The sequence below is a fragment of the Cyprinus carpio genome, unplaced genomic scaffold, assembly GCF_018340385.1.
Source record: "Cyprinus carpio isolate SPL01 unplaced genomic scaffold, ASM1834038v1 S000006546, whole genome shotgun sequence".
Taxonomy (NCBI): domain Eukaryota; kingdom Metazoa; phylum Chordata; class Actinopteri; order Cypriniformes; family Cyprinidae; genus Cyprinus; species Cyprinus carpio.
This window is the reverse complement of record NW_024879209.1, coordinates 643-72,731: the sequence shown is the minus strand read 5'-3', so window position 1 is coordinate 72,731 and position 72,089 is coordinate 643. Positions and strand designations below refer to the sequence as shown.

General features: G+C 39.5%; 1 protein-coding gene across 1 annotated transcript; it reads right to left on the bottom strand.

Moving 5' to 3' along the window:
• Nucleotides 1-18,773: 18,773 nt before the first annotated feature.
• LOC109092058 (meprin A subunit beta-like) lies at nucleotides 18,774-51,954 on the bottom strand. The gene is made up of 15 exons (XM_042754566.1): nucleotides 51,857-51,954; nucleotides 51,686-51,753; nucleotides 50,182-50,212; nucleotides 50,012-50,043; nucleotides 49,851-49,923; nucleotides 49,627-49,744; nucleotides 27,552-27,730; nucleotides 27,185-27,403; nucleotides 22,942-23,097; nucleotides 22,567-22,791; nucleotides 22,032-22,475; nucleotides 21,732-21,899; nucleotides 20,814-20,922; nucleotides 20,486-20,518; nucleotides 18,774-19,178 (listed from the first exon to the last, which is right to left on the bottom strand). The coding sequence occupies exons 2-15, from the start codon at nucleotides 51,746-51,748 to the stop codon at nucleotides 19,109-19,111; spliced, it is 1,920 nt and encodes a 639-aa protein (XP_042610500.1). The 5' UTR covers nucleotides 51,749-51,753; nucleotides 51,857-51,954; the 3' UTR covers nucleotides 18,774-19,108.
• Nucleotides 51,955-72,089: the final 20,135 nt, after the last annotated feature.

Below are 72,089 nucleotides of genomic sequence, written 5' to 3'. Positions count from 1 at the left end.
GGCAATTGGTCTATAACTATTAGCTTTTGTTGCATCTTTGCCTGGTTTCACTATTGGTATCACTATTGCACTTTTCCAATCTTTGGGTAATATGCCTTCACACCATATATGGTTATGAAGATCCAATATTGCTTTAAAGGCCACCTCTGGTAAATTTTTTAACATACTATAACTGATCATTTCTCTCCCTGGTGTTGTATTCTTTGAATTATTAATGGCTATTTTTAACTCAAAAGAATTAAAAACTTCATCCATAATGTTATCAACTCATTGTTTTTTGTATGAACATTCTTATATACTTTACTTATTTCTTGTCTTCTTTTTAAAAACTTCTCATCCAAATTTTCAATACTGTGAATTTTAGCAAATTTAAGCAATTTTAGCAAAGTCTTTTCCTTATTTGTAACATTCATTTCCCCTTCTTCTTCAATTACTGGGATCTCCTTATAACTATTAATACCATTCACTTTCCTAATCATTCTCCACACCACATGCATACCAGTCTCTCTCCCAATTGTATTGTAAAACTCCTGCCAGGCCTTTCTTTTTGCATTTTTAATTACCCTTCTTGCAACTGCCCTTTTCTTCTGATAATCTACAATTGTATCTTGAGTTATTAACCTTTTTAAACATCGAAATGCCTTATTCCTCTCTCTTATTGCCACTGTGCACTCTTCAGTCCACCACGGTACATTTTTCTTTTTCTTTCCATTGCTTCTTATTAAAGGTATATATTGTTTTGCTGCATAAATAATTTCTCCTACTATCTTACTATATTCCTCCTCAACAGTTCCTTCTAATTTTATATTTTTGAAGTTTTCTTCACACACATGGAATTCTTTCCATCTTGCCTGTTTAAATCCCCATACACATTGACTAATATTTTGCTTTTGTACTGATTTTTGAATTTCACATACTACTGGCCTATGATCACTACCCATAATATCTTTACATACTGTCCAAGTGCACTTTCCAGCTAAAGCTGCTGACACTATAGTTAGATCTAAACAAGATGTGCCACCTGTCATTATATCCACCCTTGTTGGTTTACCATCATTCAAACACACCAGTGAATGTTCTTCTATAAAACTGTCTACTATTTCCCCATTATTATCTGTCTTTTTGCTTCCCCATAATCCATTGTGAGCATTAAAATCCCCACATATAATAATCTTACCCTGTGTATCATCCATTACGTCTTTTAATATATTATTACTTAATTCTTTACATGGATTATAAAAAATTGTAATTCTGATTACCTCTTGTATTCCCATTATTGTTATATTTACATACTCTGCATTACTATTTCCATATATTTTTTTTTATATGCTATTCCTTCTTTAATAAATGTTGCACACCCTCCACCTCTTCCATTCCTCTATCCTTCCTCTCTACTACATATCCATTGATCTTAAAATCCAAGGAGCTATTTAACCATGTCTCTTGAATACACATGATGTCCGGTGTTTTTCCCATCTCTGTTATATATTTTTTAAATTCTTGCCCATTTGCTATTAAGCTCCTAGCATTCCAATGTAGTAGTAGGAAGGACATTATACAACTAAGTTTCATTACTCTGAGTCATATCCAAAGCAGCATTTCCTTCTTTTGTTTTTAAAATCCCATGGACTTCCTCCCTGGAGTAAGTCAATTATTGTGTGTATTATATGGGGTTATTTCATAGATCCAAGATGGCGGCGCGTCCACACGCAGCGGCTTCTCTCTGTCCCGACAGAACGGTGTTTTCGTGTTTTTTGTCTTGTGAGTCGCAGTGTTTTTGTACGTCGTCATCGCGTCTATCTGTCTTTAAGTGCGCATACAGTCGTGAGTTTCCTGCTGGATGTCGGCAGAGCCGCATTTTTTAGAGTTAAACTCCGCGCACGCGGACAACAGCTGCGGACCCTCGGACTACTCCGGAGGCCTACATCATCACCGACCCCCCCACTACTGCATCTCGCCCACAGCGGAGGCACCACAAGTGGTGTGAGAGGATGCAGAAGAGGGGTAAGCGCGGAGGTATCCGGGCTAGGCTAACGGCTAACCCACACAAGCCATCTATCCCCACCATCGTACTGGCTAACGTACGCTCTTTGGACAATAAACTGGACTACATCCGATTACTACGTTCAACTCAGAGGACTGTAAGAGACTGTTGTGTGTGTTTGTATTCATGGAAACATGGCTCAGCGACAGCCTTCCGGACTGCGCCATTCAGCTCGACCAGCTGACGTGCTATCGAGCGGACAGAGCTCGCGTCGCGGGAGGAAAAAACCCCGCGCGGCGGGCTTTGTGTTTACATCAATGACGCGTGGTGCCGCGATGCTGTTGTGATCTGCAAACACTGCTCACCCCTGGTGGAGTTTATGATTATTAAGTGCCGGCCGTTCTATCTGCCGAGGGAATATACTGCCATACTGCTCGTTTCGGTTTACATTCCTCCCCCGAACAACAACAACAGCAACAGGAACGATGCACTAAATGAACTGTTCCAGCAAGTCAGTGAGCATCAGACAGCACCACACCCCCGATGCTTTTCTCATCATAGCTGGGGATTTCAACCATGCTGACTTAAAGAGTGTGTTTCCAAAAAATACACCAACACATTAACTTTCCAACACGAGGGTAATAACATTTTAGACTTTGTTTACACCACACAGAGAGGAGATTACAAAGCCCTCCCCCTCCCCCAACCTCGGTGCCCTCAGACCACATCACTGTCATGCTAATGCCTGCATACAGACCGCTCGTTAAAGTCGCTAAACCAGTTCAGAAACAGATTCAAGTGTGGCCAGAAGGGTCGTTTGAGGCTCTTCAGGACTGCTTTGATACAACTGACTGGGATATGTTTAAGCAGGCTGCCACTTACAATAACTCCACTGACCTCCAGCTGTACTCGGAGACTGTCACTGCCTACATCAACCAAGTGTATTGAGGATGTAACAGTCACAAAAACCATTACTGTCCGGGCCAACCAAAAGCCGTGGATGACAGGGGAAGTCTACAGACTCCTGGAGACGGCAGAACGCTGCCTTCAGAGCTGGAGACGAGGGGGGCCTGAGAACAGCCAGGGCCAACCTATCCCGCGGCATCAGAGAGGCTAAGAGACAGTACTCCAGGAGGATAGCCCATCGTTTCAGCGACAGCAGAGACACTCGGAGCCTGTGGCAGGGGATACAGACCATTACGGACTACAAGCCCCCACAGCGGACCTGTGACAGCAACATCTCTCTGCTGAATGAGCTGAACACCTTCTTCGCTCGCTTTGAGGCACAAAAACAGCTCCACTGCACAGAAGACTCCACCTCCTCCCAGTGACCAGGTGATGATGCTGACCCCGGACAGCATGAGGAGATCCTTCAGCAGGATCAATGCACGCAAAGCTCCGGGTCCTGACAACATTCCTGGGCGTGTACTGAGAGACTGTGCAGCAGAACTCACTGATGTCTTCACAGACATTTTCATCTCACTTAGTCAGGCTGTTGTTCCCACATGCTTCAAAGCTACCACCATCATTCCAGTCCCGAAGAAGCCATCTCCATCCTGCTTCAATGACTACCGTCCTGTTGCACTTACTCCCATCCTCATGAAGTGCTTCGAACGGCTAGTCATGCACCACATCAAGTCTGCCCTCCCCCCCTCCCTGGACCCATTCCAGTTTGCATATCGGTCCAACCGGTCGACCGATGATGCCATCTCAAACTACCCTCCACTCAGCACTCACACATCTAGAGAAAAAAGACTCATACGTCAGAATGCTGTTCATAGACTTCAGTTCAGCATTCAACACAATCATCCCTCAACAGCTAATTCACAATACTGGTCGAGCTGGGGCTCAACACTTCGCTGTGCAACTGGCTGTTGGACTTTCTGACTGGAAGACCTCAGGCAGTACGTGTCGGCAGCAACACATCCAGCACCATCACACTGAACACTGGGGCCCCCCAAGGATGTGTACTGAGCCCCCTCCTCTTCACTCTGCTGACCCACGACTGCACACCGTCACACAACTCCAACCTCTTCATTAAGTTTGCGGATGACACGACTGTGGTGGGTCTCATTAGCAACAGAGATGAGACAAACTACAGGAGCGAGGTGAGCCGCCTGGCCGGGTGGTGCAGTGACAACAATCTCTCTCTGAACGTGGAGAAGACGAAGGAGATTGTTGTTGACTTCAGGAGAGCGCACACTCAGCATGTTCCTCTGACCATCAACGGTGCGACTGTGGAGAGAGTGAGCAGCACCAAGTTCCTGGGTGTGCACATCACAGAGGACCTCTCCTGGACCGACAACACTGCAGCACTGGCCAAGAAATCACAGCAGCGTCTCTACTTCCTCCGCCAAACTGAGGAGAGCCAGAGCCCCACCCCCCATCATGTACACCTTCTACAGAGGCACCATCGAGAGCAATTCTGACCAGCTGCATCACTGTGTGGTATGGCGCCTGCAACGCGTCCTGCCGGAAGACTCTGCAACGCATAGTGAGAGCAGCTGAGAATATCATTGGTGTCTCTCTCCCCCCTCCCTCCAGGACATTTATGGAACCCGTCTCACTCGAAAAGCCCTCTGCATTGCAGGTGATCCCACTCACCCGTCACACAGCTTCTTCAGTCTGCTGCCATCAGGGAGGAGACTGCGGAGTCTCCAGGCCAGGACCAGCAGACTGAAGGACAGCTTCATCCATCAGGCTGTCAGGAAGCTGAACTCGCTCCCGAACTTGCCCCCCCGTCCCTCTTCTGCCTCAGGCACCACTGATCTATGAACCCCTCCCCCAACCTCCCCCCCCCCAGGTCCCACATCCCCAGGTCCTTCCACCCCCCCCCCTCCCTCTAACATACGATGTCATGCACCAGTCACTTTGTGCAGCAGTGGTCTGCTCACTACCTCATTCACTCATTCACCATGGAACTGACATCATTCCACCACCTCATCAGTCAGTTTAATAAAATAACTGCTCTTGAGCCCTTTGTCACTTTGTCACTTTTAATCAGACTGAATAAGCTATTTTTTTATGCACTAAAAATCTTTTTATCTGCACTGTTTGTTCACTGGTTTGCACTCTATCTGCCATGTGCCTTGCGCTGCTTTTATTTAACCTTATTCTTATTTTATTTTTTTCTATTATGTATTTTTTTACATTCCCTTATTGTATAGTTTTATCTTATATTTTATATTTGATCTAGATTTTTAGGCTCTACTGTTAGTGTTATCTGTATGCACCGGGGGTCTGAGAGTAACGCAATTTCGATTCTCTGTATGTATGTACTGTACATGTGGAAGAATTGACAATAAAGCAGACTTGACTTGACTTGACTTCATGGGTAAGCTGTATTTTGTCTTTCATGTTTTATGACCACTGTTTGGTTTGTGGCATGCTAATGCTAGTTTATATGTCTTGTTTATAGAAGGACTCTTTATATAACATCTTCAATTTCCTCTTCATTGTGGTTCCATGCTGCTGTTTTACCTGGAACCTAAGAGTTCTATACACTGAGGACAGTGGCATCAAGGCTTTGCTTCATCATTTTGCTGATTGAATTTTATTTTGGTTATCCGTTACACTGCATCATTTTATTCACTGGACATTTCTTCAACTAATCTTCATTGCGTCAAATGGTACAACTGACTTTAAGCTACAAATTGTTGGGATTACTCTACGGACAAAAGGACAGTGCTTGACAACATCCTTGCCAAACAGTGTCTGTACTGCACTGGGGTGACTCTTTGTGTTACTGTGATTTTCCATATTTGCTGGGATTTGTTTTTGTAAATATATTTTTGAAGATATTTCTACATTAACTAAGAAAAGAAAAGAAAGGAAAAAAATATATTTGTGTTTTGAGGTTCATGCTTAAATTGTTTATATGTTCATTACATTAAAGTGAAAGTTTGGCCGGTGGGTCCCTCCCTCTAATTTATCTTGTAGCTTGCCTTACTAGGTGGTTCTTAGTGGGACAGTTACAATATCTCTAAAAATGAAGATATCTTAAAATATCAAGAAATTATATAGTGCCATCTCAGGCTATTTATTTTCTTATTTAATGGTTAGTTATCTACCTCATGTTTTTATATTTTTGTCATCCTGGTTACAGACACAATCGTTACTATATACTATAGTTTTAATTCGAACTATGCAATAGTTTTCACATATATGAGCAGTATTTCAGTCCCTCTTTTCAATGGAATTAAAAAAAAAAAAAAGAAAAGAAATTCTGAATTTAAAACAATTTTTACAAGAAATATATTAAAAGAAGGGCTTCGTCCAAAATGCAATATGGTTAAAGTTACAATGGATAAACCTGGAAGGCCATATCAAATACCATTTTTACAATTTGTATAAAACTAATGACTGACCAGAGTAACAGTGATGACAGGACACACATGCGGCGCAACTATCAATAAAACTAATGACTGACCTTTTTTAATTGCATTATATATTGTTTTGCACATAATTGGCATAATTGTATTAGAAAATCACATTACATTTCTAAGAGATCAAATTTTTTATACACATTGTGCGGCAAATACTTGACAAAACGCAACGCATAATATGTAATTACATAATATATGTTAAGTATTTATATATATATATATATTTATATTTATATATATATATATATACACACACACACACACACACACACACACACACACACACACACAAACAAAGAAAAAAACAAGTAGATAGAATAGAGAGAAAAATAGAAAGCTGTTAGTTAAATTAAAAAAGATAAAGTAGAATTAAAGAATTTAAATAAAATAGAAAGTGCTAGAGTTAGAGGGTCAAATAAAGATGGAACAGATGTGTTTTTAGTGGATAATGTATATATATATTTTAATGCATATTGTAATTAGACCTATACTGATCTAGTTCAATTATTAGGCAAGGAAAATTATCATATCTTGGTGTTCCTATTATCATATGAAACCAGATCAACATCTTGATGCTGAGATTTGGTTTCACTTTCTCGAACATTGCAAGATAGGGCATAGGTCTGCATTTACCTTAATGCTCTGGTTTGTAATTGCACTTGAATGCACATGATTAGATTTTTACCAATGAATTATGGAACAAATTAGTTTTATTGAAACACATAATCTTATCCTGGTCATTAACATGTTAAAACTAACTGGCAGCATTAAAGCCAAACAACTACAGCCTCACATAAATGTAGCTAACATTTCACCACAGAAAAACAAATAAATAAATAAATAAAATAATACATTAATAATAACTCTCCTCTGCAATCCTGCCATCTACTCACCCTCGACTATACCTGGTAACCGGAATATCCCCAGCGATCTCCTTGCTCACCTCAGTTACTTCTCCGCCCTTTGCCATTAACCATATTTGTACAATAAACCCATCTGTTTGATCACTAACCTGTCTGTGTATGGAGTCTATCTGTGACAGAAGACCAGACATTACTATCATTGATCAAACAGACGTGGATCCATTCCAGGAGCTGGTGGATTCCCTTCACCATCTGCTTACTACCCCTGTCACCACAGCTTCTTCTTCACCTGGACTGATCTATGCTGCCAGTCCCATGGTCAACCCGGCGCCCAACTCTGGTTCGGTGGAGGCCTGCACTGGATTTCTTCTTCAGTGTTCCCCTTGCCCTGGAGATGCAACCGCACTGCTTCCCCACAGAGAGGGCTAAAATTTCCTTTATTCTGTCCTTGCTAACAGGTTGAGCACTCCAATGGGCAGAGTCATTGTGGCAACAGAATGGACCGTCACACAATCCCTGAATGCCTTTATCACCAACTTTCGTGAAGTGTTCAGTCGACCTGCAGGAGATGCTTCAGTGGGTGAGACATTAAACAATTTAAAAACATGGGAAAAACTCTGTGCAAATAAACGCTCCACATATACAAACTATAGCAAACTATAATACCCCCAATAAAATGCACCTCTCAAAACACAATGACAACCATTAGAACCCACAATTCTGATGCATCTCGCAGACTACGATGACACCATGGGGCTCGAGCATTTCATTCAACTATCACTCCGGGTAGCCAATGGGATGTATGGCTGTATGCCAAAATCTACCTATTCCACTCCACCAACCAGAGCTTCCCAGCCCTCCAGAACCCCAACCAGAGCCCATGCAAGTTGATCATGCATGTCTGTCCTCGGCTTAACGTCAACGCCAGCTGACCCAGGGTTTATGTCTATACTGCGGCCAGGGGGAACATGTCATTCGGATATGTCCCATCTGTCCACCATGACCAGCGGTGATTGTGGTTTCCTTGTCCCCAGTCAATGTACATCCTCTAACCACTGTTGTACAACTCACTACCCCTCTAAATTCTTTTTCAGTCTATGCCCTCCTTGATTCTGGGTCAGCCGGCAATTTCATCTCCGCTGATCTATGTAACCAACTCCAGCTCAAGAAAAGAATCAACGACATCCCATACAAAATCCAATCAGTAACTGGAAGTCCCCTTGGCCGAGGATGAGTTCGGTACTGCGTGGGTCCCATCCAGCTCTGTGTGGGTCAGCTACATTTGGAAGATATTTGTCTATTGGTTCTGGAGGATTCCACTGCTGGGATAGTCCTAGGGTGCCCTTGGCTCGTTTCACACAACCCTACTATCTTGTGGGCAACAGGAGAAGTCCTGAAGTGGGGCCATGAATTATTTCCCTGAATGTTTCCCTCAACTCCCAAGACCCCTCAAGACGGTTCCAAAGATCCCGATCAATTCCACAGAGAGTCCCTTGGAAAACCGTTCTGTCAGGAATATGCCCACTTCAGTGACCTGTTCTGCCTTGGGTACCAAATCAGCTCCCGGGGAATCAAGATGGATGAGGAGAAAGTGGAGGCAATCAGAACCTGGCCCAGATCCACAACCATTAAAGAGCTCCAGCGATTCCTAGGTTTCTCAAATTTCTATCATCGGTTTATCCTTAACTACAGCTCCATCGCAGCCCCGCTCACTAGCCTCTTGAAGGGTAAGCCCAAGTCTCTGTCCTGGTCACCCGAAGCCACTACCGCCATGGAAACCCTTTAACAGGCCTTTACTTCGGCCCCACTCCTGGTCCACCCAGACCCACAGAAGCCCTTTGTTGTAGAGGTAGATGCCTCAACATCAGGAGTGGGAGCCATCTTGTTCCAGCAGCAGGGGAGCCCTCCTCGGCTTCATCGATGTGCCTTCTTCTCCCGGAAGTTGTCCCCGGTGGAGCAAAATTATGAAATCGTGAATAGAGAACTTCTGGCCATCAAGCTCACCCTTGAGGAGTGGAGACACTGGCTGGAGGGGGCTCACCACCCATTCGTGGTCTACACTGATCATTGCAATCTTGATTATCTCCAGGAGGCCAAGAGATTGAACCGTAGACAAGCCAGGTGGGCCTTCTTCTTTTCTTTTTTCACATCACTCTCTTGTATCATCCAGGGACTAAGAACACTAAGGCAGATGCCCCTCTCAAGACTCCATGCTCCAGATGATCCGTCAGAGAACCCTGAACACATCATCCCACCAAGCCTGATCGTCAGCCCCAGTCAGTGGACCCTGGACGAGGATATCGCGGCCGCCAGTGTCTCCGATCCTGCTCCGCCGGGGTGCCCCCCCAACTCACACCTATGTTCTTCTCAGCCAAAGAACTCCCTTGATCCATGCAACGCCTACTTCCCTGGGTACTGGTCATCCTGGAACCAACCAAACCCACTCACTGCTACAAGATCGCTTCTGGTGGCCGGGAATGGCCAACAACATCAGAAAGTACGTGAGAGGATGCCGGGAATGCACCATGGCCAAAACACCACACCACTTACCAGCTGGAAAGATCCTTCCTCTCCCCATTACATATCGTCCCTGGTCACACCTAGGACTAGATTTCATTACAGACTAACCCGCATCCGATGGTAATACTTTTATCCTGGTAGCAGTGGATAGATTCTCCAAGGCCTGCCGGCTGGTACCTCTAAGGGGACTTCCAACTGCCATGGAAATGGCTGAGGTGCTCTTTAACCATGTTTTTCGAAATTTTGGCATCCCCGAGGACATTGTGTCAGATAGAGGTCCCCAATTTATCTCTCGAGTTTGGAGATCTTTCTTCTCACTCCTAGGTGTGACAGTAAGCCAATATTCTGGATGCAGGGAGATGAGATGAGATGAGTTTCATTGCAATAAGCTAATGCAATAAAAAGTTATTAGCATTTTTATAAATGTAATTATTAATGGTTAATGAATGGTTTATTACTCTTAAACCAATAGGTGGCGCTGTTACCAAATTGATGTGGCATGAGGTGACAATGACACATACAAAGTTTGGTGCAAATATGTCAACGCTTTGCAGAGATACAGCTGTCAGATGCAGTTTGGCATCTTTCTAGCAAATTCGTTCATGCGCTAAACGAAAACCGTTGCGTGTAGCAACACGAAATCCATAACTTTTTGCCAGCTTTGTCTGAAGATGATCCGAGCCAAATTTGGTGAATATCGGACCAACGGTCTAGGAGGAGTTCGAAAAAGTAGGTTGTCAACATGAATCAAAATGGTGGACAGGAAGTTCAGCAAATATTGGTAAAATTGGTATCGGTGTTCTCGTCATCATCCATGGAATCTATCAACATCAGTCCGGTTACAATAAGCTAATGTAAGTAAAAGTTATTAGCATTTTTCTAAATTTCATCATAACTTTTGACCACAAGGTGGCGCTGCCACCAAACTTTATGAGTACCTTCAGTGCATGGAGCTGAAGATTTTTGTAATTATTTTTGTAACGATACCATAATGCATTCAAAAAATACAGCATTTTAAATCATAATTCAAAATGGCTGACACCTAAAATGGCTGACATGGGAAAATTGGATATCATTCGGCTCGACATGACCCACCAAATCTAAAGAGACCAGTTTTGTGATTTTTGGCCAAACCATTCAGAAGTTATAAGCAAAAATATGCATTTTTCATATCTCCTGATCACTAGGTGGCGCTGCGTCGAAACACTGCAGGTATTCTCAGGTTATGCTTGTTATAACACACACCAAGTTTGGTCTCAATATGCCAAACCGTTGTGGAGTTAAAGCCTCACAAGCATTTTTGCGTGCTTTTTGTAGAATTTGTTTGCATGGTATTTGAGAACGATTGGACGAATCAACTTGAATTCCATAACTTTTTGCCGCCATCATCTGAAGATGATCTGAGCAAATTTTCGTGAAAATCGGACTAACCATCTAGGACGAGTTTGAAAAAGTAGGTTTTTCAAACAATTGAAAATAGTGAAAAAACTAAACCTTGCGATTTTTGAATTCTGGGGTCCATTCGACTCGGCATGAGCCAAGGATTCAGAAGAAAAAATAATTTTCCTTCTGTGCCTTACAGTTCAAAAGTTATTAGCATAAAGATATTGAAATTTTGGACAAGTGGTGGCGCTAGAGAGTTGGAGTTAGAGACTCCAAATTTGCTATGGTTAATGTTGACACTGTCCTCTATTAGTGTGCCAAATTTCACAACTTTCCCGCAAGCAGTTCTATGGGCTGCCATAGACTTGCGGCGGAAGAAAAAAATCACGCTAACGGATACAATAGGTGCCTAAGCACCTTCGGTGCTTGGCCCCTAATAATAGGTAGCTTGTAGTAAGCATACAATTTTTGTAGTTTTATAAAGAGAATGAGAACATCCATACAAACTTTATAATAACACATCAAAGTGAAAATCCTTCACACGGAAGAAGGGAACAAATGTCAACACAGGAAATAAGGTTTTTAAAACTTAGAGTGTAACCATTGTATTTTGTAGCTACTGAAACAAACTGAGAACAGTCATTCAAAACAGACTGAGAATAGCCACACAAATGAAAGTGGAACAAAAAACTATGAAGATGGTAAGAACTTTCAGCAATGGGAATTGCAATTGACAGAGAAATAACTCATTTTCTGATTAAGCTCCAACCAAATGTCTCTATTAATCTCCATATGGTGGGCAGTGACTGACATGGGGGCAGGGATGAAACGAACTACATCATCATACAGGTACTACAGTACATAATCTCGATTAGGCCAAAATAATCTATTTTGAACTGCATTTGACCTGGGCGTAGGAGTCATTTGTTGCCATTACAATCCCTGGAAAAAGGTCATTATTATTGCACCTGACCTCTGAATTGGTCTAGTCACCTGCACTGTGTTTGACTGGAGTTTGGTCACACAGAAAACTGAAGAACTGGCAGCCAGGGCACTGGCATTCAAGTCTCTTCATTGCTACACACATGCCACTGTCACAACCTGATGTAAGCGCATTGTTGAGGGAACTGGTTGGATGTTCTGAGGCATGGCCTCAGTTGCCCTCTCTATAACCTCCTCCTCCAAATAAAACAGCTTAATGGAGGTTTGTGTTCTGGACAGTACTAAAAACTGGGTCATTGCATCTGGTATGTCATGGCCTTTGATGACAAGGTCATCTGCTTGTCTCTTCAGTAAACCTCCTACTCCATTAGGACCCCCCTGCCATGGTTTGCTTCAAAGTATTTCCATGTGCCCTGTGTGAAGCCTCTTTTGTACAGTTCTGTGCAGAAGAGGTAGACGTTACCACATTGGCGATATTGTGTGCAGGGACCATCACTTAGAAAATGCAGCACCTACACAGCAGAGTACTCCTGCTTGACGTAATTCAGCACAGGCCTGATATGTTCCCAAATTGCAGATGGTGCCTTTTGTGCGGATGAGGACACAGTGCAGAAACAAAGAGGTGTAGCATTTGGTACTGGGTATAGAGCGCCAGTATGAAGCGTGGCTTGTTGATGTGAAGCACCAAAATGAACAGCTTGGACTTCAGATCTGTATTTACATCCATAATTCTCAGTAAAGTCCACATGTATTATGCATTCATGACTGGACAGTTCTTTCTTGAGTGCTCTGGTGAAGGAAAATTGATCTCTGGTGTTAAAAACATCCCTTTTGAATTTGGACAGTTGTTCTTTGAACAGGTCAATGAGGCCTTCTATGGTGGTCTCCATCTCTTTTTTGACAGTTCTATAAATTACAGCGAGAAATCCCGGCAGCTTTCAGAGAACCATGTATCGAGGCTTGTATCGCTTTAAAGGAATGACGTAAAACAAGAAATTTACAGTCCTCCTGGTGTAATAACTGGAAAGCAGTTTAGCTTACACCTTTCACATTGTCCATACATGCACTCCTTTTTCTTGGAGTTACAGACAGCCTGGTCAACCAACTCCTCATGTGTTGCTGTATGGTAGTAGCTTCTGTTTGTTGTGTGGACATCAAGGTTTTCATGCATCTTGCACAAACAAGTCTCTCATTCAGACAGACTTGGAGTGACCACCCAAAAAGGACACAAGCGACAGAATAAAGAATAAGACATCATTCTGTTTGGGTATTCTGTCAAGAACTTCCCAGGTAGCTTGAAAAGTTTGCCCAGATAATGGCCCAGATCTGGTAGGCCGGAAGAAATAACTCAGCCCGGCTGCAGTTGCCAGACTCAGCATGGACATGGGATAAATGATGCCCCAGAATCGTGTTGGTGCTATGGGCCTTCAGCGGTGGGGGTTTCCCATGTCGAGTGGGTTGCACATATCAGGCTGCACTACTCCCTGATGTGTTGCAGGTGGCCATGTCCCCTGTAAGAATCAGCACGCTAAAAGAGCTTTTTCCCTAAAAGAGCATTTGTGAGTGCATCTGTTTTAAGAAAGGTTGCGTCTTGCAAACTCGATGTTATGTCTTTGTAAAGACGATCTGTTACAAATGACCTGCTTTTATCATCTGATCTTGGTTGTATCTCTCTATTAGTGCTTAGTGCTAACACTATTGACCACAACATTCTTTTGCATAGACTAGAAAACTTTGCTGAGATTAATGGAAGTGCATTAGCATGGCTTAAATCATACATATATGACCGCTATCAGTTCGTAGTAGTGAATGAAGAGGTATCATATCGATCTCAGTACTATCTCAGTACTATGATACGGTCTAAATCCTGACTGGAAATCCTCACAGATACCATTTTTCTGTAAGAAGGAATATAATTGTGAGGATTCTACCTTTTCTAGTATCTTGGACAGAAAAGGGAGATTCGAGATCAAACTGTAATTAACTAGTTCTTTGGGGTCAAGTTGTGGTTTTTTGATGAGAGGCTTAATAACAGCCAGTTTGAAGGTTTTGGGGACATATCCTAATGACAATGATGAATTAATAATAGTCAGAATGATCTATGACTTCTAGAAGCACCTCTTTTAGGAGCTTAGATGGAATAGGGTCTTAGAAGTAAAGTTGTTTATAAAGTCATTACTGCTGTGCTGTTGGGAAATGTCAACACTTGTTGATGCATTATTTTTTTGTTAATTTAGCCACTGTATTGAATACATATCTGAGGTTATGTTAGTTTTCTTCTAAAAGAGATGACAAGTAATCAGATCTAGCAGTTTTTAATGCTTTTCTGGAGGATAGGTTACTTTCCCGTCAAGCAATACGAAATACCTTTAGTTTTGTTACCTCCAGCTGCACTTAATTTTCCGGGCTGCTCTCTTTAGGGTGCGAGTGAGCTCATTATACCACGTGTCAGACTGTTTTCCTTAATCTTCCTTAAGCGTAAAGGAGCAACAGTATTTAAAATGCTAGAAAAGAGAGAGTCCATAGTTTCTGTTACATCATCAAGTTGTTCTGAGGTTTTGGATATGCTAAGGAATTGGGATACATCAGGAAGATTACTTACAAAGCAATCTTTTGTGGTAAAAGTGATGGTTCTACCATACTTGTAACAAGAAGTAGAATTCACAGTTTTAGCTATACGAAGTTTGCACAAAACTAAATAATGATCTGAGATATCATCGCTTGGCTGCATAATTTCAACACCATCAACATCAATTCCATGTGACAGTATTAAATCTAGAGTATGATTTCGACAATGAATAGATTCTGAGACGTGTTGTCTAACCCCAATAGAGTTCAGAATGTCTATAAATGCTGATCCCAATGAAACTAAAACACCAAAAAAATAAAAATTAAAATCAATAACAAAAAAAAACTTAAAAGCAGCCAGCACTAACTCGGATATAAAATCAGCACATTCTTTAATGAAGTATGTATGGTGCCCCGGTGGACTGTATACAGTAGCCAGTACAAGCATCACAGGGGATATATCATTAACACTTGCTTATCTGGATAATGTTATATTAAGCACCATTACTTCAAACAAGTTATACTTGAAGCCCGTCCTCTGAGAAATACTGAAAACATTGTTAGAAATTGAAGCAACACCTCCCCCTTTACATTTTGGACATGGCTCATGTTTATAACAGTAATCCTGGGGGAAAGACTCATTTAAAATAATGTAATCATCAGGTTTTAGCCAGGTTTCTGTCAAACAGAGCACATCTAGGTTATGATCAGTGATCATATCATTTACTAAAAGTGCTTTTGTAGAAAGCGACCTGATACTCAATAAGCCAAGCTTTATCATTTGTTTATCTGTATTGCATCTGTTTTTTATTTGTTAAACCTCAAATAAATTGTTACTCTTAAATTGATTTGGACGTTTTTTTGTATTTCCTAGTTCGCGGAACAGACACAGTCTCTTAGTGTGATATCTAGACCACCATATCTACCACCATATCTATTATGTCCTGTTATGCCCTGCTGTTATGTGGTTCCCCCATGATAATTGTCGCTAGTCCTGTGTTTTCTGCACCTTTCTGTCCTGTAGTCCCTGTACTTGAGCCACTTTGCAAGATGGCTGCCAGCCCAATGTCTCTTCCCTAGATGGTCACCAGCCCAGAGCCTCTTCACAAGATGGACACAACCCCAGAGCCTCTAGCTGTCATGGATGCCACTCCTGTGTTCCCAGACATCATGGACACTGCTTTTGAGGGCACTAAGGCATTCTAAAGACACTTTGGGCTGATCACCAGTTTGGTGGACCCACTGCTGGTTTCAGTATGAGCAGCTGGCATAATCAGGGCCTCAGCACTGGCTATCACAGAGGCTATTCCCCTATCCTCAGTGCTTCCTATTATGCCGATAGCCACCCTGTGTGTTTGGCCTTCTCACTGCTCTTTTAGCCCTCCAGAGCCTGCTCCAGTCCATGAATACACTACATAGGCTGCTCTAGTCCATTCACATCACTCTAAAATGACGATGTGCCCACAGCAGTAGAACTGTACAAATGCTGGACATCCACACACTACACACCACGCACAGTATTTTCAAACAACACGTACACCTCCATAGCAATGTGCATGAATCAATGCTCGTCAAACAATAAAGCACTCACCTGTCACTTGTAAATAAAGTCTGTGCGTCTGTCATTCCATGTCCCTTTACTCGTATTAAGAAAAATAAATAAACATGGCCAAATAACTTGTTGTGCTCGGTGCTAGCTGTTAGCCACTCATAGGTGCAATCTTTAAAATGGCGCACAAAACCGTTGTTAGAGAATTCAGTTTAAGTAGTTTATCCTTCAGTTATTCCTCTTTTGTTTGCAAAAGAGTGCCTTGAAAAAGGCAGATCGGCAACAAGATCTGGTGTAGAGGCTCTGGCAACAGCGCCTTGGAAATTCCCAACTAAACGCTGGGCACAGTGTTGCCAAATCGGGCAACTTTAACAACGTTGCCGCGGGTTGTTTTTCATGTCTGCTGGTTGAAGCGACCTCAGTGACGTGATATTTAGCCCCTGGAATGTGAATTTTACCAGGAGAACCCCACCAAAAACATAAATTTAACTCCTGGAATGGTGGACATCTCGAAACGCGATTGAGTGGGTTTTGTTGAGAACACCTGGCAACCCCGGCTGGGGGAAGCACTGGACACGTAGCTGGTCCCAGAGGGCGTGCTGTCATGGAACGTCACAATTTGATTGGCTGATGATTCTGTCACTAATGCTCATTACAAATTTGATTCGACGTCTTTGAACAAAAGGGAAGCACTATCTGTAGTGCTGGCCCTGTTTTTATACAGTCTATGTGCTGGCCGCAGACTGTTTTTTTAATGTAGGATATTCCAGTTCAATCTCAACGAAACTACTCATAGGCCATTTTGTGGACATTACACAAATGAAAATGATATCTAAATAATAATAATAATAATAATAATAATAATTAAAGCATTTTTTACACCATTTTATTTTTTATAGGGCAAGCAGAGAAGGCCCTGCTGGCCCTGACGGCCCACCACTGGTTTTCAATGATGATTTAAATGAAGATAAAGAAAATTATAACCTAACAGATTGAGGTAACAAATTACACAGTTTAGGGGCTTATACAGAAAAGGCTTTATCACCTTTAGATTTCAAATGAGACAATGGGATGGTTAATCGATTATCAGAGGATGATCTAAGAGATCTCCGAGGTGAGTATGGACAAATAAGGTCTGAGATGTAAACTGAAGCCAGACCATGCAAGGCTTTAAACATAAAAGTTAAAACCTTGTACTCAATTCTAAATTAAACTGGTAGCCAAATGTGCTAAATGTGTAAATGTGCTAAAATAGGAGTGATATGCTCCCTCTTTTTCTTCCCCATTAAGAAGCGGGCTGCAGCATTTTGAACCAGTTGAAAATGAGAAAGGGAAAAGTGGTTGACACCAGCATATAAAGCATATTATATTATATTATATTATATTATATTATATTATATTATATTATATTATATGCAAAAATCATATGCATACCGTGTTCGACTAACTTGGACTTGTCAACTCACTTAAATATTGTCCTTTTGTTGGTTTGATTGATTCTATTGCCCTCATTTGTAAGATGCTTTGGATAAAAGCATCCACTAAATGAATAGTTTAAATATAACATTTATAGATTGACTGATTGAAAAAGTAAATTATCAAATTGCCAAAATTGTGACTTGTGGCATTAAACTGATCACAGCCTGTCAAAAAACTTAAACCACAGTTAGTGTATTGTGTTATATTTTTGAGCTTCTCAAATGGTGCTCGTTATTAAGGCCCTGATATACTTCCAGCGAAATCGAAGATCAAACTGTTATGACGTCGTTTCAAACAAAATCAGGCCAAAGTTCTTTTTGAGTTTGTTTCGGCAGTTCGAAACAGCTGACCAAAGCAAACTTTCTGGGAGAGTTCGTTTTGGCTCCTAAACACCTTTGAGTTTCCATTGGTCTATGGCGGTTACGCAATCAGTGGGTGTGTTCTGAAACTCCACCTTCTTATTTTTTTTCCACATCATGCTAAAGTTTTCAGATTATGAGCCATTCACACTTCCCATTAAAGACTGTTTATGGAAATAGAATGTTTCATTTGTACTGCGAACACGATACTTGACTCTGAACTGCTGCTTATCATTATTCTTTTGTCTATAATATTCTGACCATTGGGGCCTGTCTCACACCTAGATTGCCTACACTTCACAATTTCATCGTTGTTGTGTTTAGGCCATATGTGCGAGCGTCGCGAGTTATGTTTACATTAATCTACACCCCGCCTCCAGCAGCGCGGGGCTGTTGGAATGTTTGAAAACAGTATACAGTCGCTCAGCCTTTTCGAACTTCTGTTTGCCCCCAAACGAAGAACGAAAATGAATTTGTTTGAAGTATACCAGGGCCTTTATGCAGTTTCTCAGAAAATTATCCTTACTTCTTTTAGATATCTAAAAAAAATGTTTAGATATCTAAATTTATTTATTTTATTTTTTTGTTCACAGTGGCAGCTCTATCATGTGCCAATAGATGCCACCAAAATCCTGCATTTACAGGCTGAGTTTGTATGCTCCATTTCATAAAATAATTTGTCTTACATTCACAATAAACAAACATTTTTGTAATATTTATTGAATTAGTTACTTACAGAATTGTTTTATTACTTATGCAATGGAAAAAAAAAGTTTAAATCAGTGATTAATCAGATAAAAATTCAGATATGAAAAATATTTCCCATAAGCTCTACAAAGAATGTATAATCATAGATTATGAAAGAGTATGATAACAAATTTGTAAACTATGATTAACACTAAGATTTAATATTGATTGGTGTTAAATGAATATAGAAAATGTATAAACAATACACATAATTAATTAACAATTCACATTTCATGATCATATACTAGGAAGCTGAAGATAGATGCAGTTCTTTGGCTCTTAACTCATGTGTAGTCAGACATATGGTTAATAATAGTGATTCCTCATGATTAACTCATTAGCAAAAGAAAGGAAACCACCACGATGATCAGAGAGGACGCCATGTTGCCAGCACATTCACTAAAGGAAAAGAAGCACATATGGTAAGATAAATATTGTTGATGTAGTATATATATATATATATATATATATATATATATATATATATATATATATATATATATATATATTAACTTTATGCATATATTTTGATAATGTGCATTTTGTAATGTGCATGCAGTAAATGATTTTCACAAACAAATTACTTTCAAGAACCAGTTCTTCAAAAACAAAGTGCAATCAGTGTAGTCTGATTCACAAACAAATGACTCTTTTGAGACAGACTCATGAAAAGTCTAATGCATAAATGTTTGAAAAACACAAAAGACACAAATACTTCATTAATTCAACTTTCTGTATCAAGTCACCTTTATTTGTATAGCACTTTATACAATACTGATTGTGTCAAAGCAGCTTTACAGACTCAGGAAAATAGTTTGTCAGAGATACATTTGTAGTCATTTACGGATGTACTCAGTTGTTGTAAAAACAATTTATAAACCAAATTGGGATTGTACCTGAAATACATCCAAATAAATCATTAGCAAATCAGATTTATGAATTGGAATCAAAATTAATTGGGAAATGTATAGATACCTAGATAATCACTTATATCCTGAAGCACCTGTTCATCATTTCACTGCTAAAGCAGATTGGCATTTTTGTTAATTATTTATTTGGATATATTTCAGTTACAATCCCTATTTGGTTTATGAATTGATTTTACAAACAACTAAGTATATCCCCAAATTATTACAAATGTGTCTCTGACAAACTATTTTCCTGTTCTAGTACGTCAGGACTATGTGTTCCAGCAGAGGGATGCCACTTTATGAATTTGTTTAAAATAAAGTGTGAAATGTGTCCTTTATGTTTTAATATGAGATACCTATTCAAAAAGCAGTAAGCTGACTGAAGTTGTGTTGTGATGTAAATATAATATAGTGTGTGTTGTGTCTAACAGTACACTTTACCTGTGACTATACAGTATTCACAGTATTACACAGTTTTATTTATGGTGACATGTGACCCTGGACCACAGAACCAGTCTTAAATCGCTTTGGTATATTTTTAGCAGTAGCCAAAAAAATATATAAATAATATAAAAAAAAAAATAATAATAAAAATAAGCATTGTATGGGTCAAAATTATAGATTTTTCTTCTATGCCAAAAATCATAAGGATATTAAATAAATATCATGTTCCATGAAGATATGAAAAGGGCCCTTATGACTGATTTTGTGGTTTAGGGTCACATATTACAATGAGACAATAAAGAAGTGGTTCTCAACCTTATGAAAAATTGTTACTATGAGACTATGTCTTACTCAGTGGGTCCTGGTGTAGTTGTAGGAAGAACTCTGGTAAACCAAAAAAAAAAAAAAAAAAAACGTTTTTTTTTTATCATCACATGCAAAATTCATTTTGTAGTATAATTTAAAAATAAATTAGAAATACAAATGGTAAACCATTGCCCTTTAGCTGTAAATATATTCACACAATATACATTGCACTCTAATCCATTATTTCTTAAATATACAATGTACAATAACAATAGTAATTATATTTTTATTTATTTTTTTTAAATTATGTATATTTTATTATAGTTTTGTGTGTTTTGAATGATGATACAACAACGGTTAAAAGGACATTCACCTTGGAACACATGGTCCCTGCTGGGCAGTCGCATCCAGAGAAACGTTGAATTTTTCCACTGTTGCTTTAGGGCAGGGTAGAAAGTCTTTCTGAAGTAGCCCTGAGATATCTGGATTGGTAAACAACATTTATGTAAATTGGTTCTCAGAAAGTGAGAGACACAATGGAAACATATCAGCATCCAACTGAATATTTATTATCATTCTAATTGTGTCTAGTTTGCTCTTAAAAGGATAGTTCACCCAAAAATGAAAATTTTGTCATTAATTATTCACCCTCATGTTGTTTCAAACCCATAAGACCTTCGTTAATCTTTGGAAAACAAATTAAGATATTTTTCATGAAATTCAAGAGCTTTCTCCCCCTCCATAGACAGCAACGTAACTGAAGTGTTCCCAGCCCCAGGAATGTAGTAAGGACATCGGTAAAACAGTCCATGTGCTTTGAGTGGTTCAACCGTAATTTTACGAAACTACGAAAAAAAAAGAAAAAAAAAACTGTCTAAAGAAAACAAAAATAACGATTTTATTCAACAGTTCTTCTTCTCCAAGTCATCATCCTCTGCCATTATGGGGAGTACCACAATGAATGCATGTGTATTCCTCTGCTTGTAAACAAGGCACAGCGCATGCGTGTACTACTCCAGCAGCATCATGCACATGTGTCATGGACTCGTGGTACTCTCCATAATGGCAGAGGATTTTGACTTTGAGAAGAAGAATTGAAGATTTAATGAAAAATATCATAATTTTTTTCTCTGAAGATCAGCAAAGGTCTTACGGCTTTGGAACGACATGAGGGTGAGTAATTAATGACAGAATTTTCAATGACAGATAGTAAAAAAAAATTTGTGTGAACTATCCTTAAGTACTTTCACTAAGTTGATCTTGTTTTCTGTGGCTACATAATAAAACCTACCTTGCATGCTGAATAGAAATATGATGTCATCACCCTTTATAAACTCTCTTCTAGTCAGATCATATTGGATTATGGGATATGTATAATCAACCCAAGCACCCACAAATACAGACTCATTGCCGATTATGACTTGATTTCCACCATTTCGAGGATTGGCCCAGTAATACCCTATTAGAGAGAAAAAAAAAAAAATATATATATATAGCCTTTTTAAAAGACTTAAAGTTTTGTATAATAACTCTGATTTTCAACTAAGTAAAAATAATCAGAATTTTTTTTTAAAATTGCATTAGAGCTCACTAGAAGAAACCAAATCAGGTTCAGTCGTGAGGCTTTGCTCCAAGGACATTTGCTTCTGTATGTGTGGATTCTGGTCAAGCATCTGGAAGGTTATTTGTCTCCATGGACAAGGCCACTGTAACTGTTCATCATATGTACCAGATACAGGACGAACAGATATATAAAAGTAATTTTGATACACCATTAAGCGAGCCTGAAAGCGATAACCATCACTGGAGTAATACAATGGACTGTACACTGAAGTGTATGACCCACTATTGTTCAAAACCTTAAAGTCTCTTATCTGCCATGTGTGGGGACACTCAGTCTCTGAAATATTGATATCATCCAGTGAAAAACCTCCACTGGTGTTTCCAGCTCCTTTACGTGCTTCAAATACAACTTGGAAGGTATTATTAGCATTCAGTGGCACATGATGGAATTTCCAGTAATTATCAGGGGGTCCTGCGAGAAATTAAACTGTCAGTGATTTTGAAAATTTAAGAAACATCTTGATATACAGGCTTACATGTTTTGTAAGTATAAAGAGGCAGACCTGTAATCTGATCCATAAGACTGAGAGTTCCTCTACTGTCTGTATCATTCTGGTACTCTCGGATCCAGATGTTGAGCTGGTCAGACTCATTGCCACTGTGATAGTAGTAGAACTGCAGGCACTGGACTTTGCAGTCTCTTCTAGGGGTCATTGTCTTGCTTTCTAGTCTGGCTGTGTCTGCCTGGTTTTTGCCCTCAGTGCTGAAGTGCATGAAGAACGACGCACCTGCAGTAATGAGGGTAGATGAAAATGAAGCATTTAATTTTAGGGGTAATTCTAATTCATCCTCAATTCTATGCAAAAGCACAAATATATTCAAATCAGAAACTTTAGCAAAACAGAAATGTCACATTCACTGATTGTAACACATCTCACCATTTTGTTCTTTGCCCAGGTAGGTGTGGTCAGTCACACTGATGCCACTCACTGAATTTAATCTCTGCCAGCCATAATCACCAGTAGAACAGACGCTCATTTGACACAGAGATTCATCATCAAAACTACAGTGATCAAGGAAAGAGATTGATGAACCTGTAATGCACACAAACAATCAAAATCATTTTATGTCTTTGTGCACTACATTTATTCTAACTTTTTCACATATGTAAGAGATTATGTCAGTGGTTTACTATTGCAAAATAAACTGACAGAGTGACGGGCTCTGATATATATAAAAGTTTTTACATGGTAATTCATTACATTTGCCAGTCAGCATTCTTTCTTATAAAGATTTTTTTAAATTGCTTACACACTTAGTGAAACCATTTACATCCAGAATCTTAAGACCACATCTACTAAACTGCAAGCATATTATCTGATTTACCTTCAGTTTGCAATTATAAAACAAGCTTTTTGCAAAATGCTTGTTTTACAAAATGCTTGAACTCTTCTCATTATACAAATCATTGAAAACGAACAGCTCATGTTTAATTTTGGGGAACACTGACATTTAAATGCCACACTTATTTAAAAACTCAGAGTTTTAAAGAAGAAATAATTACCCCCTTGCCTTTCACTGTAGTGTAAATATACCTATTTTGATTACTTAGAAATCAAAAACTTATTTTTTTAAGAAACAAATAAATCTTTACACTTTAATCTCTGTTTACAGTACTTTGTACACATATAAAGAAAATGCATGCAATTCAAGTAATAATAATAAGTTTAATTTATATAGTGCCTTTCCCGAGCTCAAGGACGCTGAACATGGTACACCAAAGCAACAAATATTGATAACAAGGAACAATTTCATTGGACATTTGCCCAATTCAGTTGCAAATAATGCAGTTGCATATAACACAGATTATGTAGTAAAGACATAAAAAAGGAAAACAAAATGGACAAATACACATGTAAAGTAGGGATAGTGTTGATTAAACAAATAAGTTTTAAGTTTTGACTTGAATTCACTAAAAGATGTGACTGTTCTGAGTGGCAGGGGAAGTGAATTCCAAAGTTTGGGTGCAATAACGGAAAAAGACCTGCCGCCCATTGAAGATAGGCGGAACCTAGGTACACAAAGAAGTTCAGAATTAGAAGACCGGAGTGTCCGAGAAGGCATATAAGAAGAGAGTAGGTCAGAAAGATAGGAGGGAGCAAGACCTTTAAGTGCCTTAAAGGTGAGCAGAAGAATTTTATATTGCACATGAATAGATACAGGCAACCAGTGAAGATTAAATAAAATAGGGGTGATGTGAGCAGATTTTTTTGTGGAAGTTAATAATCTGGTAACAGAAGTTTGAATTTTCTGCAGACGAACGATGGAGTGAGCTGGCAAGCCAGAGAAAGAGCGTTACAATAGTCTAGGCGATTGGTAATAAATGCATGCACTAATGAGTCCGCATCTTTTCTACTGAGAAAAGGACGAAGTTGTGCAATTCGATGTAGTTGAAAAAAAGCAGCTTTGGAGAGTTTGCTAATGTGGTCATCCAAGGTTAGTGATGGGTCTAGAACAGTGCTTCCCAAACCTGTCCTGGAGGCCCCCCTGCCCTGCACCTTTTATATGTATCCCTTATCTAACACACCTGATTCCACTCATCAGCTCGTAAGTAGAGACTGCAAGAACTAAATTGGGTGTGTCTGATTAGGGAGACATACAAAACATGCAGGGCAGGGGGTCCTCCAGGACAGGTTTGGGAAGCACTGGTCTAGAATGATACCTAAGTTTCTAACAGTAGCTGATGGAAAAATAGAAATATTTCTATAAACCCATACAAAACAGCAATATTCAAAGCAGCAATTCTGCTGTAAAGCACCTCTAACAAGCCAATAGTGTCATTATAGATCTCAAGCAAGTTAAGTGTAGACTCAGTTGTGCATACATACTGTATATGGAGTGTATTTTTGCAAATACATGTACAGTCATGGGCACCCTTGGGTAAATATGATCAAAGGAGGCTGTGAAAATTAATCTGCATTGTTAATCCTTTTGATCTTTTATTTGAAAAATTCTAACCTTTCATTGGATAATAAAAATTTAAAACGGGGGGGGGGGGGGGGGGGGGGACATCATTATGAAATAAATGTTTTTCTCAAATACACGTTAGACACAATTTATGGCACCCCTACAAATTCTTATGAATAAAATATCTCTTAAGTAAATTCCCATTCATATTCACAATTTTAAGCACTCCAGGATGATTATGAACATGAAATTATACATCCAAGGCTTCCTGTTTCACAGAAATATAAATAGGAGGAAAAACAAAGCCCAAATTCTCTTAATCATCCATCACAATGAGAAAAACCAAAGCATATATTTCTGATGTGCAGCAAAAGATAATTGAGCTTCACAAATTAGTGAACTGGCTTTAAGAAAAGAGCTAGAGCAGTGAAAATCCCCATTTCGATCATCAAGGCAATAATTAAGAATTTCCAATCAACAGAAAATGTTACGAAACTGCCTGGAAGAGAACGTGTGTCTATATCATCCTAATGCATGGTGAGGAGGTCAGTTTGAGTGGCTAAAGACTCTCCAAGGACCACAGCTGGGGAATTGCAGAAAATAGTTGAGTCTCGGGGTAAGAAAAAAATGTCAAACTTGTAACATGGAGTCAGAGGCGTTTGGATCCATATGCAGTAGTTTATTAGAGAGAATGGTCAGACAGGCAGAATTCAGATAACATAGCGTCAGGTATGTCAGGGAATATCCAGAATCAGTATAAGTACCAGGCAGAGGTCGGGGCAAGCGGCAGAGAATCACAGGCGGTAACACAATCCAAGATCAAACACGGAAGGAACAAACACTAGGAAAACCGCTCGGAAATGCCAGACAGAACTAAACAAGACTTTGCAATGTGAGTGTGGATGAGTGCAACCTTTATAGTTTCACTGATAGGAAACAGGTGTGGTTCAATAATGAGTTCCTAGGCAGGGGTTTATGGGAAATGAAGTCCAGGGTGTACTGTGTCATGTGAAAGTCTGTGTGGTGAATAAACGGATGTGCAGTGACTGGATCATGACACACCTACATCACCACATGTTGTTTAGGAGGGTTTCAAGAAAAATTCTCCTAGCTCATCCAAAAACAAAACTCCAGCATATTCATTTATCAGACATGACTGGAACTTCAAATGGGACTGGCTTCTATGGTCAGATGAAACTAAAATGTGTACAATGAAATATACTGCTGTATTTGTGATGTTGTGGGCCTATATTTCTGCTGGAGGTCCTGGACATCTTGTTTAGATACATGGCATCTTTGATTCTATCAAATACCAACAGATAAAAAAATCAAAAAGTGACTGACTCTGTTAGAAATCTTATAATGGACCATGTTTGGATCATCCAACCGTACAACAATCCAAACACAAACCTCAAAAACAACACAAAAATGGGTCACTGGGCACAAAACCAAGCTTCTGCTATGGCCATTCCAGTTCCCTGACCTACACCCTATAGAAAATAAGTGTGGTGAACTGAAGAGCAGCACCACCAACATGGAGCTGGGAATCTGAAGGGTCTGAAGTGATTCTGGATGAAGGAATGGTCTCTGATCTCTTTTCAGGTGTTCTCTAACCTCATCAGGCATTATAGGAGAAAATTTAGAGCTGTTAAACTGGCAAATGGAGGTTTAAAAAATAATTCAATAAAAGGGTGCCGTTAATTGTGGTCAATGTGTATTAGAGGAAAACATGTATTTCATAATGATATTTCCCCCCATTTAAAATTCTTATTATCCAATGAAAAGTTCATTTTTTTTTAATTTTTCAAATAAAAGATCAAAAGGATTAACAATGCAGATTAATTTTCACAGCCTCCTTTGATCATATTTACCAAGGGTCCCCATATTTTTGCCCATGACTGTATGTGTGAGTGCTATGCCAAACTGTGCTTGAAAGAAGTGATTGCTTTTGCAAGACATGCATCATGCCTTGCATGCTGTGTGGATGTTTTGTGATTTTGTGTGATTAATTTTATAGAAAAGAAAAAAATAAATCGCAAAAATCCTTAAAAAACAAAAAAAAACAAAAAAAAAAAAAAAAAAAAAAAAAAAAAAAAAAAAAAACAACAAAAAAAAACCACAGGTAATCCAAGCAATGAGATATTTAACAACCACAAGTCCACAGTGATGTTACAGAACACATTAAGACCAAAGAACATTGTGGGAATTACTCACTGCATTTATAGAGGGTGTTGAGCTCAATCAAATCATATTCGCTGAAGTCCAGGCGTTGACCAATCACATCTTGGAACTCAGGACGCTTTGTAATGATTGTATTTCCATTACCGTTGCTGAAGGCATTTTTATCATAATGCATCACAGAGTAGTAATCATAGGGCGTGCCTTGGGTGGTGGTCTGGTTCTCACTGTATTTTATGAAATTGCTCTCCTGCCCTGAAAATAAAGAATATTGCAGACATGAATGGCTTATTGACTGTAAATGCTCTTTATTTGAATGTCCATTTCAGCATCAGGATCAGTAAAGCAAATGGATCAAATTACTATTTTACAACATTTTAAATAATAACAAAGATAAAGCAACCTGTAATGATGTTTTCAAAGTTGATGGTCACATAATTATCTCTGTCATATCTTGACTGTTCATGCCAAAATCCCAGTGCATGGAGAAACTCATGTTCAACAATGGATTTTGTTCCACAACCTTTTCCAATGGAAAGAGTCTGACCTCCTGCAGATATGCGACCGACATATGACCAACACCTGAAAAATAAGATAACAGCTCATTTATATACAGGGTGGATCAACCAGGGTGGCATTTGTTGGCAACTGCCACACTAAGTAAAAGCATGCCACCCAAGATCTATCCCAGCTTAAAATATAAATGTAAGCCTTGTTTTGTGTACTGAATTTTAGCAGCTGCGCTTTAAGGTAATGACATAAAAAGATTTTCGGTTTTATATCAACATGCGTTCCATACTGTCTGCTCCACTTTCATCATGGATATAACCATAATCTGACAGCAGAATGATGTGGAAATATATGCATAATGCCACCCAAATGTTCATACAAAGAAAAAAGGCGTGGTTTCTGGAACTGTAAGTAGTGTTGATGCAGCCATGTCAGGGAGACACCGTGTTTCTGTGTAAAAGCAAAAGCACTTTATTTGGCTTTCCGAAAGTAGATGCAATGAGGAATCATTGGCTAAGATTTATTTACAACAGAACAGCACAACCCAGATGTTCGAATTTGTGCTACGCATTTTATGGACGACAGTTTTGTGAACCTAGGAGAGTAGCCTAGGCTGTGCAAAGGCTATTTCTAAAAAAAATGGGTCAATTCCAACTTTGCTATGACAATCTGGCACTTATTCTGAATCAGCTACTGGAAGTATGTTTTCTTAATAGTTGAAGTATTTGCTATTGACTGTTCAAAAGTGTGAACGCATAAGATGTGTGTGCGTGCGTGAGACAGAGACATAGTCACATCACAGTGGAGTCAGCTTTCTTAATCATAGCTTGTGTGCTGCAAATACAGACGAGCATCATCACTGTGTCTGTCACATGATCTATTCCCATTTCAGGATTGCACTGATTGTCAAACTAAGGACATTATTTACTGTCTTTACATTTATGTTGAAAGCTGCAGCTCGCGATTTTGCAAATGGGTGTTACATTTCTGTGGTGTTCGGCCAATCACAATGCACTTGGTCAGCTGGCTAATCAGAGCAGACTGCGCTTGTCAGAAGGAGGGGCTTTGTAGAAAACTATGCATTTGAGAGAGGCGGGGCAAAGAGGAACTACAATAATGAACAGTATTTGAAAAATAGTGTGTTTTTTGAACATTAAAGCATGTCAACATATTCTGTTACACCAAATACACAAAATAAAGATCTTTAAAATAGCATCATATGACCCTTTTAAATTATTTGCAAATTATGGATAACTGACAGTTGGGGGTTGTTGCTCAAGTAGTGTTAGGTGGTTGCTTTGTGATTGCTTGGGTGTTTGCTATCTCTGTTAAGAAGTCTCAAAAATATTAAATGTCTGTGGTTCGATATCTTGGCCATTCTTTCAACGCAAATTCAAAAGGTTTTGATGCTTTAACACATGATGCACATAAAATTGTGATTTATATACTGTAGTGCTGAGGCTGTTAGGCCCCCGCTATAAATCTGTTGACTATTGTTAACAGCCAAGTCTATTACTTAAAGCAGCTGAGGGATGCTTGTTAATAGACGCAAACGCCAGGGTTGTTATTAACTAAATGTCCACTCACGAGTTGATATACTCACAGTTGTAGATTTATTTTACTGTGACTGGTCTTCATTTCCGAGTAGGCAAGAATCCAAAAAAACAGTCAATAAATTCTCATATCCAGTCCATCACCAATACAAATTTATGCTTGCATAGCGTGGCGTGACATAGTGATAGTAAGATAGCTCCATTTCATAAATGAGAAGGCAAGGCAAACCAGAGAAGTGCCCCGGTATGGGCGGGATAACAGTAATCTCGATCGAGGAGGCACACGATCCCGAATGCAACCAATGAACTGACCCGGAACCGGAAGTCGGTGGGGACCAAAACATCCGGTATGGAGAGCTAATGGCAGACATTGATAGAAACACTGTTAAACATAGCCGCTCTACAAGGAATAAAGTGGATAAAACTTTGTTTATTCTAAAGTTTCAAGCTGCCATTATACTCGTCCCCAAACAGTTGAAATGTGAATTAAAGAGGGGTTTCTTACCGATCAGTACAGCTCAGTTTGCAGACAAGCTTTCCACTGGGACTTACCAAGAAAAGCTAATAATTCTTATTTAAACATCCCTACTTAGAATATTTAATTATCAAGCATGCTGCCCTCCAAATCTACCCACAAAGTGGCTGATTTTTACGTTAATGAATCTATTGATGGTGTTAAAAGCATTCTGATCAGTCATTGTCTAAAAGTTTGGAACAGGTATCGGAAACTCAGCCCATGTTAAGCAGGTAGCCATCACTCCCTCTGTCCCTCCTTGCTGGTTTCCAAAGACCCCAGTTAAATAAGCATTTTTTTTCCAGCTTGCTGTACATTTCCTGTTTAAAACTAGGGCGCTATGATGGCCATTCTTCTTTTGAGGCATTCCGGAAGAAGGTTTGAGTTGGTGGCTGAGGTTAACGGTTGGGACAAGGTTGAGAGAGTGGGTCAGCTTGCAGCTAATTTAAATGGTGAAGCACAAGAGGTATTTTTGCATGTTCAAGTCAGGTTAATAGTTAGCAGACACCACACCCCCAATGAAATATAAAATATAAATGGCAGAGGCGCAGTTAGACACAACTACACAGAGCTCTCCCTTTAGCAGAATTTATGTAAAAAAAGTGAAAGTCGTGACATTTTGGTAACCCATGGTAATCCATACTCAGAATTGGTGCTCTGCATTTAACCCATCCAAGTGCACACACACAGCAGTGAGAAGTGAACACACCCCCGGAGCAGTGGCCAGCTATATATCCAGCACCCGGGGAGCAACTGGGGGTTCAGTACCTTGCTCAAGGGCACTTCAGCCATGGGTATTGAGGGTGAAAGAGAGCGCTGTTCATTCACTCCCCACCCACCTACAACTCCTGCCAGCACCGAGACTCGAACCTGCGACCTTCTGGTTACAAGTCCAAATCGCCATTAGGCCACAGCTGCCCCCATGCTAATGTGGTGCTAATAGTTACATTTAAATATACATTTGGTATGTTCAATCCCGACAGAGATCATATGCTCAGCGGTTATGAATGAAGACAAACAGACCCACAGAAAGGAGACGCAGACAGAGATGTGAGAGGAAGCATAAACGGGGTAAGAGAGCTGGCATCCAAGAGAAGATACGATTAGCTCTACACAAACCTGCTGTTCCTAGCATCTTCCTTGCTAACACCCGCTCCCTTGTTAATGAGAAGGATGATGTGAGATTGCAGATCACCAACAATTGCTTGGATAGGTGCATGATGGTGTTTACAGAGACCTGGTTGCATGAAAAATCCCTGATCTAGCCATTGAGCCATTGAGACCTCTCCCTATCCACCTTATTTTGGAATACGCAGTAAATACGATGACTTACTTCCTTATAATGTGTTAAACTTCCGTTTCGCTAGCTGGTAGGTAAGGAGTGATGTGGCGGGAGCACACACAGAACACTATTAAATGCTGTGATGGTAAATATTTACCACACCCGTGGTGTATAACACAGTGAGAGGTTGAAATGAAGAAGTGGCCTGCCATTACTTATGAGGACAATTTTAAATATTTTGTTTTAGCGCTTGGAGTAGATGGGTCTTCGATGCAGAATTATAAAAGCACAGAGGCATATCAGTAACGTTACATGCACAGCGTAAAAGTTGGTCGAGTGCTGGTACATGAAACAGAAAGCGAATTTTTATTTTTATAGCATAAGATAATCCCAGTACTGTCATGTGATTGCATTAAGGATTTAGGTAAATGGTAAATGACTAATGTCTCCTTTTTCTCTTTCATCTGTGAAAACATTTGTTGATGGTTTTAAAGTAGTAAAGAAATATTAGTTTTGTCCTTATCCGTAAACTTAAGTTAACATATTCATACAGTGCAGAATTATGGCTGATTAATTGCATCCAAAATAAAAGTTATAACTAAAATATATGCGTGTACTATATATATATATATATATATATATATATATATATATATATATAGATGTATATATATTTATTTATATATTTATTTATTTATATATACACAGTGGGTACGGAAAGTATTCAGACCCCCTTACATTTTTCACTCTTTGTTATATTGCAGCCATTTACTAAAATAATTAAAGTAAAAAAAAATATCCTCATTAATGTACACACAGCACCCCATATTGTCAGAAAAACAGAGAATTGTTGACATTTTTTAAAATTTATTAAAAAAGAAAAACTGAAATATCACATCGTCCTAAGTATTCAGACCCTTTGCTGTGAGACTCATATATTTAACTCAGGTGCTGTCCAGTTCTTCTGATCATCCTTGAGATGGTTCTACACCTTCATTTGAGTCCAGCTGTGTTTGATTATACTGATTGGACTTGATTAGGAAAGCCACACACCTGTCTATATAAGACCTTGCAGCTCACAGTGCATGTCAGAGCAAATGAGAATCATGAGGTCAAAGGAGCTGCCTGAAGAGCTCAGAGACAGAACTGTGTCAAGGCACAGATCTGGCCAAGGTTACAAAAAAAATTCTGCTGCACTTAAGGTTCCTAAGAGCACAGTGGCCTCCATAATCCTTAAATGGAAGATTTTTGGGATGACCAGAACCCTTCCTAGAGCTGGCCATCCAGCCAAACTGAGCTATCAGGGGAGAAGAGCCTTGTGTGAGACGTAAAGAAGAACCCGAAGATCACTGTGGCTGAGCTCCAGAGATGCAGTCGAGAGATGGGAGAAAGTTGTAGAAAGTCAACCATCACTGCAGCCCTCCACCAGTCGGGGTTTTATGGCAGAGTGGCCCGACGGGAAGCCTCTCCTCAGTGCAAGACACATAAAAGCCCACATGGAGTTTGCTAAAAAACAGAGAAATAAGATTCTCTGGTCTGATGAGACCAAGATAGAACTTTTTGGCCTTAATTCTAAGCGGTATGTGTGGAGAAAACCAGGCACTGCTCATCACCTGTCCAATACAGTCCCAACAGTGAAGCATGGTGGTGTTTTTCAGCTGCAGGGACAGGACGACTGGTTGCAATCAAGGGAAAGATGAATGCGGCCAAGTACAGGGATATCCTGGATGAAAACCTTCTCCAGAGTGCTCAGGACCCTTGACCCGTCCCTTGACTCCACCCCATGTCAAAAACAGTGCCACAAAGTGAGACGCGCAGAAATGTGAAGTGCAAAGGGAAAATGGTATCACAAGCTCAAACTAAACTGAAACGCAAATAAATGCAAATAAATTAGTAGATATAGCTATGGAAAATATTTATTGCAAAATCATTGCTTTAGCGCTGTTTCATTTATATTTTGCAATGTTTTATTTTTGTTTGCAAAACATAATTTCTTCTCGCAAAACTTAATTTTCTTTTGCAATCCTTTATTTTTGTTTGCAAAAAGCACATTTATTTTTCTCAATACTTTAATTTTTAATTTTTTGCATATATTTGCGGCATTATTTTGACTCCATAGTGCCCTACCTAACTTAAAATTGTAACAGTTCCTTATTTCAGTGTGTTACATACATAATTTTGGTGCCTTTGGAAAGAAGACCCTTTTGGGCTGTACTTAACTTTTTCTGAGACTATGTCTAGCCCCCCCCACCACTGCATATTTTTTTTTATTATAACATCATTTAAGTTATTTATTTGAGCACTAGAAAGATACAATAAAAATAATTTGAGTAAGAAAAATAAAAAATAATTATCTTTGTATGCCAATTACAGAACATCCTGAGATTGCTAGAAATGCAGCATTTACAATGAATTACAATGAAAATACGTGCTGATGTGCTGGTGGCCAGTTATAGAGATGGTAATCATATAAATGTGCCATAAAGTCAATAAATCACACTCTATTCAAATAGATGGCGTTCACATTGATGGCTGTGATTACACAGTAATAGCGAGCTGATTTGCACTAAAACAGATGGTAATCATGCAGATACAGGCACATTCAACATAAAACACACTCACACATATATAAAAAATGTTGAAAAATAAAAAAATAAAGAAAAAGGTGATCGCTAAGTTCTGCCTCCATCAGATGACAGGTGCGTCACGAGAGAGTGCCAGAATTCAAATAAACAATCTTCTGCCTATCTTTCACTATTTTTTAGTGGATCATCTCATTCTGTTTGTGACACTCTAAGCTACAAAACCATGCCGTTTTTTTACTACCAAGATGCAGTTTCTGAGCGTGAGCTATTCCATAATGGACACAAACAATTCTGTCCCTGAAGAACTGAAATGTAAACAAAGGAATTATCATCCATATTACAATGTTATTGTTTCGTTGGACTAAACATGCTCCATGAGATTTTGTTCAGTGGACCCTTACCTTCCTAACTAAACCGGGATTTACAGCTGTGGATGTGTTTATGACTCGTTATTATGACGAATCTGGTATGTACTGCATTTTCATTCTTCATGTTTTATTGTGTACTGCTACAAGTTTAGCAAATACATTCTTTATAAGCTTTCCATTGAAAAACAGTGATCTGTCATCGATGCTTGAGGCTTAGATCTTTATAATGATATATAGTTTGTCAAGATTACATTTGTCCTGTTTCATTTAATCTATTTGTAAATATTGACAAGTGCAAACAAGGATGCCGGCGTCGGGGTGCAGGTTAAGAGGTTAATTGTGTGTTTGTGCATATTGAGACGAGTATCCCGGTTCCAGATCAGCGCCACCCTGGAACTGATCACACAATCGCCACCCCCACACTGATCACACAATCAAAACACCTGTGCGTGATGAGTGGCACACCTGGAGCTCGTTCCCGCCAGGTACAAAAGCCAGAGGATGAGGCATCCGAGTTGGGTTGCATGGAAGCTCCAGGACAATCGAACAAATGTCTTTTACTCAATCACAGACTCTGACGGCACCCATGGAGAGAGATATTCACCACGGCACTTCACCCCAAGAGCACCAAGTGCAGTCCTGCACCAGTCACCCGAGCATGTGTGTGTGTAAATAAATCATCATCAGGGGCACTTACCAGCCGCATCGAATCTGTGTTCTCATTCACAACACAACATATGGTGGAGAATGCGGGCATAACAAGTTAATTGAGGCACAGAATTGTGATCGCCAGGTTGCTTTAATGATCTCTCTGTTTCATCTAGGAGAACCACTCTCTCCCCCAAGGATAAATGGAAGAGATCATCTGCCGCCTGACTGAGCTCTCAGCCCGCCAGCAGCAGTTTACCGAGCGACTCGCAGCTAGACAGGAGTATACTGACCGGGTCGTGGAACAACTGCAGGCCAGCGTGGTGGCGCGTGCCCCTCCTGGAATCGCCCATCAAGACTCACCAGTACCTGGTCAGATTAACCGAGCACAACGACATCGAGGCTTACCCTCCACACCTTTGAGGTTATCGGGGCCCGAGAGGGGTGGGTTCTGGAGGAGTGGGCCCACATCATCTCCCCCTTCTTCACTGGAGAGGCACAGCAGGCCTATTATGCCCTACAGGCACCCAGGAATTAACAATATGGTGAGTTTTAAGCTGAAATTCTCACCCGGGTGGGGCTGTCTCCCATGTGTGTGGCTCAGCAATTTTATCAGTTGACATATGGCAAACGGAAGTTGGTGAGAACTGAAGCTGCTCAACTCGCCCGACTGGCTCACCTGTGGCTCCTCACTTGGTCACCCACTGCTGATCAGGTGGCGGAGAAGATTATTGTCGATCAGCTGTTATGGATGCTGCCCCACCCACTGAGATGCCCGGTCAGTATGAAGAACCCACAGGACATTGCCGGTCTTGTTGAAGCGGTCGAGCTGGCTGAAGGTACTCCACGACCAGTAAGCAGACCGATGGTCCCCGACCATGTCGATGAACCAATGCCCACTGAACCCCCAGCGCTGTCGGCCTGAGCCTAGATGGCCGGGTGCCTCCTGCACCAAGAAGAACCTTCCCCTGCACCCAGCCGGTCAGTGAAGCTAGACACAAAACCCATTCGAGCCTTGTTAGATTGCAACCTACCCTGGTAAAGCCAAGGCCCGAACAGAAGTCCCAGCTGCTTCTTATCTGCGTGCATGGGGACACCCGCTATGTTCCGGCCTGCAGGGTTCGGATTTCACCGCTGCTCCTGGGATGGGACTGGCCGGGGTTCAAGAAGCTCCTGCTCACTTCCAACACGCCAGGCCATACTGCCCGGTACTACTTACTACATACTGGCTACGTTGAAGAAGTTGGGGACTGCCCACCCCAAGGCCGGTCTACCTGGCAATGGACAGTGAGAGGGAGGGTCAACCAACTAACCTAACTAACTAACGTTTGCAGGTCACAACCGGGGGTTCGTTCAACTAGAGGATGACCTCCTGCGGCACTGTTGGGAACAGGTGTGCTGAGTTGATGAGGTAGACACCCCCCCCCCCCCACCTTGAAATAAGAAATGGGCTGCTGAAGGAACAAGGTACCCTCTTCATGTCCAGGATCGTGGTGGACCTCTGTCAACTCCTCAAGATAGAATGGCTGAGGACGTTGGTCTGTCACCCACAAATGGATGGCTTGGTTGAAAGCCTAGTTGAGCATGTGCGGGAGATGAGAGAAAGAATCAACCAAGTCATGCCCCCAGTTGAAGGAACATCTCATGGTGGCCCAGCACACCCAGCAATGGTTGTTTGATCGTCCTGCCAAAGCCCGGGAGTTCCAGTCAGGGGAAAGGGTGGTGGTATTGATCCTGACAACTGTGTGCAAGTTCCTGGCAACCTGGCAGGGGCCCTATATGGCGGAATGAATGGGACCGGTTACATACTGTGTGTGGCAACCCGGCTGCCGAAGAACGGAGCAGATCTACCATGTGAACTTGCTCAAGAAGTGGGTTCCTCGGACTGAGCAACTCGCTGCGCTTGCCCACACTGACCCTCCAGTAGTGGACATGGACCTGCAGCTGTCTTTCACCCAGAAAATGGAGCTTGAGGCCCTAGTCCGGCAGTTTAAGGATGTGTTCAGCGAAACCCAGGTAGAACCACCATCATTGAGCATGAGATCCGCATGTCACCAGAAGTCGTAATCCGGCAGCGGCCCTACTGGATACCAGAAGCTTGCCGGCTGGCTATAGAGGATGAAGTAAAAAAGATGCTCGGTGGTGGGAATCATCGAGCCCTCCCATAGCCCTTGGGCCAGCCCAATCGTGATGGTACCAAAGCCGGACACCACCCTCTGTTTCTGTAATGACTTCAGGAAGCTCAATCAAGACTCCGCCTTTGACGGGTATCCCATGCCAAGGGTGGATGAGCTCCTGGACTGGCTAGGCAAGGTTTGATATATCAGCACCTTGGACCTCACCAAAGGCTCTTGGCAGGTGCCTCTCTCCCAAAGTTCCCAGGAGAAAAACAGCTTTCAGCACTCTTAATGGCCACCGGCATTACCGGGTGCTACCCTTCAGCCTACACAGGGTACCGGCCACATTCCAGCGGTTGATGGACATCTTGCTTCGTCCCCACCAAGCCTACGCTGCGGCTTACCTGGACGATTTCATTATACACTCGGAGGGCTGGGTAACGCACCTAGAGCGTATACAGAGGCTGTTGAAAGAGCTCTGGTGGGCTGGCCTGACTGTCAACACCAAGAAGTGTCTCAGCCTCACTGAAGCAAAGTACCTGGGCTACAAAATTGGAAGAGGGCTCATCATGCCCCAGGAGAAGAAGGTCGAGGCAGTGAAGAAGTTCCCATGTCCCGCTAACAAGACACAGGTAAGAGCATTCTTGGGGCTGATGGGCTACTATCGATGCTTTATTCCTAACGTCTCCTCTAATGCCTGCCCCCTGTCAGATCTGACCAGGAAAGGGCAGCCGGAGAAGATAGTCTGGACCTGGCCATAAAGTGGACAGTCCTGGAGTTAAAGTACTACTTCTGGGGCCGCCGGTTCACCCTCATTACACATGACCAAACTGTATTTTCGATGCTTCAACAAATTCAAACTGACCCTCTGATGTCACATGGACTACTTTGATGATGTTTTTATTACCTTTCTGGACATGGACAGTATACCGTGCATACATTTTCAATGGAGGGACGAAAAGCTCTCAGACTAAATCTAAAATATCTTAAACTGTGTTCCGAAGATGAACGGAGGTCTTACGGGTTTGGAACGACATGAGGGTGAGTCATTAATGACAGAATTTAAATTTTTGGTGAACTAACCCTTTAACTACATGGCTCAGCGTTACCGTCTGGACAGAACTATTGTTCCAGCCACCAAATACACATGAACTAGACGAAATGACTGGCAACATGGGCACTATTTTCTCTAATACATTTGAAGCTGTTGCCCCTATCAAATTGAAAAAGGCTAGAGAAAAATGTACTGTGCCATGATATAACAGTAATACTCACTCTCTCAAGAAAGAAGCTCGTAGTCTTGAGTGCAAATGGAGAAAAACTAACTTGGAAGTTTTTAAAATTGTGTGGAAAAACAGTATGTCCAGCTATAGACAGGCCCTAAAAACTGCCAGGGCCGAGCATATCCACAAACCCATTGAAAATAACCAAAACAATCCAAGGTTTTTATTTAGCACAGTGGCTAAATTAACAAATAACCAGACGCCACCTGATTCAAATATTCCATCAACGTTTAATAGTAATGACTTTATGAATTTCTTCAATGGTAAAATAGATAACATCAGAAATACAACAACAAATGTAGAAATGTAGACACTCCATATGACTAGTAAGCCAATTCTCAAATAACTGCTATGATGGCTTTTGTTCTACCCGCTTAAATGTTAGAAGTACTTGCGCTGTCCAAGCTATTAAGACTGTGTCTGTTCCCCGAATAGTGAGGTCAATATATAAATTTAATGTAGGATCTAGAAAAAATCTTATCGTGTTTAAACCAGAAAAACATAAAATAAATGAACAAAAAATTTTTCTAAAGTTTGGGCTCATAAACATTAGATCACTCACACCCAAAGCAGTTATTGTAAATGAAATGATCACAGATAATAGCTTTGATGTACTCTGCTTGACTGAAACCTAGCTAAAACCAAATGATTATATTGGTCTAAATGAGTCTACTCCACCATACTACTGTTATAAACATGAGCCCCGTCAGACTGGTCGTGGGGGAGGTGATGCAACAATATATAGTGATATTCTCAATGTTAACCAGAAAACAGGATACAGGTTTAAATCATTCTAAATACTTTTGCTTAATGTAACACTGTCAGATATGCAAAAGAAATCTATCGTATCTCTTGCTCTGGCTACTGTTACCGCTGATAAAGCGCTATTTTTTGGAGATTTTAACATTCACGTTGATAATCTAAATGATGCATTAGGACTTGCGTTTACTGACTTATTAAACTGTTTTGGAGTAAAGCAAAATGTCACCGGGCCCACTCATCGTTTTAATCATATGCTAGTATTAATAATATCGCATGGAATCAATCTTACTGACATAGATATCGTACCTCAAAGTGATGTTACTGACCATTTCCTTGTATCGTGCATTCTGCGTATTGATGATAATAACTATATGGCTTTGCGTTATCGTCCGGGCAGAACTATTGTTCCAGCCACCAAAGACAGATTAGCAAATAACCTGCCTAATTTATCTCAACTGCTCTGTGTACCCATAAACACACATGAACTAGACGAAATGACTGGCAACATGGGCACTATCTTATCTAATACATTAGAAGCTGTTGCCCCCATCAAATTGAAAAAGGTTAGAGAAAAAACGTACTGTGCCATGGTACAACAGTAATACCCACTCTCTCAAAAAATAAACTCGTATTCTTGAGCTCAAATGGAGAAAAACTAACTTGGAAGTTTTTAGAATTGCGTGGAAAAACAGTATGTCTAGCTATAGACAGTCTCTAAAAACTGCCAGGGCAGAGCATATCTACAAACTCATAGAAAACAACCAAAACAATCCAAGGTTTTTATTTAGCACAGTGGCTAGATTAACAAATAACCAGACGCCACCCGATCTAAATATTCCCTCACAGTTAAATAATAATGACTTTATGAATTTCTTCACTGATAGAATAGATAACATCAGAAATAGAATAACAAATGTAGATTCTACAGCGTCTAATACTTTAGTTTTATCCATTGCACCCAAAGATAAACTGCAGTGCTTTACAACTATAGGACAGGAAGAGCTAAATAAACTTATCACTGAATCTAAACCAACAACATCTTTATTAGGTCCTATACCCACTAAATTACTGTGTTGTTAAGAGTTGTTACCTGTAGCAGAAAAACCGCTTCTCAATATTATTAACTCGTCGGTATCTTTAGGTCACGTCCCAAAACCATTCAAGCTGGCGGTTATAAAGCCTCTTATTAAGAAACCACAACTAGATCCTAGTGAACTGGCAAATTACAGACCCGTTTGAAATCTTCCATTTATGTCTAATATTTTAGAAAAAGTTGTGTCTGCTCAATTGTGCTCCTTCCTGCAAAAAAAATGATCTCTATGAAGAATTTCAGTCAGGTTTCAGGCCCCATCATAGCACAGAAATTGCACTTGTTAAAATTACAAATGACTTGCTTCTTGCGTCAGACCAAGGCTACATCTCATTGCTAGTTTTCCTTGATCTTAGTGCTGCGTTTGACACCATAAATCACGACATACTCATAGATAGATTACAAAACTATATAGGTATCCAAGGGCAGACTTTAAGATGGTTTAGATCCTACCTGTCCGATCGCTACCACTTTGTTTATTTAAATGGGGTCATCTCATTTATCAACAGTAAAATATGGAGTGCCACAAGGATCTGTCCTAGGTCCTCTGCTATTTTCAATATACATGTTGCCCCTTGGTAATATCATTAGAAAATACGGGATTAGTTTCCACTGTTATGCTGATGATACTCAACTATATATCTCAACGAGACCAGATGAAACTTCTAAATTATCTAAGCTAACAGAGTGTGTTAAAAAATGTAAAAGATTGGATGACCAATAATTTTCTCCTATTAAATTCAGATAAGACAGAGATATTACTCATTGGACCAAAAAACATTACACAGAATCTTGTAGATTACAATTTGCAATTAGACTCTACTAACAAAAATCTGCTATACTGTCCAAAATCTGGGTGTTTATATTAGACAGTAACTTGTCTTTTGAAAATCATATTTCCCATGTTACAAAAACAACATTCTTCCATCTTAGAAACATTGCCAACTGATGCAGAAAAGCTAGTTCATGCATTCATGACCTCTAGACTGGACTATTGTAATGCACTGCTAGTAAGTTCCGTATTAGCCACAATAAACAAGCTACAGGTAGTCCAAAATGCAGCGGCTAGAGTCCTTACCATGTCAGGAAAATATGATCATATTACCCCAATTTTACAGCCTCTGTACTGGCTACCTATTGAGTTCCGTATAAGTTACAAATTATTATTACTTGCCTATAAGGCGCTAAATGGTTTAGCTCATGCGTACCTAACTAGCCTTATACCATGCTACAATCCATCACACTCCCTAAGGTCACAAAACCCTGGACTTTTGATGGTACATTTGGTGACAATGTTCGGATTTCAGACACACTCTCTCTGTTTAAATCTAGATTAACCCTCTGAAGTCGATGCCCGCGTATATGCGTGTTGAGGCATTTTCTCCTGATAACCCCGAAAAGAATTCAAATTACACTTTCAGTTTTGATCGTACAGATAAGAGCAATACATCAATCAAATCTGTAAAGGGTCTACTTTTATGTGTATCCACACATAATAACAACAAAACTTTGTGCATTTATAAAATAAAGAAAACAAACAAAAAGCGCTGTCTGCAGCCTTGGTCTGCAGTGATCTTCACTCAGAAACGCGTCATTAAAATGAACTGTAACTCAGTGAATACTCAACACAGATACATGAGAGATATATCTATAGAAAGCTTGACATGTCTACTTTTAAACTAAGCAAGTGCTACCAAAAACAAATATTCTGTGATAAAGAGATACAGATTTCATTTTCCAACAGGACTTGGCACCTGCACACAGTGCCAAAGCTACCAGTACCTGGTTTAAGGACCATGGTATTCCTGTTCTTAATTGGCCAGCAAACTCGCCTGAATTTAACCCCATAGAAAATCTATGGGGTATTGTGAAGAGGAAGATGCGATTATTATTCTTTTTTTCTAGTACTCAAATAAATCACTTATAAGATGTCTAAGATTCTGTCTATTGTTTTATAATTGAAAAACTATGCAGTGGTATGTTTAATGACTAAAATAGTTTGTAGAACCCTTCAATACAGTTGGTAAATATTTTTTATATTGACATAGTCTTAGAAAAATGGTTGCAGGAATCCCATTTTTCATGGTATCTTCTTCAGATTTGAAATAGAATCTCATGAGACATGTGACTTTCAACCCATTACTTTTCTAGATTGCTCTAGGACTGATTTCATGTATTTTTATATCAAATAAAAAAAAATTCAATGTGGTACAATTTTTTTTCAAGGCACTTCAGTGTCTATAACTTTCAATATTTTTGAGCATTATTAACTCTGGTTGATAAAAAGTCCAAACGGTCTTCTTTCCAAAGATACCAAAGTTATGTGTGTAACAAACATAAGTAAGGAACTGTTGCAACTTTAAATTAGGTAGGGCACTTTCAGCTGTGAGTCCCATAATGGGGGGTCTGGTTAACAGGTTAATGGAGCAGTTGCTCCAGGGTATTTCGAGGGAGTCGGTATATTTGGATGATATCTTAGTGCACGGAAAGGACTTTGAGTCAGCATTGAGTGCCCTTGACCTTGCCATGACCATGATAGCCCAGGCTGGCCTGAAGCTACATCCAAAGAAGTGTCAGCAGATGCAGAAAGCAGTTACCTTTCTGGGTCACTATGTGAGTGCAGTGGGAGTGGCTGTTTACTGTAAACATAAATGGAGCTATGCACAACTGGCCAGTCCCATGAAGCCTTAGGCAGCTGAGGGCTTTCCTGGCACTAGTGTCCTATTATCAGAGATTTGTCCCTGGGTTTGCCACTGTTGCTGCCTCCTTGCATCAGCTAACAAAGAAATGGCAGCCATTTAAGTGGAGGCAAGAAAAGCAGCAGGCTTTTGATTGCCTGAAGGAGGTTTTGTGTCATGCCCCAGTCTTGGCTGTGCCAGACCCTAGATGACTGTTCATCCTGTACACAGACACCAGCAATGTAGGCCTGGCCACTGTTCTCTCCAAAGAGGGGTAAAAAGGGGAGAGGGTCATAGCCTACTACTGTACATTTGGGCCTTCAACCGAGCAGAGCATAATTACTGTGTAACCTGACGAGAACTTTTAGCTGTGGTGGAGGCAGTCAGCCACTTCAGGTATCCCTTCTGTGGTCTCCCTTTTGTGATCCAAACAGATCGCACATTACTATGCTTGCTGTTGTCTTTCTGGGAGCCAAAGGGACCATTGGCTCGGTGGATAGAACACCTGCAGGAGTTTAATTTCACCATCCAGTATTGGAAGGGAGAACGTCATCGGAATTATGAGATTGGTTGTCAAGATGCATCTATAGGCCAACTTGCCCACAGTGTGAGTGACTAGCTAGATGTATGGGCCAGGAACCGGCTGACAAGAATCCGGAAAAGCAAACAGAGATATCTTGATATGCAGTGCTGCCTAATTCAAATGAAGCATGGGCTGTTGAACAGCGTAATGACTCTGAGCTTCTGGTAGTCATAATCTGGTTGGAAAGAGGGTGGAGGCCTGTGTGGAAAGAGTTTGCGGCTTTCAAACCAGTGGTGAGGAGGCTGTGGTTCATGCAAAATGGCCTGGCATTGAATATGGGAGTGTTACAGAGGGGATTCGTGGAACCTGCAACTGGCATAACCAAATTGTAGATGGGTGTGCCCTAGCCCTGTCACCACTTGGCTTTGGAGGCAATACATGGACAGCCAGGGGCAGGACATTTTGGGGTGAACAACACACTGAAAAAGGTGTGGCAAAAGTTCTACTGGAACACCTGTCGTAGTGATGCTGATGCCATTCAGGATGGCACTTTGTCCCATCTTCCTCTTTATGATGCACCAAATGTTTTCTATGGGTGAAAGATCTGGACTGCAGACTGGCCATTTCAGTACCCGGATACTTCTTTTAAACAGCCATGATGTTGTAATTGATGCAGTATGTGGTCTTGCATTGTCATGTTAGAAAATGCAAGGTCTTCCCTGAAAGAGACGACATCTGGATGGGAGCATATGTTGTTCTAGAACTTGGATATACCTTATTGATGGTGCCTTTCCAGATGTGTAAGCTGCCCATGCCACACGCACTCATGCAACCCCATACCATCAGTGATGCAGGCTTCTGAACTGAGCGCTGATAATAACTTGGGTTGTCCTTGTCCTCTTTAGTCTGGATGACAGTTTTCCAAAAAGAACTTCAAATTTTGATTCGTCTGACCACAGAACAGTTTTACACTTTGCCACAGTCCATTTTAAATGAGCCTTGGCCCAGAGAAAACACCTGTGCTTCTGGATCATGTTTAGATATGGCTTCTTTTTTGACCTATAGAGTTTAGCCGGCAACGGCGAATGGCACAGTGGATTGTGTTCACGGACAATGTATTCTGAAAGTATTCCTGAGCCCATGTTGTGATTTCCATTACAGTAGCATTCCTGTATGTGATGCAGTGCCATCTAAGGGCCCGAAGATCACGGGCATCCAGTTTGGTTTTCCGGCCTTGACCCTTACGCACAGAGATTGTTCCAGATTCTCTGAATCTTTGGATGATATTATGCACTGTAGATGATGATAACTTCAAACTCTTTGCAATTTTTCTCTGAGAAACTCCTTACTGATATTGCTCCATTATTTTTCGCCGCAGCATTGGGGAAATTGGTGATCCTCTGCCCATCTTGACTTCTAAAAGAGACACTGCCACTCTGAGAGGCTCTTTTTATACCCAATCATGTTGCCAATTGACCCAATAAGTTGCAAATTGGTCCTCCAGCTGCTCCTTATATGTACATTTAACTTTTCCGGCCTCTTATTGCTACCTGTCCCAACTTTTTTGGAATGAGTAGCTCTCATGAAATCCAAAATGAGCCAATATTTGGCATGACATTTCAAAATGTCTCACTTTCAACATTTGATATGTTATCTATATTCTATTGTGAATAAAATATAAGTTTAGAAAGATTTGTAAATTATTCCATTCCTTTTTCCCTCACAATTTGTACAGTGTCCAAACTTTTTTGGAATCGGGTTTGTATAAAGATGAATGCTCTGATATTAATGCAATAGAATTCCCTGTCACTTGTGGCGTGTTGCTGTCATGGGTGATTAGGACAAAATCTCTGATTAACATGGAAAAGAAACCTTTTATGACATAATTTCACGTCATGTCTTGATAGCTCACAATGTTACAGTTTGATTCCCTTCCAAAACAAATAAGACTATAAAAATATTAATGCTGACAGGTCTACTAATTTAATCTGCAATTAGAGAAAGTGGAGAGAAGGAGATAAGCAGGAACCCTTGACTTGCATGGCAGACATGAAGATCCAGATTTGTTGTTTGGGGGAGTTTGGTTTGGTTGGGGGCATTGGCTTGGTATTGTTGGCAGAATTTGAAAGCTAATTGATGAACCCTGATTTAAAGTATTTAAGTTGATTTAGTCTTATCATCTAACTGCATTGATAGCTAGAGAGGCAGCACATAACGCGCACCGAGAGAGTCTTTGTGAGCACATCCTCTCTATAAGAGATCCAACGAATGGCTTCACTGAAAGCATGAGCATACTGTGAGAGAAAAGTTAACAAAAAAATTAATAAAGTTTTTTTAACAACACTACCAGTCAAATGTTATTGTGAACATGGTAGAAAAACAAAAAAGTAATAAAAGGTACATTTCCATATGCAATTTATATTATTTGCAATGCTCCTGTACTTCTCATATATATTTATCATCCTCCCATGGTCAATTCTGGGGTTTCTCTGAACTTGCAGAACTGCTGATGTTGTTGAGTTCAAATGGCTCAGATAGGCTGCTTGTAGGGGACATAAATATACATGTTGATAATCCTGAATGTTCTCAAACAGGTAGCTTTATGGATGTATTGGGCTGTTTTAATTTCACTCAGCATGTTGACTTCCTTACTCATAAATCTGGCCACGCACTGGATTTAGTTTGTACTACAGGTTCTGACATTGATCAACTTAGAAATGATGAACTATATTTTAGTTCTCTTAAATTACTGACATGTGAATTTTCAACTTCTGCCTCTCTAAAGTCTACTAAGGAGCATACTACAACTTTTAGGAATATCAAGAATTTTGATTCCCAGTTGCTTTATAGCCTGATTGTTGAGCTTCCTGTGACTGGTTCTGTGAACTGTTACAACTCTATTATCTTCTATTCCTGGTACTGTGGCACCTTTTAAAGAATGAGTTGTTTCTTTCACTAGGTCATCCCCTTGGTACACTAAGGAATTGCGGGCTCTCAAAGTGGAGGGAAGGAAGACTGAGCACTTATACAAAAAATCTGGTCTTACTGTCCATAAGTTGATGTTTGATGAGCAGCAGCTGAAGTATCATCATCTTGCCCTTGATTCAGCACATGATTAATGAAGGTGTTGATAACCCAAGAAAGTTTTTTTTTAAAAACAATGAACTGGTTTGTGAAACCTCATAATCAAAACATTAGTCCCTCTGTTGAGTTGTGTGACAAATTTCATAAGTATTTTACTGAGAGATTTCAAGACATCCACAATTCCATGCAACCGTGTCTCCTTTCCCTCCTTCAGGGAATGAGGGTTACCATATGTAACCAAAATGTTCCCTTTCAGACGGTCACTCTCGACGTCACATCGAAAGTCCGACAAATTGGGATCCCTACCAAAGCACAACTACCAAAGCCCTTCCAGTGCCTTGTGCGAGCCGCCTGTGCCCTTTTTTTGTGTAGGCCGGGCTTGGAACAAGTAGTTCCACTCACCATTGTCAAAGCACTACCACACTGAGTGAAACTGGACAACATACCCGTTCCACTGGGAACAGGGACGCTGCGGAAGCCCCATCCTTCCCGAAGGAGTTTTCGGAAGCAAATACACATATAGCATCCGTTTAGGTGTATATGGACAAATTGGAGGTGTTTGTAACCTTCTTGGGAAGGCAGAAGTCTGCCAGGGAAACCCAGGCTCTAAGGCTATACCGTGAACTATACACATACGAGTACTGCTTAGGTCTCAGTATGGAACCCAGCCTTATGGTTCTGACAGATTCATCATGAAGGCCTGGTGCCAGACGTCCCGCCACGTACAGCTGCCAAGGTAATGGAGGATCTCAACAGGGTCTACAGTATGGACACTCCGGAGCAGTTTTAGCAAGCTGACACTAACCGGGGCCTACCCATTTGAGGTGAGAACAAAGGAGGATACCGGCTCTACGCGAAGGCTATAGAATCTAGCGAACATGTTGGGGGTCGCCCAGCCCACAAATATCTGTCAGTGAGGCGCCACGAGCCAACGCCCAGGAGAATGTAACACTTCTAGTTGAGTGAGCTCACAACCTGAGCGGGCAGGGCACACGCTGTGCCTGATAAGCCAGAGTGATGGCATCCACAATCCAGTGGCCCATCCTCTGCTTAGAGACGGCATTCCCCTTCTGCCAGCCTTGGTAACACACAAAGAGCTGGTCTGAGGTCCTGAAGCTTTGTGTCTGGTCTACATAGCATCTTAATGCTTTGATGCGACAGAGCAACGCCAGGGCTGGGTCTGCCTCCTCCAGAGGCAGGACTTGCAGGTTCATCACTTGGTCTTTGAAGGGTGTAGTGAGAACCTTGTGCAAATAGCCGGGCCGGGGCCTTAGGATTACCTGGGAGTCAGCCAGCCCAAACTCTAGGCATTAATCGTCGACCCGAAAATGTGTGGAGGTCCCCTACCTTCTTGATGGAGGCCAGTGCAAGCAGGAGCAGAGTTTTCAATGAAATAAACTTTAGCTCACAAATACTCGAATGTGCCCTGTTGTAGTAATTTTAGCACTAGAGTCAGGTCCCAAGAGGGTATAGAGGGGAACCAGGAAGGATTTAACCTCCTGGCCCCTCTAAGGAACCTGATGACGAGGTCATGCTTACCTAAAGACTTCCCATTCACAGGGTCATTATATGCAGCAATAGCAGCAACCTGGACTTTGAGGGTGGAGGGAGACAGCCTTCGCTCCAGCCCTTGCTGCAGAAAGGAAAGCACGACTGCAATTTGGCATCTCTGGGTTGTCTTCTCGGCAAGAAGAACACCACTCGACGAACAGGTTCCACTTCAAGGCCAAAGTGTCTCTCATAAACAGTGCTCTCACTGAATTGATGGTATCAACTACCTCTTGGGGTAGGTCACCTAGAACCTCCGTGTCCCATCCAGGGACCAAACATGGAGTTTCCAAAGGTCTGGACACGGGTGCCAAATGGTGTCCCATCTCTCAGTAGATCCTTCCTCAGAGGAATCAGCCAAGGAGGGGCTGTCACCAGGAGCACTCGTTCGGGGAACCAGGACCGAGTGGGCCAATACGGTGCCACTAGCAAGACTTGCTCCTCATCCTCCCGGACTTTGCACAGTGTCTGTGTGAGAAGGCTCAGTGCATCCTGAAGTGCGCAACCCACTCTATACAGGAACGGCCACCGCTGAAGCACCGTATCGCAACACCAAATGCTTTCAAGAGCGCATTGAACTCGTAGCTCACTGAAGACACTTGGAAGGAGCAGAACGATGTTGTCGCTCGGCTCCGAAGCGAAAAGCTGGTATGCATTGCACCTGGTTCCTTATTATACTCACACTGTGATCAGCGCCAGCTTGATGCAATAATTGCATGCCAATGTGCATTGGCTCGTTTAGTTTACACTCGAAGTAGATTGGTCTATCGAAGCGATATCCCAATTCGTCAGTCACCGACGTGACGTTGAAAGTAACCAACTGAAAGGGAACTATGGGTCGTAGAGCCTTTTCTGTCTCAGCTCCACGATTGTGGAATGCTTTACCAGACAGAATTAGAGATTTCTTTGAATTTCTTTAAGAAATCTTTAAAGACAATAATAATAATAATAATAATGTTTTATTTATATAGTGCCTTTCCAGAGCTCAAGGACACTTTACAATAAACATCAGAATTGTGAGGATAACATCAAACAAACAAATAATAATACGGAAAGTAAAGTAAAGAGAACATCAGACATCCAGAGAGTAATATATGGATAAGACAACATAAATCAGAATAAACAGAAGTCAACTTAAGAAAGGTAACATTGTGAAAACAAATAAGTTTTGAGCAGAGATTTAAATTCAGACAGGTTATTGGCAAGACAGAGCAATCTGGGAAGAGAGTTCCATAATTTGAGGGCAACAACACTAAATGATCTGCCCCCCTTGGAAGAGAGGCGATACCGAGGGACGGCGAGAAGACGAGAATCAGAGGACCACAATGAACGAGGTGGAGGATAGAGATGGAGATATCTTTTTAAAGTTGCTTACTGTAACTGAGTATATTTGCTTGTATGTTTTTATTGTTTGTTAATCGCTGTTATTTTATTATGCTTGTTGTTGCGCTATAGTTAAGAAACCCATGCTTGTTGTTGTTACCCATGCTTGCAGTTGTAGTGCTTTGATAAATAAAAGCACATGATAAATAAAATGAGTTAAAAAACTAAATCAGCAACATGAAATAAAACTTTAATAACCAAATAAATACAAAACACACCGCGACAACAAAATTAAAACCCAGGCCTGGTCCTTATTTTCCTCCGGGACTCGAGACCGGTGCTTGGAGCATTATATGTACCTTCAAACGGCTCTCGGCCCCGCCCCACTCATCGCATAGTGCTTTGATAAATAAAAGCACATGATAAATAAAATGAATTATTATTATTTTTATTATATGTACCTTGAAACTTCGCTTGGAAAAAGCCTTTACAAGGAATAGTATAGTGTGTCCAAACTTTTAACTGGAAGTGTATTAGCTGGTTATATAAAATAGTCTAAGATGCTATATATTTTTAATATTGTGGAACAATAACTAGAACCATACTGTACCCTGTATGACTCTCCACAGAGATGTAAAAGTCTTCTGCTGCTCTGGGCTTGAAGTCAATGCATGATTTGAGTCTGTACTGCTCAAAGGCTCTCAAAATAACTCCTTTATAGTCCAAACCTATAACCACAATCAGAAACACATGAAGGCTGGAAAACAATATAAAAGTCAAATTAAGTATTTTAAAGGTGATTTAGCTGTAAGTAATACATTTATGTTTTCTCACTGAGATTTGCAGTCAGTGTATAGGGGACAGGAATATCCCACCGATTGCCAAGAATGGCATTCCTTTCATTAGGCTTTAAAGCAGAATAAGTATATCTATAAAACAACTGAAATATGCAGTATTGTATTTATACAGTACATTGCACAACAAACAGAACTCACCATCATAATGTCTCCTTCTGTGAGATTTAAACCTATACCACAAGAGAGTTCAGTTCACAGTAAACATGCTTGAATAAAACAAACATAAGTTAAAAAATAATAATATATCAATGCATGTGTATGTGTTTGTGTATTTAAGGTCTTGAGATAATATACTGTAGTAGTCTTACCTTTGTTAATGTTTGGAATATCCTTCCATTCTAATAATATTAAATGACAAAAGAGTAATCAACTCATCAGACAGTAATGAGCAGTTAAAACAGTGTACAAAACAGGATTTCAGACTGCTGTACATGCCTCTAAGATGTGAGTTTGCATGTTTGTGGTTGCCAGATATCATATTATGCGATTTCAAGTTTTCCTTTCTCTTTGGAGTGTTAGAAGCTGCATAGATAAGTTTCCTGAAGTTGCAAAGTCTCAAAACCAAAGATATATTCTTTATCAAAGTTAAGACTCTTCCACACCTCCTTAAACGGCTTATTCAAACTTGCCCCCACATGTCTATGTCTCGATGTGGAAATATTTGCATAATGCTGCCCAAATGTTCATGCAAAGAAAGAAGGCGTGGTTTCAGTAACCGCAGTTAGTGTTGAAGCAGTCATGTCAGGGAGATGCTGTGTGTATTGAGGCGAAAGCAAAAGCACTTTACTTAACCTTCCTAAAATAGATGCATTTAGGAAGCTTTAAGATTACTTACAACGGAAGAGCAACACATTTATGAACGACTGTTTCGTGAACCTAGGAGAGGAGGTAATTCTGACTTTGCAACGACAATCTGGCACTTCTAGATAAGCTACTGTATATATGTTTTATTATTAGTTTAAGTATGTGCTATTGACTGTTCAAATGCGGAGTTTTGCATGTGCGTGTGTGTGTGTGTGTGTGTGTGTGTGAGAGAGAGAGCACATCACAGTGTAGTCAGCTGTCTTAACCATCCGTGGCTTGTGTACTGCAAACACATACGAGCTTCATCATTGTGTCTGTCACACCACTTTGTTCCTCTTTCAGGCTTGAACTGATGGTAAAACTAAGGTCATTATAAACTGTCTTTACATTTCTTCTGAAAGATGAAGATCGCAATTATGGAAAGGGGCATTACATTTCCAATAAATGCTTGCAGTGTTCGGCCAATCAAAATGCATAGGGTCAGTTGGCCAATCAGAGCAGTGTGCGCTTGTTGGAAGGAGGGACTTTGTAGAAAACAACGCTTTTGAGAGAGGCGGGGCATAGAGGACCTACAATAATGTACAGTATATAAAAAAACTTGTTTTTTGAACATTTAAACATGTCAACATATTCTGTTACACCAAATACACAAAATAACGATCTTTAAAAAAGCATCATATGACCCCTTTAACTACTATTTACACTTCATTCATTAGTGTACACTCATTGTAAAGAATTTTTTTTGCTGTTTTTGCATAGTGTAAATAGAATCTATCGCCAAGAAAATATGCTCAGTTCACTTACTGTGAACAAAATCGCTGGCATAACTTTACAACTGAATAATGTTATTGACTGTGCAGTAAAAAATATATCATCGGGATAAGAACATGAGATATGAAAATTATATTCAGACATTTAGAAAACATACATTTAGCCTGAAAATCAACAGTTGTAACACTTTAGAAATGCAGATTTGTTATAACATAATATGACAACTATCCAACTTACAATAGGTGATGCATGACAAAGGTCCAAAGCCAAACTTAGCAGAAGAAAACTGCATAAATGCATAGTCACTGGAAATCATAATGATCACATTTGATAGTTAATTGAAGTTTACAAGTTTAAGAAGACCATTAAAATATGATTAACTCTCCAAACTAAAATACAGATACATACCAGTTTCCAGTCACTATAATAAGGCTAAAGGTTTTAAAATGTAAAACCAAGTTTAAGTTAATGCCTAGTAAGAGTCCCTCAAGCTTTTATACTTTAGCCCTACAGTGCAACACTAAACCCCGCCTCTAAGCAAAGTAGAAAAACTGGCTAAACTCCAAGATCAACATCACAGACAATGTGTTTGCTGAAATGTGCTGAAAAAGGTTGTGTGTTATGTTAATTTTGCGGTCTAGCCAGTCTTTCTACTTGGCCTTAATGCTCTTTTATGTAGAGCTGCAGGGCTACAGTATAAAATACTATAGTAACGGGGCAACGGCGGCAAATCGCATATGCAAGACGAGGACTGAGACCCACGGAAAGGAATATGACTAACTATTCAGCAATGACATTGGAGCTGCTTGTGCTTAAATGGTCAGTTACGGAAAAGTTAAGAGATTACCATCTTGGCACTAGATTTACAGTGTTTACTGACAAGAATCCCCTCTGCTACCACTGTACGGCCAAATTGGGGGTGGCAGAACAACGATGGGCGGCACAGCTGGCGCTATTCGACTTCACAATTATGTACAGGCCAGGCACATCTAATAAAAATGCGGATGCTTGCCTCAACCATTACCAAGCTCCATGAAGGAAGTTGCTTTTGGCATTACTGTTCATGAGGAGGTAGAAAGAATTGTTGATAGCAGAGGTCAACACTCGGCTGCCTCTATGTCAACCATGAAGGCAGTTCCAGCAGGAGAGGTAAAGTAGACTTACAAGTATTGCAGCAAGAAGATCCAGTGACACAGGGTTTCCTGGTATATTGGAGGCGGGGCACAATTCCTACCTCTGTGTTTGTGTCTTCAAGTGCTACGTGTGTTTTCCTGTCTCCTTTGGATTCATTAAAATTTTTTGAATTGGATATTGCTTCTCCTCATTCCTCACAGTAGCACCCGTGACAGCGTGTGCTCTTAAAATGGCTGCTTTCACAATGTCATAGTCCAATGATTCCTCATTTGGAAAAGCAGCTAACACCTCTTGTGCTTTGCCAACGAGGTTACACTGCAGCAGCAAAGTCTTTTGGACAATTTACTTTGCGGCAACATGCTCAAAAGCAATAAAATAAGAGTGTACTCATGATTTGCACAAGCACAAATTTTGACATACCATCATCAAATTCAGATTTAGACACAATGCTATCTGTCACAGTGTAAGATTAAGTTAAGGCACTGTGACTAGTCTCATAGCCGGCATATACATGTATAAATCGATCAGTGTATTGTGTATCTGTGTTTGAGTATATTTTATGTTTAAGATATTGTGATCACTGTTGTTGCTTTCCAACCATATGGATCCAAGCACCATTTCATATAATCTGCCATAAAACATTGAAATGACCACAAACACAAGTCATTTATCTTCCATCATTTATTGGGCAATAAACACACAAAGATTGCAAACACTCACCGGTTTCCATTTTCCAGAACCAAACCTGTGCAATATACCACCTGGGAGTTTTATACACTTACCATGCTGAGCGGCCATTTTGCTGTGACATCATATGGGTCACCAGTTCATGCCTGTTTAAAAATGTATTGTTTCTGGTGTTTAAGTCTTAATGGTTGTTTGCTATGTGTGTTGAACTGTGTGTTTGTATTTTATTTTCATTAATGTATATTTTGTTTCCAATTGATAAGAAAAAAAAAAAAAAAAAGAGAAAAAAGAAGAAGAAGAAGAAGAAGAAGAAGAAGAAGAAGGTCCTAACCCCCCCACCCCAGTCACAATCTGATTGGATTTCATGAGCTCTCAGACAAAGTTGTGTTTCATGCTCCTGCTTCTTTAATGTGAGATCAAGCTCTTTTAATTGCACAGCTACATGAGGATTTAAGGAAGCTGCATTTGAGTTTGCATTTGCATTTGAGTTTGCAATAATAACAATAATAATAATTATAATAATAGTAATAAAAGACGTTAGAATTTGCATATTGTTAACAGATGTCAAGCTCCTAATTGTTACATGCCTCCTTAGTCTAGGGTCAGGGGGTGTTAACAAGGGAATTTACAAATGCAAGGCAAAAAAAAAAAAAAAAAAAAAAAAAAAACTTCTCCCTCCTGCAGCAATTCAAAGAAAGAACTGTAGAGAATTACCAAAAATGCTAAATGTATCTACAGAGTAAGCAGCAATATCAAATATTCCACAAATATTTTGGCCAAGAGGGCCCTGTAGCGTATGAGCAGTTCATTCATTTATTGGTTCTGAATTAATGAATCATGGCTCGTTGAATCTAAAACCATGCACATTCCTTGGCTAAAACCCAAAGCTTTTAGCCCCTGAACTCATGCAGGTAAATCAAACTCTCTGCAAGCTGAATGACCGGCCTGGTGCCAGCATGGCTGGGTTTAAATTCCTGACCAAGCCATAAAACTTTATTACCCAACTGGGAAAAACAGAAAAAGCCCAGATTGCTAGGAATTCTTGTAAGGAACAAGGAAAGTAAATATATTCTAAATATATTGACTGTATTTCCTTTTTGTGCTTAGATGTCTTCCATATCAAATTGGAGTATCTGCAATTTGTAATCGTGTGTTAATCAAACTTTAAATGTGTGTAATTCTGCATATGAATGTAACTTTATATTTCTCCTACCTTTACCTGTCATTCTTGGGTATATGTTTAACCGTCTTGCTTTGACCGAACCAGTCATACATAGGAAATTACAGTAAAATGTATTATTATGGAATTACCATCTTGCTGGAATATAACTCACTAGAGTGGGTGTCTCCCCAGAGACAAAGAAACTTTTTCCCGCTTCAGATCATGGACGTTCATTGGTTGTTCGCGCGAACAGAGGCATGAACCCAGTCGCTCCATAAGAGACTGACACAGAACTTTCTCATTGCACTTTTACTTTTGTTTCGGCACTTCGTCGGAGAGAACGTCTGTCGCGATGGCTCCTTAGGGAGCTTTCATCTCCATTTTTCTTTTCTTTACTAAAGTTTTATTCTCATATTCGCCTCTCCCTACACGAGGGAGAGGAACTCTGAATCATTTCTTTGGTAACTCCATGTTCGTTGAACCTTTGAAACTTCGCGCGAGTCTGCTCGCCCCGGAAGACACGAGAGAACACGCCCAGCTCCAACAGATGACACACGCACGCTCGTCTTTAGCAGGCACAAAGATATCCACATGCAAGTATTATTTCCTATAGACATTTAAACGCTGCTTAAGGTTGTCTATTCCCTTTTTCAAGGTGATCTGATTCCTTGTTGTCTTTCAAAAGGTTACTATATGTGATTTTGCCATACTGGGCGATCATACCATATGATCTAGCCTATTTCTCTCTCACCTTCTCTTGCTCACCCTTTCACTCTCTCTCTCTCTCTCTCATTTGTTATACGTTTTTTTTGTATTGTATTTGTTTTTACTGTTTGTATTGTTATACGCATATTTACTCTGTGTGAATCGTAGTTTGATGTATTATTAGTTCAATTATTAAAAGCCGATATATTCATGATTGCTTCTGTCTAAAATGTTCACATCACAAGTCAATGAAATGTTTGATCTTAGCTACAAAGCTTATTTGTTATTTTTCAGTAACCTAAATTTTATAAGGACTGGAGAATGGTTTCATGGCCAGAAACTATTTTTCCTGGAATTATAAGAAGTGATAACTTTATTGAAAGTTGATAAGTTAATCTTACGGCCGTTTGCTGGACAAACCACTGTTTGATTTGCATTAATTCCCAGTAAAAGATATCACGTTAATTGATATGAAGAATGGAATATTGACATATTAATGAGTAAATTACAGTGCCTTGTAATGAGTTATTGATATTTACAATTGACCTATTTTTCATCTTCAATAATTTTAATGTAACTGTTACACGAGATATATATATCAATCATTTCTGATTAATTATTAAAACTCCCTATATATCATTTGAGCTAACGTTAATGTACTACCCAGTGCGGTTACAGCCCCATATGTGTTTGCTCATTCTGAACCCATACAGAGGTTGCCTATGTTGGTACTATCTTGGGCCCATGTAGACAGCCCATATGCACTATTTGTGTTTGCCCATTAGTTAAACACATATGGGGCCTATTTGTGTTGCCCATTTTGAGCCCATGCACTCATTTCCCATTAGTGACCCAACTAGGACCCACCTGTTTTCGCCCCTGTGGGACCTACTTAGCTGACCCAAGTGGGCCCCAGATAAGATGCCCATTTTGGGACTAAAGCATGTGGGGCCCACATATACATGTTGGCTTGGGTGGAATAGGAAAAAAAGACATGGCCTTGTGACATATTTTCTACTTTAACTTGAATGCAACGTTTTTAGAAACACTATGTTATTCACTAACTTTGCAAAAATCAGTAGAATGGAAAAGCACTTTCAGTATGAATGGCCCCTTAGGCTGTATGACGAAAATATGTACAGCTGTTTTACTAACACTCCCTTCTGTACATGCATGTGCTGACTTGCTGCTTGTAACAAGTGGAACAAGTCACTCAACTGAAAGTATATCTAAAGTCTACACTGTAAAAAAAAAAAAAAAAAAAAAAAAAAACTGTTAAATGCATGGCAGCACAGGGTGCTAAACATTTAACATTAATGGAAATAATGGTTAAAGACTGTTAAAAAATAAAAATACAAATAGGTCATCGAATGGCAAAAGTGGCTGTCAAACAAAAACTGTAGAATTAAGGTAAAATATCCAAACTTTTCTTAAGCCCTGTTCACACGGGATTAGTATTACCTGGTGATCTCCAGTCATTTTTAATAATTGCGGAGGTTGTCTGTGATCTTAATCTAGGGTGACCAGACGTCCCCGTTTTCTGGGGACAGTCCCAGTTTTTGGTGTCCTGTCCCCCACTGGAGTTGTCCCTGGAAATGTCCCCATTTTACAGCATTTCCAAAACAACCTGCAAATACACGGAAAAGGCCCGACCAATTTGAGCCAGATGGCTATCATATGATTGCGACTATTTTCACCAGAAGATGGCGCTGCGAGCTGATTACTTGGTCCCAACTCACAAGCCGTTACTGTAGCCATGAAAAGCTTGGACGAGAGCAGAGCACTATTATCATCAGTTATCAAAAGAACTGCGTTATATACATATTAAAACAAAGTAATAATATTTGTGTGCAGTGTATAACAAGACATGTACAGTAGGTTGCAGGATTGTTTTGCACACAATAGTCATATTAAACATTCCTGAAACTCTGCATCACAACTCTGAAGTCTCTGATATGAATGATATAAAAAATAAACTAATCAATTACAAAATATTAACCCTGATTACAGATAGAAAAGATCCATTTCCAGAAGCATATGTTTATAAACAAAATTTGAAAGGTAGTAGGTATGTAGCCTACACACAGTTGTGAAAATGTTAAATACAGTTAGAAAATAACATATTTGTTGTTTTATTTATCATGTTATCATATTTATCGTTTTATTTTAATGTGTTTTTGTAAAGCCATAATTTTGTTATAATACTAGCCCATTTTGAGATGTTTGTTATTTGCAGGGGTGTTCATTTTTTTGTTCATTTTGATATATTTGTAAGCTGTAGTATATTGACTGAATGCACAAAATGGCTGAGTGCAAATACTATCAGTGACGAGAATTTAAATGCAATTCATGTTTTGGTAGGGATGACAGCTTTTTTAATTAAATGTTACAAATATTTTCAAAATGTGTTTAAATGAGCCTTGTATGTTAAATTAATTATAAATCATGTTTGGTGATGTTTTTACGGAAGCCCAGAAATTACACACCCAGAAATTAAAATTGTCATTAATTACTCACTCTTCATGTTGTTTCAAACATGTAAGACCTTTGTTCATCTTCAGAACACAAATTAAGATGTTTTTGATGAAATCTGAGGCTCTCTGACCCTCCATAGGCAGCAATGCAACTGAAATGTTCCCAGACCCAGTAAGGACATCAGTAAATAAATAAATAAAAAAAAGACTCTTCATAATGGAGGAAATCAAAAATATTTTCATTTGTTTTCTGAAGATGAACGAAGGTCTTACAGGTTTGGAATGACTTAGATTTTTTGGGGTGAACTATCCCTTTAACGCTTTCAGGTCAAGTCAAGTCAACAGAGTAGTCAAAAACTGTACTCAAGTAAAAGTAAAAGTACTTATAGAAATATTTACTCAAGTAAAAGTAAAAGTACTTATAGAAATATTTACTCAAGTAAAAGTAAAAGTACTTATAGAAATATTTACTCAAGTAAAAGTAAAAGTACTAGTATAAATAGTTACTTGAGTAAGAGTAAAAAAGTATGGTATAAAAAAACAATTAAAGTAGTTAGTTACTAGTTACTTTGGGTTATATACTGCATATCTATAGTCTATTTTTATTTGGATATATAGATAAAATGTATGTAATGCGTGTGTGTGTGTGTGTGTGTGTATGTGTGTGTGTGTGTATTTCATCAGCCTTTACTCCAGTCTTCAGTGTCAAATAGTCCTTCAGAAATCATTCCAATATGTTGATTTACTATCAGTGATGTTCTCTTTAGCTTTCTATTCATCAAAGAATCCTAAACAAAATGTCACATGTTCCAAAAAATATTAAGCAGCAAAACTGTTTCCAGCACTGGTAAAAAAATCAATATATTAAAATTAACAGCTGATGAAAATTCTGATTTGCATCACTGAAATAAATTATATTTTAAAGTATGTATTATATATGTATAAATAACCTCTGCAGAGAAGAGTGAGAACTCCTCACATGACGGCTAAGTTACCGAACATCTAAACATAATGAACCAAATGCACATTGACGGATCTTCTTCTGTCTGTTCTGCAAAATGTAAACATATTTATGCAAGCGTAAATATTGTGGAAATATCAATATTAATTGTGTCTAGGCAAAGGCATTCCTCCTGGAACAGAGCTAACGCGGGTTTGGAGGGTATTCATTTCATACACTGACAGCTCATTTAATGTAAAAATTATATTTTATTTAATGTATGAGCAGGGGAGTCATGCACTCATTATTTTTGAGGGGGCACGAGTGTGTGTGTGTGTGTGGGGGGGGGGTCGTCATGTGACACAGCAGCCACAACAGCATATTGGCAAATTATTATTAAGCATTACTTATTTTTTCATTTTTATTAGAAACATTCCCAGACGCATGTACTATATCATGAAATATCTCGATTTTTACCTTCATAGATTATGTTAGATAATATGCGATGGTCAAAGTAGTAATGTAATCTATTAACCATAAAAACCTGTCTGTTTACTTAAAGGAGCCGTATGTAGGATTGTGGCCTAAACTGGTACTGCAATCACTATAAAAATATTGTAGAGCGGTGTATCCCCTCCCCCTACCCCCTGACTCGAGGTTGCCAGATGAGCTGCAGGATTCAGCAGAAACGTAGGCAGCTTCAATGAGCTTCCAATGGCAAGTGACGAACAGACGTACACAGTAAGTTTTTTTTTTCTGTTAATTATGTTTATGCTTCATGAGAGATATTTTGATCAGTAATTATGTATTTAAAAAATGTACTAATTGTCATTAGTTAAATATAATCGTAAAGATTTATGCTCGTATGTGACAGTATAATCGTAAAGATTTATGCTCATATGTGACAGTATAATCGTAAAGATGTATGCTCGTATGTGACAGTATAATCGTAAAGATTTATGCTCATATGTGACAGTATAATCGTAAAGATTTATGCTTATATGTGACAGTATAATCGTAAAGATGTATGCTCGTATGTGACAGTATAATCGTAAAGATGTATGCTCGTATGTGACAGACAGAACGGTAACTGTTAGTCTAACTTGTAACGTTATTTATCTGTCATTAATGTAATTTTTACTGAGGTAACATTAGGCTACTGTCTCAATTACGTTTCAAATTGCCATAATGGGCATGCTAATGTTGTTTTCCTCAGCGTCTCAGCATAATGACAGAGAAACAGGCACCTGTAATGCATTGCTAATGTTAGCATACGTCCATGTGAGCTAACGTTATGTTACTTTGCACAAACATGCATAACTTTGTTCGACTGTCATGAATATATGAAATGTCCATTGACATCAAGTACAAGTTAGCCAAGCAGAGATGAATCTTACCTGTCCAGGAGAAAATTAGCAACGTTGGCGTCTGTGTTCAAATTCTTCTCCGTTTTCAGCCGTCTCCATCTTTCAAAAGCATCTCCAATACAAATTCTGGTTTTATTTCGGACTTTGTCACGACGAATTTCTGAATTATAACAAGGTCTTTTTGATTAAGTAACATTAGACATTTTTATCCGACTGGAGTTAGGGTAGGTTACAGCAAAGCTGGCAACACGGATCCCGAAACACTACTGACTTCGTGATTGGTAGATAGGTGGAGGGAAACACAAAATGACAACATCAACATCAGCTGAGGGCTGCAAGTCCACTTTTTAAATGACAATATCCTGGCCGGACTACTGTTGTCAGTGATATAAGTATTTGAAATGAACATGATTTCTTAATGTCTAGTGACACATTAGGGCCATTTTATGATTAATTGAAATAGATTTCTTACATACAGCTCCTTTAAGTAACAGATATGGGTGTCGTGCCATAACATATTTTTATATTTATATCTTTATATTAAATGTGAATATAACATTGAAAGTTAATGTGATATAAAAACTTTGTAAGTTAGGCTACTAATCTTTCATTGTACAGAAAGAGAGCAAATAACATTTACATTATCAAAGAACATTTTCACTGACAGTCTAGAGTTCAATCACTCTGACAAACTCCCATTAAAATCACTGAAACTGTTAACACTGTGAAATCAATATCTTATTTACAGATTCATACACACATCTGCACTTTGTTGTTTCTGACGAGAGAATTCGCCAGAAAGAGGTATTCAGTCAGCGAGCGAGTGAAGGAAGCACCGGCATTTCAGCGATGACTCATCGGAACACCTCTGATTGGCCATTGCATTCATAAACTCAACTGAATCTTATGTGATTGGTTATAATGCGCAGTGCTGTAAAAATGCGTCTGTCTCTGGCTCAGCGCCAGCGAACAGATCTGAATTTAACAGCTGATGATATATGACTCGCTGAACGTTCTCACGCCGGTGTGATTGTATCAAATATAGAAAATATTAATCGGCTATTTTTTTGTCTTTTGGAAGCTGCATTCAAAATCCACTTGGCTCAAATATCTGTGGGGACACGTGCCCCCCACATTGAATGGGCATGACGCCTATAAGTTACACGTACAGTCGTGGCCAAAAGTTTTGAGAATTACATAAATATTCGTTTTCAAAAAGTTTGCTGGTAAACTGCTTTTAGATCTTTGTTTCAGTTGTTTCTGTGATGTACTGAAATATAATTACAAGCACTTCATACGCTTTTATCTACAATTACATGACATTTATGCAAAGAGTCAGTATTTGCAGTGTTGGCCCTTCTTTTTCAGGACCTCTGCAATTCGACTGGGCATGCTCTCAATCAACTTCTGGGCCAAATCCTGACTGATAGCAACCCATTCTTTCATAATAAATTCTTGGAGTTTGTCAGAATTAGTGGGTTTTTGTTTGTCCACCCGCCTCTTGAGGATTGACCACAAGTTCTCAATGGGATTAAGATCTGGAGAGTTTCCAGGCCATGGACCCAAAATTTCAACATTCTGGTCCCCGAGCCACTTAGTTATCAATTTTTGCCTTATGGCACGGTGCTCCATCGTGCTGGAAAATGCATTGTTCTTCACTAAACTGTTGTTGGTTTGTTGGAAGAAGTTGCTGTTGGAGGGTGTTTTGGTACAATTCTTTATTCATGGCTGTGTTTTTGGGCAGATTTGTGAGTGAGCCCACTCCCTTGGATGAGAAGCAACCCCACACATGAATGGTGTCAGAATGCTTTACTGTTGGCATGACACAGGACTGATGGTAGCGCTCACCTTTTCTTCTCCGGACAAGCCTTTTTCCAGATGCCCCAAACAATCGGAAAGGGGCTTCATCGGACAATATGACTTTGCCCCAGTCCTCAGCAGTCCATTATACTTTCTGCAGAAGATCAATCTGTCCCTGATGTTTTTTTTTTTGGAGAGAAGTGGGCTTCTTTGCTGCCCTTCTTGACACCAGGCCATCTTCCAAAAGTCTTCGCCTCACTGTGCGTGCAGATGCGCTCACACCTGCCTGCTGCCATTCCTGAGCAAGCTCTGCACTGGTGGCACTCCGATCCCACAGCTGAATCCTCTTTAGGAGACAATCCTGGCGCTTGCTGGGACTTTCTTGGACGCCCTGAAGCCTTCTTTACAAGAATTGAACCTCTTTCCTTGAAGTTCTTGATGAACCTATAAATTGTTGATTTAGGTGCAATCTTAGTAGCCACAATATCCTTGCCTGTGAAGCCATTTTTATGCAACGCAATGATGGCTGCACGCGTTTCTTTGCAGGTCACCATGGTTAACAATGGAAGAACAATGATTTCAAGCATCACCCTCCTTTTAACATGTCAAGTCTGCCATTCTTACCCAATCAGCCTGACATAATGATCTCCAGCCTTGTGCTCGTCAACATTCTCACCTGAGTTAACAAGATGATTACTGAAATGATCTCAGCAGGTCCTTTAATGACAGCAATGAAGTGCAGTGGAAAGGTTTTTTTGGGATTAAGTTAATTTTCATGGCAAAGAAGGACTATGCAATTCATCTGATCACTCTTCATAACATTCTGGATTATATGCAAATTGCTATTATAAAAACTTATGCAGCAACTTTTCCAATTTCCAATATTTATGTAATTCTCAAAACTTTTGGCCACAACTGTACAATAAACAAAGTTATACCTGTTGAACCGTAGACAGCACACGCGATGTTCATCTAATAAAGATCTTCATCCCTAGCAAACCTTTGCATATTTAAAAAGTATTTAAAAGTACCCATCTTTAAATATACTCCAAAAGTATCAGTTACCTAAAATAAATTACTCATGTAAATGTAACGAAGTAAATGTAACTTGTTACTATCCACCTCTGCAAGTCACCTTTATTTATATAGCGCTTTAAAAAAGATTGTCAAAGCAACTAAACAACATTAATTAGGAATACAGTGTGTCAATAATGCAAAATGACAGTTAAAGTCAGTTCATCATTGAATTCAGTGATGTCATCATGCAGCTCAGTTCAGTTTAAATAGTATCTGTGAAATAATTTGCAATCAAGTCAACGATATCGCTGTAAATGAAGTGTCCCCAACTAAGCAAGCCAGAGGCGACATCGGCAAGGAACCAAAACTCCATCAGTGACAGAATGGAGAAAAAACCTTGGGAGAAACCAGGCTCCGTCGGGGGGCCAGTTCTCCTCTGACCAGACGAAACCAGCAGTTCAATTCCAGTCAAGGACAACACCAACATCCTCTGATTCATCAGAAGGATGTTGTTTGAGAACGTACAGTAAATCCCAACAGTGGAGTCTTCAGTGGCCTCATTGATGCAGACTTCATTTATGCCCTGCACAAAACAAACAAATGTAGGTAAATGTATGGAAGTAAGTCCTATTTTAACAAAGGCCTATTGAGAAAAATCTAGAACACTAAAAAAACACGTTTTTAATTATTTATTATTTATTTGGAATGACAACATTTATATTTTGAATTATGTGTAACTTAGTCACAAAAATAAAGATTTAACAGTAATAGAAAAGAAAATTAAAATACTTACCCATATAAAGCTTGTGTGTGCGCAATGATGGACCTATAAAAGAATGTCATAATCAGTTAATAATTAAGACAACATACAAATTCAGAAAGTAAAGATGAACAGACTTTAGGTTTTGTCATATGGCAAAGAAAAACGCAAAACAAAAAGAAAACAGACTCAATATAATGTTCAGAACACTGCTTTATTATTATTATTATTATTATTATTATTATTATTATTATTATTATTATTATTTATGTTTGGGTAAAACAAGGTAAAATTGAAGAAGAACGGAAGAAATGGAGAAGTTGAAAGAAAAAGAGAAGGGACCCTATCAAGAGAAACTACATGACACTGCCAAAAAATGTTATTTGGACAAACTGTCCGAGATAAAAAACATAGATCCATATGACTGGATTACGGATCCAGACGCACTACCTCCGCTCACATATCTGGACATCGTCAATTACCTTGTTTTTGGATTGAGTGCGTACACTTTACAGGAGTTTAAGAGCTATAAATCCCTTCAAGCTCATGAACAGGTTTGCAGCGGCTGGGTACAAGACCTCCTCATTCACAGGCCGCCTAACTGCAAGAGCACAGTCGTACTGGCAAAGGTAAGATGGCACTTCTTCTTCTTCTTTCGGAGTTTTATGGCGGTTGGCAAACCAGCTAAAAGAAATATGCTATTTACTGACAATGTATTAATACCTACCTATCTTAATGATTCTGTAAAATTGATTATTTCTCTGTTGTATTCTGTGCAATGAATCAACACGTTCATAAGATGGTACTTGTGTTTTTGGCCAAGTTATTAAAACAAAATACTAAATATTCAGCTAAAGTTGTTATTTTAAAGAGTCATAAACAGTGGGTTTGAGCAGTTGCATTTAATAAAAAAAATAAAATAAATTTATAATCGTCAAAATTGTCTAAAAACCCAGTTTTATTTTGCTTGTGGTGGGCAGATTTATTTTTGTAACTCATGTGGTTATGTTGATTAGAAATTAATGAATACATAATTTACAATCAATAATTTACATTACATTATTTTTACATTGAAATACGTAATTTACATTTACAAGTTAGTTTGACAGTGTTAGCATAAAAACACACTTCTCGCTGATGCTTTGAAAAGTAAATTTTTTCTCCTGATTGCGGCAATCCACGCGATCCGGCGTCTTTTCGTCAGCTCCTCCACCTGCTTCCCTTGTTGTTTTTTCCAGGAAGGAAAGCTTAAAAAACTTATTCAATTGTTCAGTTTCCTCCCTGAATGATCGTGTGACCTGCTATGGCAGTTCTTGATCGAGCAGTACTGACCAACCATATCAAGGTTTATTAAAATCTCGAGAGAAAATCCAAACACAGCCTCCAACACACGAATTCAAATACAGCGGGATAGGGTGCGATCCTGCAAATATGGCGGAGGAGCCATAATGCAACACGGCGTGACGTCACCTTCACATTCCCTATAACAAGTTGAAACCGACGTGACTGCCGCTAACAGAAAGAGTAATGTTATATTGAAAATTAAGTATTTAATAATTCAGCATCGCATTAGTTCAGTCAGGCCGCGTTAATCACGCTTGCATCAGCCGACAGTCAGCTGTTCCTGACGTGTACCAATCCAGTGTTGACACCTATCACATGCGATCTATTTAAATTCCCATTCTTCAGCGTCTCTTCTGTCGCATCGCTGCTTGCAATTAACTGTTGCAGCTCGTTTCAGAACATCTGAAATCCGCATCTAAGATAAGTGAATGCTCTTTTAATCAATATCGCTGTGTATATTGCCTGGTGGCTAACATCGTTTTGCATCAGTTGCAGGAGCGAATATTAAGCATATTTGCAGCAGCATTTATACATCTGTGTTCATACACCTGGAGCAATAAGCAGCTAGAGCATGCAATCGCTCTTGAGGACACGCCGATAAGGCCATGAGAACAGGGTTAAATGAGACAAGCATTCTCGTGTAGGCGTTTCAACTGGGGTTCGCTGTATTTAGCGGCGTAATCTCAATGTCACGGGTGTTTATTTCTAAGGTGATGTTACATTAGCTGTGTGAGTGTGCGGTTGATTCAGATGCACGAAGCGTCAGAAGCACGCGTTTATCGCTCTATTCTATACATAGGCCTATGAGAAGGTGATATCAATAGCCACGTTTACATGTATTTTATTTTGTCATTCAGATTTAAATATTCGGTGGACTGTTTACATGAGACGTTATCTAATCCGATATGGTGTTTACATGTGCTCGTGTTTTCGATTTTGGGACATGGTAAGTGGCCTACGATGACATACAAATTACCAGAAGAAGAAGAAAGAAAGAAAAAAAAATCGCATTTGCATTAATATTTTTAATAACTGCTCACACTTGCTTGGAATAAACAGAGTAATATTTGAACCTCTAGTGTTCATTCTTGCGCTCAGTCATCTTTTCCTCTTTAATGGTGTACCATACAGTTGTGTGAAACTTGTGATTCTTTGTTGTAATTGGTGCATTATCACTTCTGTCATTCTACTTTTCCCCGTCCATCATCTACTAAGTGCGCGTGTCCGCTGCAGTGAGAGAGCTCCGCTCAAATGCCATCGGGAGCACCTGGACATTTCTGGACCGGTTGAGGTGAGAGCTGATCGCCGAAGCGAGGGGAACCTCCCCCACATTAGGCACTGTTTTTAAATTACACCAAACTGCAAAAAGGAAAAACTGCAAAGTGTGAAGTGGCACTACGCACTGCATCCACCAGCTGCGCGCAAGAGAGTCTCCTGCACAGCACTGCGTTTGCGCAACAAAGTGATAAACCGCACAAGTCGCTTCATCCATTCAGATGTGACACAGAATTATTGATATTGTCTTGTCGTGTGATATATGAGAACATTAAAGGTTCTGTAGTGATGCTGGCTGAAAACATCCACGATAATGTTAACTGCATGAAGAGGTAAACTGGAAAACGCCAACAGGCCTACATAGGCATGTCAGTTCAGTAGGGGAAATAACCGTAGCATAAGACCCTCTGTAATGAATTGTATTCTGATATATTAAAAAAAAAAAAAAAAAAAAAAAAAAAAAAAAACATTTGTGTACTTAAATCAGTCTCTCACAAAGTTTTGCTAAACAAGGAATCATGGGGCGGGGGGGGGGGGGGGGGTTTTCATTTTTATGAACGCAGACAGTGCTTGCAACAAGCTATCACACAACATTTACAAATGGGTTTTATGAATCTGTAATAATTCATACAAATGACAAAGGCAAATTTTGGTCAACCTGTTGTTTTCATTGAGCTATTCACTATCATCGTGTTGTTTCTAAGCTGAAAAGCAGTAGGTACATTGTGCTTCATTTATTACATCAGCTTTCTGCGCTGGTCATGGGAGTAGACATGACAGTTCATAACACAGCAAGTGTTATCCATTCTTATGTGTGTTATTGTATAATTGGAATTTTATCTTCTACGTCCATTATTTCCCAGTCTCTACTGTAATGTCAGTGTCTACAAATCACAGAATGCACAGCGTTGCCGACATCACGTTCCCATTCTGATGACTACGAATATTGATGTGATTTACATAGATACAAAGTAATTGGTTTAACACGTTTACATGGCAGGATTTTAATTTCGTTCGGTTTATAGAAGGTTATCACACCTCTCAAACGATTACCATTTCAGTTTGGGCAATTTCCAACTGAGGTGTTTATATGGAGCATCTTCATTCAGATTGGACTGTCATTCTAAGTTTCTGAAAGGTGTATGCTTCCCCTGCTGCACTACCACCCACAATTATGCAATTTACAACGTTAATGCATATTACATGCTCCTTGTGCTGCAGCAAGGGGTCATATGCTTCCCCCTTTACAATCACACAGTTGCTTTAAAGGGGGGCTACAATGGGGTTTCATGGATTCAGAGTTGTTCACAGTGTTAAAGAGATGGATTTTCATGCTAAACATGGCCAATTTGGATGAATGGAGAATTTCTGTGCTGAAAATCTTACTTCTGGGTGGTACAAGTTTCGGCAGATTTTTTTTTCGATCATGGATCTAATGACGTAGACGATGGTGGAACTCCTTATGAGCATTTCTCTCGGGAAAGCACGCCCGCGCACACGTCGACCAGAGGATAGCGAGACCTCGCCCATAAACGCGCTTCATCGGGAAATTGTTGGCAGCGCTGCATAGGATTTGTTCGAATGTTTCCAAATAAGTGTGTTTTGGATGTGAGGGGAAAGTTTACTCTGTTCAGCTTCTAAAAGAACCCAGTGTTACACGAACCGTGGATGCAGTTTGCTTTTCCGGGCAGCAATGGAGTGTAGCAAGTGCGTTTGTGTGTTCTCGGCATTTCAGTGACAAATGTTTTATAAACAAGACCAGGTTGATGCTGGATTTGCACATTGTTTGCTATTAAAACATGGTAAAAAAAAAACAAAAAACATTCAGGTAAGTACAACCGCATCAGTTTTTTGTCTTTTATTGGAAATCAGCACATAAGTGAATATATGTTAATGGAAACAACACGAAACATCAGTATTATAGCTCCGCCCACAGCATGCCTCCAGAAGCTCGGTTTTTCCGGAGAGAATCGGAAGCTGTATTTTTCTTTTACAAATATGACAAAACTAAAGACTTTTGGAAATAAGGATGTAGTACTACTCTACAGGTACTCAAGATTAACATGAGATTAGGTGAAACTGTGTATGTTATGTACCCTTTAAGCATTTTAAGAAACATGATTGTTGCACATCCTCGATTGCTTAACTTGGGGTGACACTTCCCCCTTTATGTGAATTTTTTTATTTATTTTTTTACAGCCTGTTAGACACTTAAAATTGGGTAATATACAACTGCCGTCATATTAAGCTGCTGCTAAGGGTGTATGCTTCCCCCTTTACAATCACACAGTTGCTTTAAGCATTTTAAGAAACATGATTGTTGCACATCCTCGATTGCTTAACTTCGGGTGACTCTTCCCCCTTAATGTGATTTTTACAGCATGTTAGACACTTGAAATTGGATAATATACAAATTGCCGTCATATTAGACCGCTGCTGCTAGGGGTGTATGCTTCCCCCGTACATTCAAACATTTGCATAAGCAGCTTTAAGCAACATGCTTGTTGTATGCTTCCTTTCTGAGTTGGGGTGATGCTTCCCCCATAAATATAGTATCAAGCAACATTTCTCATTTCTGGCCATTCAAATTGCATCAGTTGTGTTGGGGAGTTTGGCATATGGTTGTTTTGGGGGTTTGTCTTGCTGCTCTCTCCGCTCTGTCCAAGCATGGCTGCATGGACAGGCGAGTGGAGTCTTGCCCAGAACATAACCATACTGCCAACACTAACTGTATGCAATATAATTGTCATAAATATACTTGACAGAAGTAGTCCTGATTGAATTATATTTATTTTCAATATATACTAAATATTTCATCCGTCAAGAGATTGTGAAAGCCGGGCGCAGGAGCAGCGCTCTCACCGTCTCTGAGCCGCCTGCAGCGAACTCTCCTGCGTTTCACCTCTCTCTAAATATATCTCATTAGAAATGAGCTAACGTTAGATACTCGTGCCTGGCGCATGCCGTGTGGAAGGACAATTCACAGTAGTTCATAACCGCCAGCAAACGTCATAATGATTAATGAGTTTGACCTTTGACATATTAATTATGTCCAGATGTGCACTTTGCCCTATTAATAATGTACATATGCGGAACCCCGGCGTGCGTGAAATCCATCCGTCATCCTTTGTGCTCCGCGAGGTGAAATGTGTTGTTTGTTCAGTGACCAAGTGATGAATGAGATCCCTGAAGAATGAGTTTGTAGATCTTATACACACATTCTCATATCTGGACTCATCTGCGGACGCGTCTGTGTGTGTGTGTGTGTGTGGTACCTGACCGAGGTATCAGGTTGCGTTCTGTAATGCTCGCTGTCTGTCTCTCCCTCTCTCTCTCTCTCTCTCTCTCTCTCTCTCTCTCTCTCTCTCTGTATGGGAGCTGTGAGAAAGATATTGGCTTTAATGTCAATAATTAATAAACAAATTTAACAGATCGTGTGTGTGTGTGTGTGTGTGTGTGTGTGATTTAATAAGTGTGTATGACTACGGTAATAGAAGAATCTCAACCTATTAATAAACTGAGAAAAAATCAATAAAAATATTAACTCCACATAGGAAAACCAGGACGTGTTGATGAAGAATAAACAGAATAAATAATTTTAACAGATCGTGAGATCGTGTGTGTGTGTGTGTGTGTGTGTGTGTGTGTGTGTGGGTGTGTGTTGTGTACGTGTGTGTTTGCATTTAATATGACTACGCTATAAACAGAATCTCAACCTATTATTAAACTGAGAATAAATCAATACAAAAATATAAATTCCCCTTACATTATTTTCGCGAAAGCCTTCCTCGCGCAGGCGTCACGATTCTTCAAATGATAGGTTTACAAAATTCTGGTGTTTAAACTCCGTGCGTTCTCTCTCTCTCTCTCTCCGCCTGCGTGAGAGAGCTCTCCCGTCATCTCGGTCCGCTGCGAGAGAGAATGCGGATAAGTTGGCAAAAACGTTTTAAATGCACTACATCTAACTCAAAGAGCTATATTACTTTAATCTTTAAATAACCATACTCCCTTTACAGCTGTTGTCAGGCGGTGCTTGTTTATATTTTAACTAAGTTTCTTATTTTAATCATGGTATTCTTACATGATCTAGATTCTATAATAATAGATAGTTTTTTTTCATCGTATCTAATTCCGTTTCAAACGTGGTTCAAAACGTTTTTAATTGTTTAGCTAAAATTACATCTATTTTAAATATTAATCAGTTTTTATTCTCGCAATTTGGCGTTGGGTCCGGTTATTTGACAGTGTTTGTAGCTACGGAGCAGACACGGCTCGTCCTATACAGTACATCTAATTTTCAGAAAAGTGGTCCAGAGAACATTGTTGGAATGTTTACCGACAGGTCTCATGTGGATATCTTTACCACCGTATTCTTACACTCTGTTTTAAGAAGCTTGTTTAAATAACATCAAGGTAGCTTAGAGCATGTTTCGGATTTAACCGTAAGGACGTGGTTGTAAAATACACAGTCCTGGTTATTTTCACAGACTTCAGGCTCTGTTTGTAAACAGAATGCTATGTTTACCCATGTGGAAGTAATCACACTGAAACTTTTACAATGTTTCACACAAACCTTTTACAAATAAAAAATGTTTACCATCACACCTTATATCTCTACAAGATGACAAAAAGCAGTATGATTATTAAAAATAAGAATAAGCACACAATGACATAAATTTTTTGTTTTAAACAAATAAATTACATTTTGTAGTTTTTCGAACCTAAAACCATGATGCTCTAATGCAGGGGGTTAGAAGTAGTCAAATGAGCCTCTGATGAATGCAAGGCGCTTACAGAGACTTCTCTTCTTGAATTAGACCTAGACTGAAAATCAGTTGTCATAAGTTTGTTTGTAACAAAAATAACTTTTAGAAAGGCGCTACGAATGTCTCCGCAGAAGCTTTACAACAGATTACACTTTCTTTCTCACTAAAAAATTGTATCATTAAACCATGATGTTTAAATGCACCATATTTATTTTCACACTATAAATGTTTTATTTTATTAAAATAAAAACAAGAGGGTCTATATAACAGTATTATATTACTAAGATTTGATCAAAGTAATTGCTAAGAAATAATCAGATAATCAATAAGTCAAACTTATCACCCCCACCTGATTTGTCTGATGGCTTGTGATGATATAAATATCTTACTGATACAGATGTGTTAAGATGTTAACTATAATGTGTAAAGTTCCATATTATTGTTCAAATTGTTTAAAATGTAATCTTTGAAGACTTTCTCTTCAAAACACAACAAACTTTCTTATGACCGTTTTTTTATTTGTTGAACAACCCTTTTTGTAAGTACAGACTAAAAGCTTTAGATTTTATTAAAACAATTGAGTTTATACATTTCTCTTGAATACGTATATACGGGCAACCAGCGAGTACATGAACAGTATGAATACATAAACTCATAAATTCATTGTGATTCTCTCATATAAATGAATATAACTTAATTTATAATACATATCGGACTTTCCTCTTCAAAACACAACAAACTTTCTTATGACCGTTTTTTTTTATTTGTTGAACAAACCGGTTGTTGGGGGAAAACACATACTGTAGTGTTATGTTTCTAAGGTAGGATGTTTGTAGTTTAAATCACATCTTTAACCTAAAACATTTTTTTCATTCAAACTCTCTAACGCACACACTTACACACACACAGCTTTCACAGACTCCCACAAACTGCAAACAAAACATTTTTTAAGTTTGTTTTATCACTTAGCTGTAGCTTAGAACCTAATGGAAATATTTTAAGCATTATTACAAGTATAGATACTGAAAGAGCTCATTAACCTGTTTAACTCTAAAAATGTGAATAATGTCGCTTAAGACTAGTTTGACAAATAAGAGTATGCTCATAAAACAAGCCTGGCCCCAATTTGAAGCATTCTAACAACGAGTTCAACCATTGCAGAAAATGTATTATAGCATTGCAGTAAAGATATAACTCTGTATGTGTGATT

Excerpts from the sequence above, each read along its gene's own strand:
- LOC109092058 (XM_042754566.1), bottom strand. The coding sequence starts at position 51,748 with ATGCATTTATGCAGTTTTCTTCTGCTAAGTTTGGCTTTGGACCTTTGT. Across the intron at positions 50,044-50,181 it reads TATTCCAAACATTAACAAAG|GTTTAAATCTCACAGAAGGA; the intron begins GTAAGACTACTA and ends CTTGTGGTATAG. Across the intron at positions 21,900-22,031 it reads ACCTGATTTGGTTTCTTCTA|GGTATTACTGGGCCAATCCT; the intron begins GTGAGCTCTAAT and ends TCTCTCTAATAG.